This window comes from Homalodisca vitripennis, chromosome X, assembly GCF_021130785.1.
Source record: "Homalodisca vitripennis isolate AUS2020 chromosome X, UT_GWSS_2.1, whole genome shotgun sequence".
Classification (NCBI taxonomy): Eukaryota; Metazoa; Arthropoda; class Insecta; order Hemiptera; family Cicadellidae; genus Homalodisca; species Homalodisca vitripennis.
In genome coordinates, this window is record NC_060215.1 from 104,231,118 (window position 1) to 104,303,206 (window position 72,089).

The 72,089-nt window shown below is 34.1% G+C and overlaps 1 protein-coding gene across 1 annotated transcript; it reads left to right on the forward strand.

Annotated features, from left to right (window-relative positions):
• The first annotated feature begins 8,852 nt into the window (after window positions 1–8,852).
• On the forward strand, window positions 8,853–40,669 carry LOC124369541 (probable serine/threonine-protein kinase clkA). The gene is made up of 3 exons (XM_046827565.1): window positions 8,853–8,987; window positions 9,156–10,305; window positions 40,450–40,669. The coding sequence occupies exons 2-3, from the start codon at window positions 9,239–9,241 to the stop codon at window positions 40,667–40,669; spliced, it is 1,287 nt and encodes a 428-aa protein (XP_046683521.1). The 5' UTR covers window positions 8,853–8,987; window positions 9,156–9,238.
• The last annotated feature ends 31,420 nt before the right edge of the window (window positions 40,670–72,089 follow it).

Genomic DNA, 72,089 nt, shown 5'->3' on the forward strand with positions numbered 1-72,089 from the left:
CAGAACAATCTAAATCTTTTAAGTCATGCATTTCCCACAGTCATTAAATTTCATTGACCCTGAACTATCAAGTTTTTCATACTCCTATGTAAATAACCCTCCAATTGAATGATCCTTACCAAGCATTATAGAATAACTGGATATTGATTATATATATATATATATATATATATATATATATATATATATATATATATATCAATCACCAATGACAATAGTTGGTTCTGGTGGCAAAGGCATAGCCATGGAGTCTATCTAATAGGGACTGCTGGATGATGGAGAACATTCAGTCTAGTAAAAAATGTTTAGAGGATGCGGGTCGCGTGCGAAGGGGCTCCACTGTGACGACCCTAGCAGTATTTTTAAATTTGGGCCGGGAGTGCAAAATTTAGACAATAATCATTTGCAAGTTATGTGAGGCTAAGTAATAATATCTATTTAATTAAACAATTAGTAGTTATACGTTTACATTGCTTTGTTTACAAATTCACTTTTAAATTCAATTTAAATTTATTGAAATGAAGATAAATAACTTGGAATTTGATACACGGTCAACAATGTATTCAAAGATTATTAAAATTTAAAATATCAGCTAATTTATTACTTTATACTTTTCGTGCAATTTCGAGTAATATATTTATGCATTTCTAATGTTATGTAAATAGTAATCGGTCTTCACTTTAAACATTTCAGATTAGACTCTAAGTTTTTATATTGTCAAATGAAATAGTGAATTTTTGTATAACTTACATGTAAAGATAAGTTTCCTGGTAGTGTATTAATCCAGCGCCAAAACACTTAGAAATTCTCAAGATCTTGTACACCTTAGATTGTAGATTTTTTTATTATTGCTTTTATGCAACGAGAGTTTTTAAGTTGGTTATGAAGTAGAAAAAACATAAATAAATTCATCATTAAAATACTTCAGTATTCAGTAGTACATGTTAATTAAAATTTTAGAAAACACGAAACGAAGTATACCTAATTTAAAACAAATTAAATCGTTTTGTCAAGTATTACGGAACCATTTAAACTATAATTTGAATTTATTTTAGACACTCATTAAGTAATTTATTTTATTTTAAACAAATGTCTGTTTGTAGTTTATCCAACATTAACATTATTTTTACCATCTGGTTGAAATATAATTTGTAACAATAATTTGAAAAATTTAAACTATTTAGTTATTTGTGAAACATTATTATGTAATCAGAAAGGCTTATTATTGGTTACTTATAACAAAATATAATCAAATGTTTTAACTATTTATATATGGATTACAAAAACATAGTCAGGAACAAATAAAGGACTATGGAACTTGGAAACCTTTCGATCTGACCCAGTTTGTGAACTATCTTCAAATTTTCAGAGTGTGTTAATATTCTGTGGTAGCGAAATCTCATAAATTTATAATTTTAAATAAAAAAGTGTAAGTTTTGAAATAGATAGTTTAGAACTTGATTTCTTACTTCAAGTTCAAATATAAATGTCTAAAGTAGATAATACATTTTAGAAAAATGTGTTATAAATAAAGTGTAACAAAATATTCTGCTATATTCGCTTTTTTAGGATATACAATGTTCATATTTAAACTAATATAAAATGTGATGAAACTATGCCATCAAATTCCAATTCTCATGTACATATTGTGATTTGTTAGTATTAATCATACCTTGCTGATTACAAGTTGTTTTTTTATGTATAAACCTTATGGTTATAAACCTTGTACCTTGTAAGTTACAGTTCAAGTTGTATGATTGTAACTTTTGTTGTTAATTTTCTTACTATGATGTAAGCTAGTGCAAAAATTATGAATAACACTGATATCTCCATTAGTTTCTAAATAACAGCTATTTTAAAATCTTGATCAACATATGAAAAGCCATATAACAGAAATAAAGTTTCAAGAATCATGAAAGTACAAAGCTAAAAATACCAAACATTTTATACCAAATTTGTTACAGTTAGATGAAGAGTAACTGTGGAAATGAATTTTCACTGTTAGACTTTATGTTTGTTGAAAAAGTAAAAAATCACATGTATTTAACATAACAACATAAGTAGCATGTTTACTATACTTTGATATTTCTGTAAGTGTAAACAATTTTTGACTTATTCTCCTGAATTATTAAAAAGATATAATTAATAGTGTAGAGTATATGTTAAATGTGACTTCCTGGGGATTGATAAGTTTGAAATAAAATTTTGTGCTCATCTTAGTAAAGTTTTGTTAGTCATTACCCATTAGAAATATCCATGCTCTTACACGTGACACAGTATTCGTACATTTCTTGATGTGGATGTTTAACAACCGGTTGCTTTGCAACTAAAATTCATGTCAAGGATATTAATAGTATGCAATAATTACACTATGACACCCACAATATGTAAAAAAGGTCTATCCATAAGATTCTTTCTATAGGGGCTAATAATTAATATAGGATGAACTTGACTTCCACAATTACATAAAACCGTTGTCAAATTCATAAATCAGTACAGGATATCCTACAAAATTGACTGAATGTTAAGTGTCTAGGCCCAGTGGTTAATTTTAGTGGGAACGCAAGGGAACGGCGTTCCCTTACCTCCCAAGAGTGCCGGAACGCAAGGGAACGCTTTTAAAACTACGAGTACAAGTTTTAGTTTAAAAAAATTGTAGGTAGGATCAATATTATGCTATGCTTTGTTTGCGAGTGACTCGTAAGCAGATAGTAAGCGCCCGTACAAGCAGTTGTGAGCTGTGCTGTGATGAGTCTTGCACGGAATCAGGCAGGAGGAAGGTGACGGGCGAGTCATCCTAGTTCGCGCATGCGCGGCTGCGCCTCTCAATAACAAAGCAATACCCACCCCACCCCCTTCCTTTCCCCCTCCATTCCTTAACCGCGCCACCGCCCCAGTGATCACAAGTGTGTTTACTAGTTGACTTGACCTTGGTGTGTTTCGCGTTTAAGTTACAAGTTGCACCGCATCCCATCACGCTTAAGTTCGTTTTTGAGGTGCAGGTCGTTGATTGTGTTCGTGTTTATGCTTATTAGTGCTGGTGCAGCTAAATAGTTTCCTAATTGACTATGACTACCAGAAAAATTGTTGATTTCTTTAAACCTAACCCTAAGAAACAAAAAGGTTATGCGAATAATGAGAACTGCAGTTCGGAAGCATTGACTACAACTTCAATTGTTGATCAAGATAAAAAAGAAGACGCAATCGGGATCAATGAGGATAATTGCGATTACCATTCCCCTTCGACTTCCTCGTCGGTCAAAATAGTATCCAGGTTGGTGGGTTTGGGATCTGATGCAGACGAAGCTTAGGTTAGTAATGAAAATAATGATTTTGTTAATAGGGGTGAACAGCCAGTTTGTTGGTCTGAAGAACAAATTGTTGAATTTAAAGCTAAACATCCATGGTTAATTGTGAACAGAGAACTAGGTTGTAACGTTTGCCGTAGTGTGAGTACTCTAGGTGCAGAGAAAACGAAGGGCCTAAAGATTAGCGAAGAGTGGGTTTTAGGAACTGTTACCGCTTATGGAAACAATAAAAAAGACCAGCAATCCTCTCTTAGGAAAAAGATATTTTTACACCGTGGGTCTCGAGCTCATTCTTTAGCTGAAAAAATACTCATTGAAGCTAAGAAAGATACAATGAAAAAAGCTGTTGCTTCTATGCATAAAGAGCAGCAGATTGTAACTAAGCGCATTTTCCGCACGGCTTATAAGCAAGCTAAACTAAATAGGCCATTTTTTGAGTTTGAAACTGAAATTGATCTTCAAATAATGAATGGCTTAGATATGGGGCGAATCCTACATTCAAATGTTGCTTGCTCCAATATAATTCATCATATTTCTGATGAAATGAAATCAGACTTGATAAATGGCCTAATCAAGTCAGACTCTAAATTTTCCCTGCTTTTGGATGAAGCCACTTCAGTTTCAAACAAAAATGCTTTGGTGGTTTATATCAGAACTGTTCTAAAGGGAATGCAAAACCCTATGACAGTGTTCTTAACACTTTTTGAGCTAAATAGCACAACATCAGCTGGTATATTACAAGAACTTTTAAATCAGTTACAAGCATTAGGTCTAAGCTTTGAATTCATGAAAGACCATATGATTGCTCTAACTTGTGATGGTGCTTCAGTGCTACTAGGCAAGAAATCTGGCCTTGCTATACAGCTTACTGAAACGTTCCCCAACTTGTTCATTTGGCATTGTTTGAACCATCGTTTAGAGCTTGCCGTGCACGATTCCATAGAAGAAGTAGCTGGAATCAATCATTTTAAGATATTCATGGATAAAATTAGAAACATGTTTAGTTGTTCACCGAAAAACAGCAGGGAGTTGGCAGAAGTTGCTAAAGGACTAGAGGAGCAAATGTTGAAAATCGGCCGTGTTTTAGATACTCGTTGGGTAGCCTCCAGCTTAATGGCGGTGAAAGCAGTTTGGACAGATTTTAAAGCTTTGTACAATCATTTCATTGAAGCATCTGAAGACAAACAAAGGGACTCGAAGCAACGTTCAACTTACAAAGGGCTTTGTAGTACATTATCTTCTACAACTTTTGTACACAACCTGGCATTGATGTTCGATGCTCTAGAAGAGTTATCGGATTTGTCCTTACAGCTTCAAAAATCAAGCCTCAACCTTATCCAAGCCCACAGTGATGTAACACTGTTAATCAAAGTGTTTGAAAACCGAGTTGAAAACATGGGTAGACGTTCAGTGGAAGCTAAAATTGCTATTGACGATTTGATGTTTCAAGATGTTAAACTTTGTGTAAGATCCAAGATACCCAGTATTCCAGAAAAACAGTTCTATCGGAGCCTCGCTAACAACTTGACTTCAAGGTTGCTATCATCATCTTCAAATGCGGCTGAACACTACACCAAAATCATGAATGACATCAAAGTGATCCACCCCATGTATTGGCCAAAAGACTTATCCATCACCTACGGAGAATATGAGATCCAGCGAATCTGCGATAGATTTAAGATTAGCAGCTCTCAGGATATAATTAGAGACTTCAGACACTTCAAGCAGGGACTGAAGCCTATGTTAAGTGGACCTACTATTCTAGAGCAACCGCCGTCGTTTTAGAAACTGATATCCATCATAAATAGTATTGCAGTGTATAGTGCTGAATGTGAACGTGGGTTTTCTGCAATGAATCTAATTATGTCTCCTCTTAGATCTTCACTCTACATTAGCACTGTTTGCGATTTATTGCGGATCAGGCTCCTAGGACCTCCTGTAGCTAGATACAATCCCGAGCGACACGTCAAAACCTGGCTGGCGAAGGGACACCATTCTGCACTTGACACCAAGTCAAAACAACGAGGGCAGAAAACTTACCATGAAGACAGCATTGCATTGTGGGAACTTTTTTCCTAAATCTGTTTTTTAAATATCTTTTAGAATTTCAGAACATTAAGTTTTCATTAAAATAACTAGCCTATGCCTAACTTATAGTTGTGTTCTGAACTCAAGTTTCTGAGTTCTTTTTTGTACTTACAGTTAGTTTTGTGTATTGTTGTTTTGTTTCTTTTGTAGTTTTCACTTTAAAATATTAACAAACAACTAAAACTAAGTTTACCAACAGTCTTGGCATTGCCTTACATTATTATACTACAAATCCGTACATATTTGTTATAATAGCTAATAAGCAAATAAAATAATCAACCTTAACTTTTTAAAACTACACTAAATTTTAAAAAATGAAACCGTGTTACTCCACTCTGTGTGTAATTAAACGCTTCCTTTTCCTTTCCAAGAAGTTGGTTTATTTTGAATGTATTAATATTGTTTTGTACCCATAACGTATGCAATTTTTTTGTAAAATATGCAAACTTGTAAAAAAGCTGTTATATTAACAAACATCCATTTACATATTAATATGTATTATTATTACTACTGTAATGTGTATAAATAAAACTGTGAATAAGGCTCAATTTGTTTTTATTTTACCATTCATTAAAAAATTAATATTGGCGAGCTTCATTGATTCAAACAAAATGGTCAATGAAATCAAACCAAATATTTCTGGGAAATTTAAAGTAGGCAACAAGGTGTTAATGGAGTAGAGTAGAGTAGAGAGTAAATTCAATAATTTAAATTCATGTTTTTATTTTCTTACATCCTAATCAAGCACCTTAAAGAAAAGAAACAGCATTAAAATATCACTTGGTATTTTATAAAAATGAATGTATTATTATGTCTGGGTGGCCTAAAAACAAAGATTTACAGTTATAATTTTCAAAAGTTTTCCTGGGTGAGGGCCCCCCTCCTTCCTGGGGTGTATTCCATACCCACCGGTCTGAGCTTCCCGCTTTAAGAGTTCCCACACCTAAAATTTTAGAAATTAAGCACTGTCTAGGCCCAAACACAAAATTATGTTTTAATTATGGAAGGAATTGTCAAGATGTCTTCTTGACCACCACCATTGTTCTCCACAGCAAAGAAATTATTAACGAAAAAAATCAAAATTTAAGGCAATGATGCAGCAGTGCTTCACAGCAGGAAATTTGCATGTAGCTGTGTAGAGACCCAGGAGGACAGTACATTGAAGGTAACAACATCAAATTGTACATGTTTATAACTAAACTTTTTCAGCCTCATTGCATTTTTTATAGCTTTTCCTTTTACATATGATAATTTTACTTATTCAGAGTGGAGTAAATATGACTACTTGATTGCGTTAATTATGTTTAGTTTTGAAAACACCATCCCCCATGTTAGGTAAATAAATTAAACTTTTTATTTGAGTTATTAATGTGAAAATGTGAAAGCATTAAACTCTTTCTGTATATATAGAACACATTATAGAATAATTTAAACTCAACGTGTAGTATACTTTAATGATAAATAGACCTTGGTTGAGAATGAAACTTGTAATTCTGGCCGTGGCTATATACGAGTAAAGCAGAAACTGCTCTAAATGAAACAGCAGTAATAGTAATACTTGCTCAGCCTACAACGCTCAGAATTAGTTTATTACTTTATTTGTAAAGTTACTGTATGGAATAAATAAACCCTGTAAAATCATTACATAATATAACAATATAATGTATGTATACAAAACAAAAACATGTAAATCTACTACTACATACCAACTAAATATTAGTAAACTCTTTATGTTGACAAGATCTATCAATAAAAAAGTTCAGGCGTTTGAAAATTAAATTTCGTATGAACTTCTTCCCATACAGCCTAGTTACTCCTTGTCCCTAACCATGTCAATAACTAAATGGACATCAGATTTGACAAAAGGATCTATTCTACCAACTTTGTTAGGAATTATATCTATTTCGTATAATTGTGCTATGTTTTAATTGTAATGATTAATAGGGACAGGCGGGGGCATTCGTATTGCGACGTTAGAGATGAATAGTACATTTTTGAAACAGAATATGTCATAAACTCAAATGGGACAAAATCTTGACTTACACCACTATGTTTCTCAGCACCCCATATGTTTTAAATAATGATTTATATTATGTAACTTTAGTTTTAGTTTTTTTTTTTCAAAACACTAAAGGTTATAATTATAATAAACGATTTAGTTTATTGCAGACAAGCTGTTGATACACAATGATTAGCATTATGATTTATTTGTTTGTAATTAATGGACTCATATTTTTATTTTAGGATAAAAATAATTAGAAATAACATTTTTATTAAAACATTAAGTTATCATTTCTTTATTATCGTAATTATTAAATTAATAATGGCAGCGACAATCCTTAAGGAATTTTAGACACAGTAAAAAAATTCTTATAACAGTAAGTTATAAGTCTAACTATGTTTATACATCTGAGTAATAATAATAGTATTTTCATAACTATGGAGTACCATCTTGACAAAACTAAACCTAGCGTACTTGCTGTGTGTATAATAGTGTGTTAATGTTTTTGTATTTCATGTTACTTATTTGATTTGTATTTTACAAAGTTTGTTTTTGTTATTTTGTTAGAGATCAAGTCCATGTTTGTTATATTTTGTTACATAAATATGTATTTTGCATGATCTGTTTAGGATATATTTTTGTCATTCCATTTAAACTTATGATGGATATATAATAAAAACTAATTTGTTTGAGTTTCTAATGTTTGTACAGAGCATAAAAATAAATATATTTTTGAAATTAAAAAAAAAAAATATATATATATAAAGATTTACTAACTAACTGTAGATTTCTTGTTACCAACAGATACATAAATTTAAGACTACTTTGTTATGTTTTGTTTTAGTAAATGGAATCCCGACGACTCATACTATGTGTCTTCCTTGTGTGGATGCATCAAGCAGTATGTTGGCCGGAGTTCGAGGAAATATTTTCTGATGAAGAAATACCAACAAACATGTCAGGAATAGAAAAAAGTTCAATAATCAGAAGTGTAACAATTTCTACTACTAAAATGGATTATACAAACATCAATAAAAATTTGAACACAACAACTTTGTCCATGCACAAAGTTTCGCCTGGACAACAAAGACATAAAAGGGATCCAATGTACCAGAACGAAGAACTAAATTATACAACAGAAAGTGTAAATCACATTGACTCGAACTCAGAATCGGTTAAAGAGTATGAGATTTCAACCTCTGCAGATGAAAGAAACATAAGCACCACTCTCCAACAGCAAAATCTTGGACTTAAATTAACTAATGGAAATGCAACATACTCAACTGAAGAAGAACCAAAGAGTACAACAGGAAGTGTAAATAGCACTGACATTTATTCAGAATCAGTTGATGAAAATGAGATTTCAACCTCTACAAATGAAAACAACTTCAGCACCACTCTCCAACAGCAAAATCTTGGACTTAAATTAACTAATGGAAATGCAACATACTCAACTGAAGAAGAACCAAAGAGTACGACAGGAAGTGTAAATAGCACTAACATTTACTCAGAATCAGTTGATGAGAATGAGATTTCAACCTCTGCAGATGAAACAAACATAAGCACCACTCTCCAACAGCATTATCTTGGTCTTAAATTAACTAAAGGAGCAACATACTCAACTGAAGAAGAATCAAAGAGTACGACAGGAAGTGTAAATAGCACTAACATTTACTCAGAATCAGTTGATGAGAATGAGATTTCAACCTCTGCAGATGAAACAAATATAAGCACCACTCTCCAACAGCATTATCTTGGTCTTAAATTAACTAAAGGAAATACAACATACTCAACTGAAGAAGAATCAAAGAGTACGACAGGAAGTGTAAATAGCACTATCATGAACATTGAAACGGTAGCTGAGAATAATGAGATTTTATCCTCTGTAGCCAAAAGGAACATTAGCACGAATCTTCAACAGCAAAATCTTGAACTAAAACATACAACAGAAAGTGTAAATAGCAATGACATGAACTCTATAATAGTTGATAAGGATAATGAAGTTTCATCATCTACATCGAAAACTATCAAACAAAGTATTCTTCAAAAATCAGATACGTTGCTTTGGTTAAATGGATCCGATTCAAATAGTGCAACTAAAGATGAACCAAAGTACACAGCAGAAATTGTAAATGATTCTAACATAAATTTTAAAACAGGGAATATAAGAAGTTTTGACTCTACTGCTGAAAACAGCACTACAATTCCTTTTCACCTCATATATACTACATTCGGGTTAACTGGATTAAATAAATCTGATTCGGTTGATGTAAAATTAAACTATACCACAGAAAATCACAACAGTAATACAAATAACTACAGAACTAATGAAACTGAGTATTCTACACCTTATTTTGTGCCAGTTACTTATGAAAACCTGATATCATCAAATAAAAATTATAATAAATCTACTACAACAACAAATTCAAATCTCATAAAACCAAACACATCAACGATAGTTACTAAACAGAATAAAAGTGATTTAGATACCAAACAAAACAATTTTACATTTGTGAATACCACAAATAATATAAAAATCATTGAAATTTCAACAACTTATGAAAGAAAAACTCCAGAAGACACAAAATTAAGACATTTTAAAACTAATGCTGAAAAAGAATTTCTCAAGAGTGAAACATACAAAACAGTTAAACCTTTAAGCAGGAATATAAATAACCATACACAGCATAGGAAATTGGAACCAGATATTCAAAATAGTTTGGTAACGTATGCAATAACTCAACAAAACATACCAAAAGTTCATGAAGGTTCCTACCAAACGCATAGAAAAAGTTATCGCGCAAACCATTCCTCTAATAGATATACAGCTAAAGCCGAAAGTAAGTCTAGACAAAATCTGGGAAGTAATAATAATTCATCAATTAATAATTCCATCATTTCTATATTGTTTGATGAATTTTATTCTGTTTTATTCAGATACATGTTTGTAGAGTTTAGGTGTGTACTTTTTAACACAAAAATGTTATTTTCTTTTGAATTTTTTTATATATTGTCCACTTAGTCATTTACACTATCTGTGTCATGATCACGCAAACGAAGCCAATCGTCTATTTGTACGTCGGATCTTTCTGTGGTACAATAAACACTAGAAATCTAACCATAAAATACTAAGATATGGGTGGCATGCAACAATACCATGTGGTAGCTGTCTGCACTGTGTGATTAAGGCAAATTCATCAAGGTGCAAACATTCATGACAGAAGGCTAAGGAATGCTTCTGGCACAGAAACAACAGAAACTATATAACAATGCACAATATAATGTAAGTAGCAAACTTTTATGCAATCGCTATGAATGTAATAGTAAGACAAAAACTGTGAAGTGATTAGTTGTAATAAAATGTTATAATAAATAAGCTATAATGAAAATAAACTGTGAGTTTATGCTGTGTAGCATCTAAATATCTTGCACAATATATGAACATACAGTATATTGTTTTACCTGAGTAAGATAAAACAATCCTGTAATACAACAGCCAGTGGTGTAACTGGTGGGAGGGGAATGAAGAGGATAGACCTTCCCCAAAAGACCTATAAGATTTTTAATGACACAGGAACCCAACTTGTTTGAAATAGTACATTTAATGTTTGTACTTCGAATTAGATCTATTTTATTTCAATTTAAATGTATTTCTTATCTTCTGGTATGTTGTCTTCAGTCTGATTCATCCCTTCCTAAAGCCAAGACCCAGTTACCAAGATCCTGTAGTGTGTCAACTGCCAACAGTAGGCGTAATAAAATAATATCAAATGCAGGAAAAATGTAGGAAGGGCATGCAAATATTAAAATCTAAACTATACATATTAACTATTAAAAATATTGCTGCAGGTTGTAAACGCCACTTTTATTATACGTAACTGGGTGTATTCAAGAGGAGTTAAAGGAGGCCAAAATTATCACCTGATATCATTTCCTCCTGTGGTATCCAAGTGTTAGAGAGAAAAGTAAATTCTAGAATAGAAATGGAAAATGAGTAAAAGTATTTAAATATGATTGAGGTGAGAGTACCTTTGTTTGTTGGAGGACCACTCTTTTCTTGCCATGAACAGGAAATGGAGAACCACTGGATCGTCTACAGGGTTGATTGAAGATGTATTGTGGCCATGAAGATGCACAGTTTCATGTTAATTGCACAATGTGAGTAAGTTTATACAGCCATGAAAGTGCGTACTGGTTTTTGGGTTGCTAGAGAATCACTCTTGACTTTGGAATGGTGGGGCCAAAGAGTATTTCTTAAATGTAAAATACTTTAAAATGAAGTTTAAGAGAAACTTCTAATTTAATGGGGAGAGCCCAAGAAAACTGTGCGAGTGCAGTGGCCAGTACCGCATTTCCCTATAGGCCCAGGCCTAGGGCGCAAAATTTTAGGGGGCGCATAAATTTTAAAGTACACAAAAAAAAAGTTGCGGCGGCGGGTGGTGTTGGCGCTCGGCGGGGCGGGTGGCCAAGGTCAACTAGGTTCGGGGTGCGACGTTGACTCCCCTTTTGACAAATCATTGAACTCGTACAGCCAGCCACTCCGCGAGACAGTAGCTAATTGCATTGCACCTGTTAGTCAGTAGTCAGGTTGTCGGCCATTGGCCGTGTCCCCGCGTGTGAAGTGTTGTCAGTGTTGTGATTGTGATGTGAATCTATATAAGTTGTTAACTACAAGCAGGTCTTGGTTTTATATTTTTTTACTCATTATTGATTATTGTAACTGTCAGACTCGTATATTAATCGTATATTATGCTATTAAGAGTCAGTTCTTGTTCTTTATGATAGTTATTTTTAGTGTAGTGGCTTGAGATGCGATGACTGTTTTAGTTAAGATGTCTGCGTGTGAAGAGTGATAGGTGAAGTTTTTCTTTCTCACATATACTATAGTATAGTGTGTTGCTTGTCCAGTTACTGGAGAAATTAATGTAGCAGAATCGGGAAGTCAGATCGTGGATGATGTACTTGAAGATGAAGGTGTTGTTTGTGTTGGTGTTGCCAATTCAGAGAACTTGCAAAGTCTATCGGACATTTTAGAGGCAGAGCCAGAGTCCCAAACAGAAATAAATATATCTAATGACCCTGCTTTGTGGAACATAGACGATAAAACTAGAGAACACATAGTTAAAAATGGGTTCAAACAAAATGTTGAAGCTGATTTTTTGGCTTCCGAGCGGATTTACGGGGTAAAAAAGGTGGTGTACTAAGGGTTATTTTGAACAACGCCTTAAGAATGGTGAAATTAAAACCCGTGATTGGATTGTTTACTCTTCTTCAAAGGCATCAATTTTTTGTGCTTATTGCAGACTTTTTGGACACCCTGCACCTGCATCCTCTTTATGTGAAGAAAGATTTAATGACTGGAAAAATGCTGTAGCCGTACTACAGTCTCATGAAAACTCTCCCGCCCACCGAAATTCGGTTTTATCTTATGTCAGTAGAGCTACAGTAGAAAACCGCATAAATAAAAAACTTGTTGAAGCTTGTGAATCTGATATAAAATATTGGCGTGAAGTTTTAAAACGCGTTGTTGCGACCATTAAATACCTTGCTACTAGAGGTTACCCCTTCAGAGGATCAGACAATTTATTCGGTTCAAGCTAAAACGGTGCATATATAGGCGCACTTGAACTATTGGCACAATTTGATCCATTTCTATCCCAGCATATATCTAAACATGCCTACAAAGGCCAAGGTAGTACATCTTACCTTTCACATTTCACTTGCGATGAAATAATTTTAATAATGGGCAACACTGTGCTCAAAAGTATTATCCGAGAATTGAAGGAAGCTAAATACTACTCCATAATTGTGGATTCCACCCCAGATACTGTATTGCCCATGTAGATCAACTTATTGTAGTTGTGCGATATGTCTTGCCCAATGGAAGGGACACTGCGCCAGTTGAGAGGTTTTTACAGTTCCTCCCAAACACTGGCCACAAATCGGAACAGTTGGCTACAGCTTTGTTGAAAATCTTAGAGTGTCATGGTATTAATATAAAAGATTGTCGTGGCCAGAGTTATGACAATGCGTCTAACATGGCAGGAGTGTACTCTGGTCTTCAAGCCAGAATAAAGGAACAATGTCCACTGGCAGATTACATTCCATGCTCCTCACACTCCTTGAACTTAGTTGGAGTAGCTTCAGCAGAGGCATCGGATAAAGCTGTAGCAATTTTCGACCTAGTGCAGGGGATATACCATTTTTTTCTGCTTCAACTCATCGCTGGGAGATTCTCAAAAGTATCCTTAAAGATAGATTCCCAGTTGTAAAATCACTTTCAGTTACCAGGTGGTCAGCTCGGGCCGACGCCCTCAAAGCAGTTTATAATTCATTCACAGAAATAATAAAGGCACTAGAATCCATAATAAATGATGTAAATGAAAAGCCTGCAACTCGACAAGAGGCCAAAGGAATAAAAAATAAAATGATGAAACTTGAAAACGCCTTCTTACTTATCTTTTGGAAAGAGGTAATAGAACGATTTTGGAAGGTAAATGCTACTCTGCAACGCGAAAGTATCGACCTTGGAACCGCAGGAGCACTATTTGACTCGCTCAAATCTTATGTCAATCAACTAAGAAACAAGTTTGACGAATATGCATCAGCATCAGAAAAGTTGGCTAACACAGGTGATTGGGGAGAAAGAAGAGCAAGAAAACGTAACATTTTTTTTATGAAATTGCCAACAACAATGAAAATAACGAGCCTGTTGACCCCAAAGAAATGTTCCGAGTCAACGTGTTTTTCGTAATTGACAAAAGGGAAAACGCTTACACGGGCGTCGAGCACAAGTTTGGATTTTTGTTGAAGTTGGAGACATTGGAAGACAACGTCATCAAATCAAAATGCAAAGAGCTAGTTGAACTCTACAAAGATGATTTGGAAGAATGCTTCTTAGATGAGTGTGTCCAATTTAAGTTCTATTTAAAAAGTGAAAACTCAGAGAGGGAAAGGGAAAACGAAAATAAGACGAAACAGAAACCATCCTTCAAGACTCTTCTCCAATTCATTTATGGCAAGAGCTTGCAGCACATATTTCCAAACATGGAAATTGTTTTAAGAACAGTTTTAAGTACAGCTGTCACCAACTGCAGCGGTGAACGCTCGTTTTCTGTCTTAAAACGAGTGAAAAACCATTTACGAAACTCTCTAAGCCAGTGCAAATTAAATGCACTTTCTGTTATGGCGATAGAATCCGACCTCACTGAAAGCCTGGACGTAGAAGAATTAACACGTACTTTTGTTGAGTCAAAGCAAAGAAGAAAATTGTAATGACTTAATGATTTTGAGCATTTGGCTAATTGGCTTTCTTTTGGGCATTTGGATGTTTGCCCAACACACCAAACTTTCTTCTCTTGTACAAAGTATTTATATCGAAGCTGTAAAATTAATTTTTTCATCAAATATATGTTTCAAATTATCTTATGTGCACTCATGTTATTATTTCTAGCTGTATTTTACGTTTTTTCATTTTTTGATTGAAATCAAATAAAAGTCTTTAAAAACTCATATGTTTTAACTTATTTTTACACCATACAAATGACCACTGTTATGATAACAATAGCTAGAATATTATATTGCAACTGGTTCATTGCTTTTATTTATTCAAAACACTCCTATATATATATTTATTTATACTATTTTAATTATCTTTCATCAAAATTACGTAATTAAGAAAATTACTGGATTTCTACGTCAGTGTAATCAGAGTCCTCTTGGGGGTGGGGCGCTCTTTGGTCTGTAGGCCTAGGGGCGCCGAATTTGTAAATGCGACCCTGGCAGTGGCCTATGTAAAGTAGCAGATTGGTTCCAGTCTGAGAAGTAGTAATCTTAACAGTAGCTCTTAAGAACAACTGAGTTGATGAAAACATAGAGTTGTTTTATGGTTTTCCCTAGAGGAATAGGTACATTGCTCAGTCACACCTCGCTCTCTCACACTCCAACCATAAGCGGAGCACAGCACCTGCCAACGAAACTACTAATAAAAAAGAAATAGTACCTAAAAGGGAAGCAGCTGAGGGAATTGGTCAACATGTTTTTCACTGTTTTTTAAACTTAAGTTTTTCTGACTACAGAAAACCTCCAGATCCCTCAGAGAGGGACCCCTTGTCTAGTTTAGCCGTTGTTTTAATATCACATATCGGCATATATATAGCGTTTTCAAAGAAATGAGGTCCAGATCAGGCTTTAAACTCGTATACACATGAAAAAAATATCACTATTTGGATTATTATGATCTAGGACCATGACCTATATTGTCAATAGACAATAGGTCAAGAAACAATAATAAATAATAAGTCAATCTTTAATTCTCTTTTTTGAAAACTTTTAATATTTCCAGAATATTTCCGAAAGATGTGATGGAAACCCATTTTCAGGATATTTACTTTGTTCTCATTCTAGGAATAAAAACGAGTGATGTTTTTGTGATTGGATTTTGTGGAGTAGTTTCTTGTATTATATTTTTGGATTACACTCATGATCCTATAGATAAGTTTTGTTGCAGTAACTTGGCTAAACTAATTGAGTTGTCACCTGAGGAAAAGCGCTATACTAAACTATGGGACAGATTGCCAGTCCAAGAAAACAACCTTGATTGTAGAAATAATTACTGTAAGTCGAAATTTCTACAAAATCAATAACATTTTATTAAAAGGTATTGTTAAACATCTTCAAAATCAAATACTGTGTGAAGGTGACCGATGGAAATCTGTATTAGAAAGAGTTTTAAATATTGGCAGTAGAAAGGCTTCCTTCATAGGGCAACATTACCACCACTGAGGGAAAAATACTGTTGTCATGGAAAAGTTAAAATGAATTAATACCTTTTTGTTTCAAAAAGTTTTTTATGGCAAAAACAGAAAGGCCGCATATTTTGACTTAATTTTTGTTGCTACTGAGATGTTTCGTACCAGGAGCACAATATTCTTGTTTTACAATGTGTTATACAAAACAATGATACAAGTATATGTGATATTAGTGAACAGTTTAGGCTCGAGGGACTAGGAGTACCTATTCAGTGTCTGTAACAGAGCCTTCTGGGACACCCTGTCTTACATACCCTTTTCTTTCTATTTTGTTCACTGGGAAGATGGACTGCAGATACCAAGTTCTCGTAAGAACAAAATGGAAGAAGCAAACACAACAAACTACTCCAAGATACAAGAGTCATGTTGTACTCAAATTGAAGAACAGTCACTTGAGAATCTAAGAGTGTCTAAGATGTGATGGAGGAAGAAAGACTACTCTTTTCAGAATGCGAAGTTCAGCCGGAAGGGCCAAAAAAGAAGCTCTCCAGGATTATAGGTGAGCCGATAATCCCCCTGAAATAAAGACAGAAGAGATATAAAGAGAAGAACCCAGCGCTGGTCAAACCACGCAACGAAACCGGTTCCCAAAAGGGAACTTAGATGTTGTCGTTGTACCAGAGAAAGGTGAAACTTCCTCCAATCTGTTGACAAGAAACAATACCAAACTACCAGCTACGCAGGTGTGAAGAGGCCGAGATCGCAGCTGACACCTGAGGAGCTAGCAAGGGGTGGGAGAAAAGGAGAAAGGGGCATGGTGGAAGTGTTATCTAGAAGACAACCAAAACATATCAAAAAGATCTAAGTGGAGATTCTGGTCATTGGTCGACTCGAACACCCAGAGGCCAAACTAACAATCGAGAAAGCCAACAACTTAAAGAAGGTGCTGAGTAAACATCCAGCTGGACCAAGAGACATGACTCAGTTGAGAGGCATTAGCTGTTTGTTGATCCCAGTTATGTAGGTATACCTTTAAAGAGGTCTTAAAAGTACCGTTAAAATATTTATACAAATTTAAAACTAGTTAGCATCCTGTAAACGTTTTATAACTGATACAAAACAGCTGATACCTTTGAATTGGCTAAACCTTTGTTGCTTCCGGCTTGTGCAGGCATAAGCTTTAAAGCGACCTAGCTCGCTAATGCGTTGATGGATTTCGTTGAGTAATAAACTAGGGTTTCATGAGCATTATAATAAGTACTTTCAATGAATGCGAAGCACTATACACGTATTAATGTGTAAATAGATGGTTCCCGTTATGGGCATCAGGCCTACTCATGTTCTCCTTACTCCCACCATGGTCCTTCTTTCCTTTCCGATGAGGAAAGTGTTACGCCTTTGATATGATTTGTCATAAAGAGTTGCATAAATATATAAAGCAAATATACCGATAACATTACCATTTCCACATTTCATTACAACAAACCATTACCAGTATGTACTAAGAAGCATAATTTTATTGCAAACCCGTACAATACAAGTAAGTGTAGATTGTGGCTGAGTTATTATCACGCTTCCTGCTTCGTCTAAAACAGCGGCGCCCTTCCTTCAACCTACTAAAGCGGCGACCGGGACAGCTTGTAGAAAATACATGGTAAAAAGGTACGGTACATGTGACTTTCTTATGAATGTTAATATCAATGAATTCATTACCCATTACACTCAGGGCAGTTCCTAAGGTTGATGGCTCCCGGGGAAGCCACCTTTTTAGGGGTGACACCCACCCGGTCTCTCAACTTTAAGGACAATGTACAAACAAACACAAAATAAATCGCTAGCACAAATTTCTTTTTCGGGGATTCCTTTTCTAACACTAGCTCAGCTCTATGTATAATTCGGGAATTCCCCAAAAGAGCCTGACGCTGTCGTGGGGGATTCCCTGTCCCATACTCGCGATCTTTGACGTTTCAGTTGCAAACATTTCTCATTTGTTTCGTGAAGTGTGTTGTGTTTGGTTGGCGTGAATTGCCAATTTCTATTTTGCTATTTCTTCAATGTTATAAATAATAAATGATCCATGACCTTTATCATATAAAATTTAGCCTATCGTTTTTTTACTTTCGATGGGGTGACACCACCAACTTCCGCACCGGTTGCCACCCAAGGTTGCTACGCCACTGATTGCAATGCCATATTATGTTTGCAATTGCAAGCCAGTGTATGGCTCATTTGCTATTATAACGCCCAGGCCCGTACTCAGACCGTTTTTTCGGACAATTTTACCGGGGCCCGCCAAAGCAGAATACGGGCCTGATACGCTTCCTGCTTCGTCTAAAACCGCGGCGCCCCATCCTCAAACAACAAAAGCGCTCCCTTCGAGCGGCGTTTATTACACTGACATTTCAATAAATCAATTTCTTTATCTGTCATTTCATAGAAAAATACAAATTGAAAGTAGGTACTAATTTGTCGGATATATTTCAAATACTATTAGTTGTGTTTATTCGGCTTCATCCAAGCGCCCGAAAACAATAAATTGTTCTGGTGGTTGATTAGCTTGCCAAAAGACAGATGCCAACGGAAGATAATAAAATAGACCTTTTTGCACTTCGACACAACCATAAGCCCAAGAATAGCTAGCCTACAGAGGTACAGTATATCTCAACCGATTGAAGGACCAGTTCAAGAATCACACCTTGCTTTATAGACTAGATTACAGAACGTTAATTACAGTACAAAATTACTTTTTGTTAATTACAATACTAATCAGACAATAATCAGTATACAAGTACAGCAATGGTAACATAATAATTCTGACTTGTAGAAAATATATCTGCAGACTAACATTGCCAACGTATTTAGAATTTGAAACACTGAAAAAATTAAATTAAATACATATTTTACGGCATAGAACGTGCCTTTATAGATGCATCGAAAACAAAAGTAGGCTAATATACTTGTTTGTCATTAGCGCCAAACAAACAAAGATTCTAATCCTAGGCAGAAAAAGCTATATACTCACGTTCCCAACAAACACATCATAGTAGCTATTAAATCAACGTTGGCTTGAAATACATCAATGGCGTGAATAGCCTACACTGTAGTTGTATCTCCTTTTTATCTCTGCGATCATTCTTTCAAACTGATATAAATTTATAAACTGTTACTCCCAACGCTCAAAATAGTTTTACTAAACTTTCCTTAAAATCGCAGTACAAATTAGTTACGCTCGCATAATTGAAAACTTAAGTTATAACACACTTTTCAGGTTAAAAGGGAGTAATTACATTACACATAATGTATTAACACTGATTGTATTAATTAATACAGTAGGCCTATAAATCTAATTATATCGCAAAGTTCTTTTGAATAGTCAGAACACAACAACGAAATCGAGAAAGACATCCCCAATATGTAACATAAATAACTTATTGTACTGCATTAACCTAAACTTCCTGTTCTTTTACATCGTAATCACTGATTAGTTTGGATTATTTAGTGTGAATTTAGGAAAATCTTTGTTAAAATCTCTTTTAGTTAGTGTGATAATGGATCCCAAGTTGCCTGAGCGTTCTCTTGTACCAAAACCAAGTAAGTCAATAAAATTATTAAAAACAATGTATAGTAATTTCTGAATACTGTAGTTTTCGCTTTAAAAACTAACTATTTAAACATGATCTAAAGAACGTAATTACGTTAATCTAGAACATCATTTTGTAAAGCCAACCTTAGTTTTATTTTCGCAACAAATTTTTCAGTCCTAATTTTGGACAGGTCATAAAAATAACTTTGTAGGCTATTCAATTTCAGATAGTGATCTTCGTTTCTTACAGCGCGGTTTGTAATAGGCCTTACTCACTTCTCTTGCAGTGGTTTGTACTAAGTTTGTACCTAGTTTTGTAACTTGTCCAGATTTATCTAACCTTGATTATAATAATTGCATCTAACAATTAAAACTGTGTAGTATTAAGTATAGTTTTAACGGTCTAACTGGCTCACTACAAACCTGAACTATGTTTGATAGGTACGTAAATGCAGTGGAAATCCAAACGTAAGATTTGATTAGCCTGTAAGAAGATGTGGGGGGGGGGGTACAATAAGAAATGCTATGCCTATATCTACCATGGAAATAATATAGGCATGGGGAATAATAGGAAATAATTGGGATATCAACATAGTGACATATTGATCTTGCTGGTAATGTTTATTATTAATGTGTTCTCTGTTGATAGAATTAAATAAATAAATTAGTATGAACTTAACGAAACTTGGCAGGCATGAAAAACCTTTTAAATAGACACTAATTTTTTACTTTGAGATCATTAAATAAAACATAGCTGTATTGATTAAGGAGGAAACACACAGAATTTTACATAATAGTTTTATGATTTAAGTTACCTATTATTGCCTATATAGACACAAAATTAAAGATATTTTCCTGTTGAATCTGAAATACCCCTAATTTAGTCAAAAATATACATTTTTGGGTACCAAGGTCCAGGTATAAAAATGTGATGTCCATAGCTGTCTATAAACATTTATAAGTAATTAAATGTGGTATTTGAAGGAAATTATACAGAATTGAGGTTTTTTCGTTTCAAATAAAGTGGCCAAAATAAAAATCAGGCTTTATCTATACTTTGCTGTTTACTAACTGATTCCGCAAAATTCAAAAAAGTAACTCAATAACCCATATGGGGGTACAGTTTTATGCCGTCCGATCGAGACTTTAGAACCATATCAAAGTGTCTCAAGGCACATAACCGCTTGTACACAATAAACAAGATCTCAGAAATCATTAAATCTAGTACATCAAGATTTAATAAACTTAAAATTTGTAAAATATTATCTTCAGAAATTCTGGACTTCAAAACTTGGATGAAAGTTTACTACAAAAACATCTATTTCCCAAGAGACAAAGGGTAAAAATCTTCTAAAAAAAGAGAAGGTCTGCTTCTAAATAAGTACATAATTATTGTTTATAAAACATAAAAGAAAGGGTTAATTGAAGCATTTTTTACTAAAAACAGTTTGATTCCCTATTCCACATTTTTCACATCAAAGTGACAGGCAGCTGTTCTACCAACAACAGTTCTAGCCTATATATCAGAAAAAGTAGCCATAAGAAGGTTATAATACTGGATATTGTGAAGATGAATGCAAAAATCCCTGCTCAGTACAAAGAGTATAACAAAGTAATGAAAAACTGGCAGACAATAGATGCTGAGTTTACTGACAGTGACATTGAACCTGAGTAAAGCGATGATGAAATTTAGCTACTTGTGGCGTTTCATGAATTTCTTTTAAGCAGTTTATTATTTAGATTTTTAATATGTATATCTTGATCAAAATGTATTAAATATTTATTCTATAACACATTAAAAGTATATTTATCCTGAAAAAGTGTGTTTGGAATGTGTTAACATTTCTACACTAACTTTTAAATTTTTGTTAAAAGGGCGTATTATTAGGATTTAATTGTTTGAAAACAGCACTTCTTACTTATGCAAAAATTGTAATATGTATTAGTCACTAGGTTAGATTTCAAGAAAACATGTTTTGGATTTTTTATGATTAAAATAAGAAAATATCAATTTTTTGTTATTTCCCAAAAGTTTTACTTTGTTAATTCACACCCTTTTAACAAAAACCTGTTCAATAAAGAAAGATACCTTTATATATTATGCAGATAGTTGTTTGAGGATATGGTGTCGGTTTTGGCACTAATCAGTGGGTTTTCTCTGACTGTATTCATTTATATACAGTGTTATCACATTGGCTATACTCTAAGTATGTTCGTGAAGTATGGTTGATATACTGTTATTGTTTAGTTTTGTTTACAGATTCAGTGAGTGTTAGAGTAAGTCTACAATTTCTTCCTAGCTGTACTCATAAAAACTGTAGTCATCAAAGAGTTGCACAGTGGTGCATCAGTGCAAATATAAACAAATATATATAAATGTACAGTTTTTGTTTTATCACAGGTCCACTTATAGCAAGAATTGAAAATTATTTTACCATCCTCGGCTTCTTGATTATTGGATTTGCGATATTCAGATGGTTTATCAGAAATGTATTCCGTTGGGCGGGATATGAGCCTCCTGATTACTTGAATGACCCAGTTGAAGATGCCATAGTTGATCTTCTCCAGGTACCGATGGATATTGAAGAGTGAAGAATCACGTATGTAAATAAATTATAAGACTGGTATTTTCTGCATTATTGGTTAATAAGCTTATTTTAACCGTTCCTGTAACTGAACAGAGTCACACTACAAGCATAACATATGTTGTATGTTATTAGTGGGTAATAATCAGTAGATGTAAGTATGCTTAAAGCTTCTCGGTGTTCGTTATTGTCTGTCGAAACAGCAAAATAATTAGTGAAATAGTTCTGATTTTTATCCTGATTCAAGGGCGCAGGAAGAAATTACTTCTTGGGGGTTTGGCCACTTAACTATCAACAGGTGAGGATCTCCAGAAGGCAAATAAAATAAAACACAACTCATGATACTTAAATACCATTTTATGCTACCAAAGTATTATAGAACTTGGCTATGACACAAGCATGGATGTGCAAGCACGGTATTCTGAGTTTGCTGTGGTTTGCTAAATAATGAGCATAAAATGGCATACCATTTGGGGTTTGTTTCTCACCAGAGCTCTTAATCATCAAAATAAAAAAAAGATTATGTTGAAGAATTTTAAAGAATATTTTTATAATCAAGTTTAAGATAATTAGCATGAATCTTAAATTCATAAGTTTTGTTAAAAATACTAGTTTGTTGAAACAACATTCCCAAGCTGCAACATTCAAACCTGCAATGATATATTGCGGTTTTTATTAATTATTTATTAGTTGAATAAAAAATGAAGAGGGGTTATGTCACGCCTAAACAGGTGGTGATAAGGGAGTTATTGCTAGTTTACAAAGGAAAGGGGTCAGGTTTGTGCTGTAATTAGGCCTATACTAATTTACTGTAATGTTTACGTTTGAGGTAGGATAGAGAATTTCAAAATTATAAATATGACTGTTACACGCATCTGTCCTCTGGGTTTATGATCTTCAATTTGGTGCTTTTGAAGCTAGAACTGGCCTTTCAGCCACACTTCCTAATTGATTGGTATAAACTCTCATTATTTAATTTTCATATTTTCATTGGTGATATACAATACAGGTCAATGATATATATCACATTACTATCAGTAAAAACATTATTAATAAAGAAAATGTTAAATAATAAAGAGGTAAATAAATAAAACTGCTTGCATACCTAACCTTATTATTAAGTATATATCGGTCATGAAAAACTTCACGAGATTTGGGCCAGAAACGTCATCACCCACCAGCTCTTTCTTTCCCTCATTTTTTAAAACTACATTATTAGTAAAATCATGTAGATTACAGCACCGGTCAAACTACTCAGTTTTATCCTTGATTATATAGTGCTTTTTATTATGCAGTATATAGCCATTGTCCACTGACGACACATTGGTGGCAACAACACATGTTTATTTATTCGAAAGTTATAGAGATTTTTACAGTTTATAAAGGGTTTTTATGGTAAAGAAAAATTTATGGCTTAATCACGGTCGGGTGAATCCTATATAGAACTTTGCCTCAATAATCTATTTTTTACCTCATACAATGTATATTTATCTAAGTTCCAAGGAATCCCCAAAACTCTCCTCTTGCTGTGCCACCATCCTGATATACAAACACTATCCTGATGTAACAACACTATTTAATACATCAACATTTCCAGCTAAATCACCATTATCCTGATACAACACTATTCTTATAAAAATCATACTGAGTGTGATTTCAAAAGTTCCGACAGTGGTGTATACATATAAACATTCAAATGATTCTTATAAAATATATACTTGAAAAAATTCTATTCTTATATTGTATTATCCTAAAACAACCCTAATCGATCATCGGTTGATTCTGAGAATGCTAATATTAGTAGTATAATTTGATTAAATATCATGGTTTGTTCAGAGACGCAAACTAGGACAGTTTAACTCTTATCAGTTTTTGTGGGTGTCTATTAGAAGGAGATAGACTCGACAGATATGTATGAAGATTTATGAGTCTTCCACTGGTTTACAAGACAATATGGCTGGGAGCATATTTAGCTTATTTACATCACCCCATTAAGAAACGATTTTGTAATGGTGTTATCAATGATCCAGAATGAATGTTATTTTCCTGGGATGCAGTGGTTAATAAAGAGATGAAGTATGAGTCACATGGCTGAACAGAAATTTAAGTAAGACGATAATCTTAACTTAACTTGTCTCATCGTGTCAGAAACACCGTAGTGACTCAATTGTGCACCTGATGAGAAAATGAGACTGCCACTTCACCCATTTATTGGCGTCTCTGATGTCAAAACGATGTAAAGGTTCGTTTTGAGCTTCTTCGTCACAGACTTTTTTTTTTCTTCAGACAAACATGTTTCCAGATTCTAGTAGTCAAGTCTGAGACAGCGTCAGATAACAGACACTGCAATAAGAAGAAGGTGAACTGGAGCTAAATTCAACATTCAAATTAACTTAACTTATTGTCAGATGAGACTTAACTATGGGATATGAGATTTCATAGATATTTTTGCTCAATGGTGCTACAGTTTTGTAACTACAATGTAGTTGCTGTACAACTATTAGTCACATATTTTCTCTGTTGTGTTAGATGTTGGAGCTAACATAAAAATATTTGTTCTAGTATTTCTTAACTAGAATAAAATACATAGGTAACCTAATATAGTAGGAATATATATTTGTAGCTGAATTAGTTGTGAGTCCATATGTGTTGTGGGGGTGAGGAAGATGTACCTCAGGGTATTCTTGAAGATATGGGATTATGGCACATAAACATGCACAAACACATTGCATGTACAGTATCTCAAAATTTACAAAATCAACTAAACTGGAATCCCTGAAAAACATTGACAAATAGTTTTGTACCATGGAACAGACACAAAAACCTAGTATAAGTGGTATAAGACATGTCGAAAAAATAACTATAACCTAGTGGTATTATGGAATAGACAGACAAATAGACCAGTAACAAGGTAAATGTATAAAGATTTATGATAAAGTATATACACAGGATGGTTGTGTACAAAATATTCCCCTGATAGTGATATACATAGTTTACTCTAGTAATTATAATTCACATAATTGTTACAATATACTTTTTTTATTTGTTTCAGATCAGCATACTGAATGGATGTTTTTGGTTTGCTGCATGAAGTTGCTTGTTACTGAATTTCCTTACAATGCCACACCATTTAATAATATTATGTTCGTTGTATGGTTTGAGAAACTTAATATAAATGTTGTTCTTGTTATTATTAGTATTGATCAAATCAATTTTTAAAATTTGTTGTTCTTGAATTGTTTTTTGTTGTTGTTACAATACTGTATAAATAAAGATAAATTTGTATAAGTAATCCACCCTTCACTTGTAGATTATTTGACTAATCTCTTTAGCAACATAGACAGATGGAATTCTGAGTTCACTTAATTTTCTGATTTCACTCAATTTTCTCTTCCATATGGAATGCTCGAATAAGCTATCTGATGCTGCTCAGTTTCCTCACCTCCACTAGTCATCCTGCTCAACCCAGAAAAACAACATTATCTTGGATCTGAGAAACCATAGTGGTAATTTCTAACAGTGCAGGAGGGAGAGCAATTTGTATTGTGCAATAACACAACACAGTTTTTTATGAAACCAACAAAGATATTTCTTCTAAGAGACAAATTGATATTTTTTATAAGAGTCAAAATGGAAGGGTGGCAAGAGGTTGAAAGTACCAAATGATAAAGAATTCACAGAACATTAGTTTGACACAGTCGCAATGAATTTCCAGATATATAAATAATAGTTATATTATTATTGTCAGCCAACGTGAGACTGAACTTTACTTCAAAGTAACTTTTTCTTAGTCTAATTATCTCGTTGGCTGACACTTATATGAGTATTACTTACGTGTCTGATGTATTCTTCTTAGTGTCACAAGCTAAAAAATATTACCTGTAAAAATAATTGTATTTTGTATTTTTAACATTTTTGCTACTTTCCAAATTCGACCCTCACTAAACTGGTGCAACATGTTGTAGATTTCTTTCCAGGCTGAAAGTGTTCTATCATTTTACAAAAAATAGGTTGTGTTCTTATATGATGTTAACAGGCTTTTGCCTTTCACAATTTCAAAAGTGTTGAACAAGTACTGTAGTGTAACAAGGCTGTAGTGGAGAGTGACTAGGAGGAACGTGTTTGCACACTGGTTATTTATTCATTATTTAATTTGAAAAACATCATAAAACCTACTGCCAAAACAGCCAAGCTTATGTAGATATTGTACTCAATATCAAGCTACTGTAATCAATTTATATATATTTTATATTTGGTAGTGTACATTATAAAAAATCCAGGTAAATTAGACTTCAGATCCAATATTTATAACTGAATCAGAATCAGTCTTTATTGCTACATAAACGTTTATACATAGCATTGCTATAGAAACAGGTAACATTGTCATAAGTTAATGATACATACACATACACATTCATATATATGCACATCACCATCCACATATACATATAAACATATACACATAAACATACATATAAGAGGTCAAGACAGCGTAACAAATTTATTGTAATCTATGTTAAAATACAATTTTAAAATTCAGGATCCAACAAATACTCATCAATACTATAATAATTTTTTTTTTTTTTTAAAATCTGTTAGTTTGCTTTTAAATTGATTAAATGTTTATATTTTTAAGGTAACTTATTGTATAGTTTTTTTGCTGCGTATATTGGAGTTTTTTCTACCAAACACAGTCGATGTATGGGATACCAGGAAACTGTAATACCAGGAATCAAAATAATCTAGTAACTGTATTTAACCGTCTTAATAATTTCATTAAAAGTTTTCAATAAATTGATGCCATTGGTTGATAAATGTTCTGGCTTAATTTCCTGAAAGAGACTTCTTAAATGGTTACTGGTTAATCCTTTTTACAGCCTTCAAGAGTTTTTTGCAGTTTGTCAAATTGCTTTTTGAGAATTTGTTTACCCTTTAATGTTATTAGTCTCGATTCTTTACTAGTTGCCTTTTCCTTGTTATTTCAAATCAGTCTATAACATCTCGTTGTTCGTTGTTATTTATTTATTGCTATTGTTAGTTCACTTATAAATATTTTATTAATTATTAAATGAATGACGTTGTTTTAAATCTTTTATTCATCATTTAATTGAAGTAACTTATTTTATTTTATTAATGGCATTGTTTCAAAAACTATTTTCACACCTTAACATACATCAAATTATAAAAAAGTAGGCCTATGAATTTTAAATGTAACAGTTTATCTGAAGGTTTCGCTGTTTTCATTACCATATCAATTACATTTCCCTTAGTGGCAAAAGTGGCATAAACTTATAATTACATCTAGTGAATTAATTAAAAGAATTCATAGACCCCCTGTACAAGAAAGTAGCCATGGAAAACTTTTGGGGGTGTCCAGACAACCGATATTTTTCCATAGTGGACAGAGAGTAAAGCCCCATTATGTTCCTTAAACAGTTCTTGACCCATTCCTTTGTTGAGAACGATCTTTCAGCAGTATATGTCAGTAATACTGAATTATTTAAATAATAATAATCGTTAACTAAAAAGTGATTGAAAATTTGGGGGTATCCAGACCCCTGTTAGCTATGTTCTTGTCCCTGTAAAATTTAGTTAAAAATTGTTACTCCTGATGATGTAACAAGGACTGTTAAATATAAGAACTGATCTGACAGTTTAGATATTTACGATATGTCCAACGAAAACTAGTTTCAAGTTTGAATGATCCTTTTTCATTTTGTATCAATACAACTGTGAATGAAGGAATTTTCCCTAATCGATGTAAAAAAATCCCAGGTTTGTTCAGTTTATAAAAAGCATAAAACATACCAGCCTCTTTCTGGGCATTATATCCATGGCTAATACAGAGATAAAGAGTCATCATTCTCTGGCAGAAACATATGAAGAAATAACAGCTTTGACTTAGTAAGTTACAGCAACTGATAGAAGAAATATAACAGTGCTCCCAACCAAGAAAATCTAAATAAATATGTTCTACAGCCTGATTCCTTTAATTTTAAAAATAGTGTACCTACATTGTAATCCATTAAAAAGGATGAGATCAGACAAATATAATCTGCAATGTTGTTTGCATAATAAACGGATACTACACTATTATTTATCTAAAGAAAAACACCATGGAACTCAGTAATGGAGCCTTAGTAATTTGTGAGAAATATATTAATGTTCAAGACTAGGCAGCTAATCACCTCATTTTTGAAGCCAATGGCTGCAAAACCCTCCAAACATTGTGACCTTTCCTCCAGTTTCTCAATCACATAGGACACAAAAGCCGATAAAGTCTCTTGAGCAAAGTGGCCCCTGATAGTAGTGAACCATTGTCAAAATATTGTTTCAAATCAGGTAAGGTGATAGTTTACTTGAAAAATGTGGAATTCTTTTAGTAATTTTTGAGAAAAATTATATCGGCCAATAATAGTCCAATGAAGAATTGTCACTTCCTATAAATACTGGTGCTACCAAAGTAATTCTTATAATCATGGAAAAATATCCTGTCAAAAAGTAAGAATAACTTATAGAGGTTTACTGACTACAAACTCACACCAGTCCCTTTTACACCAACCTATCTAACAGGATACAACGAGCTAAGATATTTTACCCTAAAACATGTAAAATTGATTGGCAACTTCGAGAAGAGGTTCTGTTGACCTGTAACTTTGATTATTTCCCATTATTGCATATGGTTGTTCAGAATATCACACCTGAATACCATTTGTTACTGTTTACCCTAGATATGTAAGGAAATGTTATTGTTAAAGTATTTTTATGTATTAAGTTCCAAGCAACTTAATATTTATTGACTGCATCAAGATGTTTGTAAAGTAATCAACTTTAGACATTTCAGAATTAGCCTTTTCACTGCCAAGACGGTGGATTTCAATTTAATCAATTAAATAGGAATTCTTTCCTATATGATAAAGCAAGTACCTATTTAATACAAGTATATCAATGAGTATATGAAATTATAAACTGTTCCTACTAAGATGACTGCCTATTACTTATTTATTGGTCATAAGCCTATATAATTAGTCATTCAACTTTAGTGTTTTTTATTTACAAAAAACTTTCAGCTAAATATTTCAATTGTATTAGAAGCTGTAGCATAATGTAAATTACTGTTGAGTACAATATCTAATTCTACACAAAACTAATTACATACCGGTATTGTATAAGGTGTTAATTTAAAAACTGTCAATATCTGGGGTTCTTCTTAAACATCTTGAAATGGACTTATTTTTCTTTTAAAAATTACCTGTGGACAGGGAGAACAAATTATTTTGAAATACTTAATCTCTTCTCCTACAAACCTTATCTCAAAATTCTTAGATGATAACACATGCTTTATGAAATCCAATTTCAAAGATCATAGAACATCAGACATTTTGATAACAAAAACAAACTCTGACCACTTATTTCTCACAGCACTACAGAATGTGCTGTTGCATATTTGTGTTGTAGGATAATTTTGTAAAATTTGTTTCATATACAGATATATCTGTATACCCCAATGTTGAAGGTTAATTTTAGAAATTTTGAATTACATACTGTATTGAAGATTTGTACCTTACAACATTTTACATTATTTAGAATATACTGTGGTTATGTTTTGATTTGTATTTGTTCAATTTTTAGTTGCTGTTAAGAAACTAGTAAATTTTAGCTTTAAAAAATATGTTACATGCTATTTCTTACTTGAGTTCTGGCCTTAGTTTTCTCCAAGAATTCCTTTGCTTTAAAAATAATGATCTCTGTTTGGATTAATTTATATTCAGCACCTTATAATGAGTGGATACTATTAGCAACACACTACAGTAACTGTAGCTGCGTCTCTGTCTGCAGGCACTCTCACATAGTAAGTAAAATTAAGCTGCTTGGTAAAACTCAATCCAAAGAACTAAAAATCCTAATTTATATAAATTTTAAAGCACACTGATGTAGATTATGAATATGTGTTTTTATTTTTGTATCTCATACTATTCGGTTGATATCACCAAGTCTTCAGTTATTTTACCAGGCTTAAGCCCAGGAACAAGCTAACTGTTGTAGACCACAAGAGAAGAACATGGTATTTTTCCCATAAGTATTAAAATTACGTAGGTCCTGAGGTCTGAAAAATCTAAATATAGTCTAAATTGTTGTGATCATAGGACAATTTTGTGTCAAATGGGTTTTTTCATTAATGCTACAGCAAAAGTTCCAAGAGGATAACAATTTTACCAAAATCATCACTGTATGCTTGAATATGAAAACTTCGATTTGGACTTTTCTGGCTGAATAGCACCCCAGTTAGGTAATGAATTAAAATGATTTGTTTCAGAATCCAGGTACAGGTGGTTTTCAGCTGAGTTAAAATATGTAGTGTAAACAATAAACATAAATAAAATATACTACTATTATGTCAAAATACTACAAAAATATAAAAAAATGTGTGTGTGTTTTTGTGTTTAATTTGTTTAAACACAATTGAGTGGGGTGTTACATTATATGATTTTCTTCATAAATCCCATATGTGGGATCTTAATACCTGTATTTAGTCGATGTCGGAAACATTGAACAGTTTCAAACATTATTTGGGACCTTACTTGGTTGGAGAGGCATTCTACAGTCTGCAAGAGGCCTTCGAGTAGCAATGTGTGGATTATGTACTTAAGTGGGTTTAGTGAAGTTCACATCAGAATCATTCAACAGTTTCAAACCTTGTCTGAGAGCTTGGTTGGAGAGGCATTCTACAGTCTGCAAAAGGCCTTTGAGTAACGATGTGTGAGGCCAGCAGGACATGCTTCTGTTGTTTAATGTAATTATTGTATAGTAATATAAAATGTAAAGTAATAAAATATTTTAAGTTTGTATAGCACGCACAGAAAATTGTAACGTTCTATTGTGTAAAATAATTTGTGTATTCCAAATCACAGGTCCTATGGAAGACTATAAAATGTGTTAATAAGTGTAATATGTTATATCTCACACCTACAGTCAGTGATCCAACAATCATTAAATGATGCTCATATGTTATCTCAAAACTTGATCAAGAATTGCTCAGTTCTAGGCAACGTTTCCAGGCCCTGAAGAAGCTTGTCATTTAAGTGTACCCATGGTATCAACACTCACATCTTCGTCAACTATGTCAGTCAAGACCCAGTCCAGCAATGATTGGCGAACAATAGGATTCACTATAGTTGATGAGTTAATTAGCTATCTCTAGTTAGATGAGGCACACAGGTCCTGCATCTCATATCGTGCAGTGAACTAGCCAACCAGTCAATATTAATGTCACCAGTAATAACAGAGTTGGCTTTATTGAAGAGGACAAATCGCTGAAAGAAATCAGCAATCAGGCGTTGCTCTGATTGCTGTACAACTTGCTTATTTGCAAACTCTGTACAATTGCCACTTGGGGTGTGGTACAGACAAAAAATTTTAATTTTAAGTGATTGTTTAAAGAAGAATTTGGCATCTCGAATTTCAAAATTAATTTCCTAGTCAAAGGAGTATAAATCAAAGACTTTATGCTTGAAATTACTTTTACAGTATATAAGCACTACACCTGATTTATGGTGTAATTGACTATAACTGGTAACCAACTTATAGCCATACAAATTCAAATAAATATTTCATGATTTTTTAACCCATGTTTGGTTAATATGAGGAAGAGGGGTTTCTCTCCTTTAAAAGCAAAATACGAGTATCAAGAGTGTCAACTTTTTCCCTTATGTATTATTATATATTAAGATGAAAAATATTATGAAATATTCAAATTGTATGGTTTGAAATTTCAAATCTCCAGTTCTGTATTCTGCTTCTGTTTAGTAAATGGTTCTATAGTTGTAATATAAGCTATACAAGGTGATTCCAATAAAAGTGCACATTTTTTCCGGATTGGTAGAACATATGAATGCAAACATTATTTTGTCCAATAAACATGGAGTCGCAAATGTTCCGTTTCCGAGAAAATTGGGAATTTGTGTAACCCCTCCTTGTAGGCAACACCTAGTGTTCCCTGTGCTATCGGCCGGAAAAATGAAAACCTACTGAAACTAAATGTGTTTTTCTTCTTAATTACAAATAAAAGAACAACTTCATGCAAACAAGAATTAAAAAAAAATTTTATTTATAAAAAAATATTAAGCAGCAAAAACTGGAGACAACCCTTGACTCTTTCAAAATATAAGAGAGTCAATTTAATGAAGAGCTCAGCTTTCCATCGACACAAACAGGAGAAATTTTGAACATTTGCTGTAATAAAATTCTTTTAAATGCTTGTTCACACTATGTATTTCTTTTATATCTTATTACAAAGGAAATAAATATTTTGTTTCAGCTACATGTTCCTACAAGGAGGCGTTTCACAAATTCTAAATTTTCTCGGAAACAAAACATTTGCGACCCCATGTGTATTGAACAAAAAAGTGTTTCTATTCACATCATCTATCAACCCTAAAAAAATGCACACTCTTATCTGAATCACCTGGTATAGCTTATATCACAACTATAGAACCGTTTATTAAACAGAAGCAGTATACAGAACTGGAGATATGAAATTTAAAACTATAAAATTTGAAAGTTACATAACATTAAAAAAGTCCCACACGATCTTATTACTCTTGACCATTGATATAATCTCTATACATTTAAATGCACAGGAAATATATTTGTTTTCAAGCAAATGTTTTATTTTTCATATTTTTGTTTATTATATATATATATATATTTATTTATAGAGAAGTTTTCAAAAATTAACGCTTGTATAACAGTGTATATTTATTATGCAAATATATGTTAATCTTGTGCGGTCCCTCTCAGCCTAGTCGGCTCGGTGGTAAATCCGGCTTGTGTTTTAGGATTACAGGAATAGCAGAATCACTTTATCACTTAACATACCATTAACATCACTGGGTACCCACCATCTTCTTACAAGGCAATGGCGGATACTTGACTAAGGAATCCATGTCGAGAGCTGGACAGGATGTACATCCCCGCTGATGGCCCGCTGCGCCATATCTCCGGTCATCCAGAAGTGATTACTGGCTCCGTAGTGACATCAGCTCCAACACTCCCAGGGTCACCGGCCCAGCAACGGTGAGACAAGTGGAGCTGGCCGACTACAGTATCAGGATATGGTGATGGAGGTAGAGGATTCATGAGGTTCAGGCGTGAAATGAAGTCTTTAGTGTGGTTATTTGTACGAGATGACACAGCACCATCGCCAAACAATATCGCTTAAGAATCCAGTTGGAAAGAACTCTCTTTTTTTGTCTATATTATGTGATTTGAAATATCATAAAAAAATCTACTATATTACTCATAAAAATAATATCGCTATACACAACAGCAGATTTAAAAAAAAATTCCCATTTATTATGGTACCTACATAAAAATTACAGTAGATAAAATATATCTTAATGCAGGATATAATTTGTATAGACCTAATAAAAATAGAGCTTTACTTATTGCTACAATATATTGGAGACATGTTTGTCACAATAATTCCAAAATTGCCCATTTTATTGATTTTCTCAGGTTAAATTTTGCAAAACAAAATACTTACAAAAAGAAAAAGACTGCTGAACATATATTATTTGCTGATGTTATAACTCTTTAAATAAGAGAATGGAGAATGGCCGATGTAACAGTCTAATAATAGTTGGATCTGGTGTAAACTAAGCGAAATCTTTACACAGTGCTTAGTTATACATGTTTTAGCTGTGTGGAAGTAAAAGTGTTAACATCATGTTGAATATAGTGACTGTTTTAAATTAAAACATTGTGTACTACATCTAATCAGATTATTGGTTATGCAGTACTATAAAATAATTTTGATTGGTCGATTAAAACAATAATTCCTTTGGGACTGACAGAAGTAACCCAATTTTTATTCTCTCACTGATATGGTAACTAGTTGAAACTGTGTTATTGCACTTTATAACAACAATACTATTTTAAAAATTTAAGGAATTTATGATAGTTTTGATCTTTGGAAACATCACTGTATTTATTGATGTTTCAAATTCTCTTGATGGCTGAATACAATATAAACATAATACATTATGCCATAATTGTTTGTTAGTCAGCAAATATACAACTGGCATACTAATAATGGTGATTTGTTTCTCAAGCTTTTAGAAATATCTAATCCACACATGCTGGGGTGGATTTCACCTACGAACCCTTTCTTATCTCATAGAAGCGAAATTAAACGCTGTCTAATTAAAAACTTTGTATACCTTTCAGTCAGCATTTCCTCTATTGAATGGTCAAGGTCAACAAATTTTTTCCTAATTCTGTTGTTGTCAAGAAGCATAATTGTTCATTGTCTGGGATGCGTATGACTCTACATGTTCGATTATGTCCAGCAGACACATTTTGTACGAATATTTCCCTCATTTATTTGATGCTTTTTTTACTTTCGATTACTTCTCATTTATACCTATGATGAATTTTTAATGTATTTATTCAATAAATAAAGTATTTGTTTGGGAGCATCATGGATAATTTTACGCAAGAAGAACTATGGAATCTGTTTTATAGTTGCTGTTATCAATGTACTAATATAATAATCTGTGGGCAAAAAATGTCACATGAAACTCCTATTACAAGAAGAGTATTTCTAAAGCAGCTGGCATTAAAGCTTATAAAGCCACACTTGCTAACAAGATGTTATCTTTGAGAAAATTAAAATTGAGATTAATTCACCTCACACGTGTGGTGCTAAGCCAACACCACGCTGATGTGTAGCTGGTGTGCATGAGGGTTAAATGTCTGGAAATGTATATATATATATTTATATATATAACTAAATTTATAAATATATTTGTATGTAATAAAATATATGCAATAAAAACTAATTTAGTTTAAATACGCAGATAATAAAAAATTGAAAACACCTCTAGGGTGGAATTTCTATACAACACAACTAACATCGGTTTTAAATAGTATGTATGATTTAAACACAAAAAAGTTTTTTGACGAAGTTCTGTAGTTCTTCAACACTCTCCAATTCTGATGAGTTCTAAATAATGATGTTCTCTATTAAATTTGGTGTAGGCTATAGGATAATCATAATAAGTAATGAGATAATTATCTTGTAACGTCTTTTAAGCCTCGGCTCTTAGTTATGCTAACTTGTTTTGGTGTCACATGGCTGTTATTAGTAAGAGTGCCATGACTGTATCCACTAATCAACGGAGGACAATGAGATGATTAACTTGACGGTTTTCTGGTAAGAACATTTTACCCTTCTCTTGCTAATGAAATAGGGTAAATAAAGTTTGAAGACAATAACTATTCAGAGATTAGCTGTGAAGCCATATGCATGAAAAAGGTTTGAAATTCAATTGCATTATCAGTTCTTTCATATTATTTTTTGTAGACATTACAAGAATAATAGCACTTTATCATCATATTTCTCTTATTCTGTTGCATCACTTCAGATGCTATTAAATTTGGGCCTGTTACTAGTCAACATAAATAATGACTTGGATTAAAGAATGGCACACACACACATATACGACTTACTTATTACATGATATCTAAATTATTTTGCACCCATATTCCTAATGACGCAAAAAATATAACTTGTACGCAAAGAATGTCACTATTTCATTCATCCGATAACAACGACCTGCTCACGTATTTGATATAATATATATTAGTACAAAGAGTAAACATTTAGGCATGTTTTACATTTAAAAATTCCCTCAGTGTTTTTTACGAAGTCTTCTGTATATAACATTTGAATTTATAAATTACATTAAATAAAATATATAAAGGGTAGAAATCAAAATTTGAAGTCTCCTTATGATTGTCTTATAGTGAAAACTGTGATATCGCTCTATTGCCAGGTATAGCCTACGCTGTGAACTAAAGTTTTATTATTTAGTCAACTTTGACAAGCACTAATAACTGACGATGATTTGCTAAAATGTTGACTGAGCCAACAAGTACCTACTTTTGTTTAAATAGGCTATAACAAACAGTGGCATGCAGATGAATGATAATGGATGTCCCATTTATATAATAGTCATCAATCTTCAGAGATGATTCACAATTTGTCGCCCCCCAGATTATTTCAGTTTTATTCATTAATCATCACTGAATTAGTTAAGTCCAAATATCAATATTAACTTTGAAATAAGTTTGCTTTTGAACATTTTCTAACAACTTTAGTAAATAAATCCTTTCTGGTAATAAAATATTTTGATTTCATGATTATATTTGACAAAGCAGAATACAAATTTAAATAAATAAAATAATATTAATAAACTTTTAACACTTTTATTTTTCTTTACTTATATTTCTTCACAAAGAAAACTACCCAATAAGACCATTAGTAAATTTTCAAAATGCACCTTCTTATAATTTAGCAAAATACTTGGACAGCAAAATTAAAGAACATTACAAATTTAAAACTGACATAAGACTGAAAAACAGCATTGACCTAGTAAACAAAATTAATTATATAGATATACCAAACAACAGTAAGTTTGTATCCTTCGATATAACAAATTTATACACAAATGTTCCAATCCAAGAAACAATGTTTATAATTAAAAATAATTTAACAGAACAGAACATTCTAAATACACAAGAGTAAAGAAAAATAAAATTTTAAAAGTGTTAAAAGTTTATTAATATTATTTTATTTATTATAAAACACTTTTTGAGGCTACATCTCTAACAAATTTAAAATGTTTGTTGTAAATAATATTTGTCTTAGTGTTAGATTTGGCTCATTAGGCCTATTGAATTATTTTCATATCAATGAATTTGTAGGCCTATCTTAGAATATAATTTAGTATACAGGCCTATTATATAACAAACAAGAAAATTTATTGAATTTCTTGTTGAGTATACAGTTTTTTAGTTTCTTAATTTTATTTGAACAAAACCTAATCTTCAGTAAAATTTTGGTGGTAAATAGAATGTTTTAACCAGTTATTAAATTATTTTCATATCAATAAATTTGTGACTTAGAATCTAGTTAAATATGCTAGAACTATCTTATAATTAACCAAAAAATTTATTGAGCCTCAAATATAATTAATATACTATAATATTTATATACTCCAAACCAGTACTTTGAATTCTTTTTTGAGAAAGCTTAAACACTCAATAGTGTAGACTCTCAAATAAAAATAAATTTTCTGTTGTAAAGCTGTTGTACTTTGTTTTTATACTAAACTCCTGACCATTTATGTTCACAAAGAAAAACTGCACACTATATAACAAGCATTTTATTCACAAATTTATCTTACTTCAAAGAAACTTTACATATTGTAGGCTATTACTAGACATAATAATATGGCTTACACCTAAAGTAACATCAGTACTTGTTCTTCATCGATGTGGTCATATCCAGTCCAAAGCCATGGTGAGACCCAGCCAGATGATGATGCAGATGAGTACTGGAATTCCAAGGATGTAAATCAGCATCAATGCTAGCAATTCAAACAATAAAACGAACAGATCATCAAGATCCATGTTTTATAGTTGATAATATCGTCTATTTAAATGCAGCAGAATAATAAATCACGTCAAAATAACCTAGCTGTCAAATTATATAGGTCAATAGGTTAGTGCGTAATGCAGTCAAAAAGAGGTTTCCACCTCCTAGGAAGTAGATTTCCCTTTGTTCCCACGTAAAGTGAAATTTACCGCCAAATGTAGTTTTGTTCTTGAATACTGTTAAAACGTATATTAATTGTGAACCTGAAATAACACATTATAATAACATCAACACTTCATAACAACTGCTTTATATGATCCCTTTTTACTCGTTACAAATATTTATTTTTAACTGGTCATTAAATAGTTGTTATTGGTGTTTATTTATTATGTTTAAGTAATGATATAAGGTATAGTATTTGCAACCATTTCATAAAAATCATTAAATCAGTTCCAGAAAAAGGCAATTCTACATTGCTTGTTTTAAGATTAAATATACTACTTTTAAAACACTTTAAATATAAATATAAAAACCTATAAGCATTCGTTGAATGTAAATATGTTCTATGTTTAAAATGGTAAACAAATTGTACCGTATTATGAGAGTTTTGGGAATATTTACCTCTATAAATAACGTAATCATGACTGAAGTTATGTTTAGTAAGCTGATATTTCTCTCATCTCACGAGACAAAAACATTTAACCAATTGAACGTATTCAAGGTGTTAAGTAAGGACTACATTTTCGTTGACTAAGTAATGAATAATGAATATCCCAGACGGTTTTATACCAAGTGTATAAGGTTTTGCAGCACACATCCTCCAAGCACCATAATTTGATTATACTCAAAAAGGATTAAGGTGAAAAGAAAGACAAAAAGGTAGGTAGTTATTTCAAATTTACATTTAATGATACTCTAATTTCTCATCTCTGACACTGTCTGGTGTTTAGACAGTTTGTATTTAATGGAGAGCGGCGGTCGCACACTGCAATTATCTTTGCTGCCCTGAAGTCGGTACATGACTCGTGTCGCAGTGAAGGTGTTAACCTAGAAACCTGTTTCAGAAATAAAAATATTCCGACATCATGGTAGAATTTTGATTTTAATAGAGCTCAGGTACTAGAGCTCTTGAGTCTGTTTACACTTGCAATATCTACTGTCAGGGGCAAGAGCTCTAGCTAGCGTTGTTGCAACCAGTGAGACCATTTAACACGAGAATTGAATAGCTGTGTCGGACAATAAAAATGACTAGTGTAAACAGATCCGTACCGCGGGGGTTGTCGCGACTAGTATTGGACGTTTTTTTGGGAGAACCTGGAGAGCTGTGTCAGACAGTAAAACTGTCTAGTGTAAACAGATCCGTACCGCGGGGGTTGTCGCGACTTGTATAGGACGGTTGTTTGCGAGAACCTGGAGAGCTGTGTCAGACAGTAAAATTGTCTAGTGTAAACAGATCCATACAGCGGGGGTTGTCGCGACTTGTATAGGACGGTTGTTTGCGAGAACCTGGAGAGCTGTGTCAGACAGTAAAACTGTCTAGTGTAAACAGACCCGTACCGCGGGGGTTTGTCGCGACTTGTATAGGACGGTTGTTTACGAGAACCTGGAGAGCTGTGTCAGACAGTAAAACTGCCTAGTGTAAACAGACCCGTACCGCGGGGGTTGTCGCGACTTGTATAGGACGGTTGTTTACGAGAACCTGGAGAGATGATATGATATGTTGAATTGTATGATCAGCACAATACAACTAGTTCCAAAAGTTAAAATAATTTTAACACTAATTTTGAGTATTAGGTACAAGTATAAAAAAACGTCAAATTTATTATTAAAAAAGTACATTAAATGTTTTGTAATGAAACTACGTTTATATAATTAACGGAAATGTTGCCTCAAATAATACCTTAAGCCAACAGGAGGCTCGTACTGTCTCAGGCCGTCGGTTGGACAGCGCTGGGCTGTATTATGTTTCTCGGTTTACAGCAGCCCTCTCTGAATAGGAAGAGGCAGTATTCCTCCAAGGCTGCCTGTCCGAGACCATATTCCAAACAATAGTGTCCGGTGAGAGTTGGCATATGGCAATCTCGAGTTCTCTGCTTTCGTTTTTCCACCGTCTGCAGAAGGACGTGTGGTTGGCGTCGTCGTGCTCCGCATCCCCATAAGGACATTCCGAGCTTTCGTACTTACCTATCTTATGCAGGTACGCTCGAAAGTTGTTATGGCCGGTGAGAAACTGAGCCAGGTATAAATTTATCTCCCTGTGTTTTCGCTCCACCCATTCTCTCAGGTCTCTAATCAGCCTGGCCGTCTAATGTCCACTGCTATCTAGTAACCATCGCCCCTGCCAGTCCTTGACGGTTTGTGCTCGAGCCTCGGTGTGTGCTACCGCTATTAGAATGGCACCGGCTACTGCGATGACAGCCGATTCGGAGACGTTTCAGTAAGCATTAGTGATTCGGAGTGTCCCCTTTCACTGTACTGCCACCATTTTCTATTTGTAGCACTTTAGGCGTAAAGCGTCTGCCCACACATGGCACATAGTATGTGACCACCATGAGTAACCACCGATCAATCGGCTCAAAGCGGATACTCGTTTGCCGTCCCAGAGATCTGGTTCCAGAACGTGAGCTCGGTATCAAGCTTCACTACGAGATAATTTAAAGCATTTTTTACTGCCACTGGCCTAGTACATAGCCTGTCAGAAGATAGAACAGGCCCTCGTGCCAGGAAGGTGTTTGAATTTTTCGGGAGATACGTTCAGCCCCAAGCAGAGACATCACCGGACTTCAGCGTTACAGTCGCTCCGCCTGTGACCCATCTCTCCACACATAAAACAGAGGCCTTGACCTCGCCTGTCAAACTCTCTGCAGTCCGCCAGGAGATGGACGAAACCTCTGATGACTCCTGCAGTTGATCCAGTCGACTTTTATCCGGACCGTTCTCAGAAGCTTGTTGACTGCATGCTCTGTTAGGTGCACTATGGTCATCAGCATCTGCTCCCGCTATTGAGCTGGTCACGGAGACCTTCACGCTCACAACGCCAGTTCTAGTTCCCTGGTGATGGCGGCCTTAACCTCCTCGACCGTCGTGAGACTGTCAAGGTCTCGGATTTCTAAGGCCACTTTTGTCTCTACATCTCGCTCGCCCCGATGGCATCCTACCGTGTGTCAATCCTCCTTGTCTTTCAGGTGTCATCTTAGGCGATACAGCAAAAAGCTGTCTCACTTCAGCTTTCTCCACTTCAGCACCTCGCTTCTCCTTTCTTCTCCTCTGATCAGCTGTAGTAAACTACCAAAGACTTTCTGAGGTCCTTGGGATGAGAACATCAGAGCTCCTGCAGGAGCGCTTCTACTGGTTCCTTCTATGTGTTGAAGGCGAGCATGGACAAGCTGCAACCACCCTCTTTTCTTGCCTTGTATCCGGAGAGGCGTTCAATAAACGATTGAAATGTACGACGTGTTGCAGATTTGGGTTTCCATAGATTATTGTATTCTTTAATTCAAAAGATCTTCCCAGATCTTTTAGTGTTATAGTTAAGGCTACCACTAAGCGAGCCTCAATCACTTCCTACCACCAGCTTCAGAGTTCAGTCAAAGCAGAAAAAAAACTAAAGAAATGTGTACTTTTTGAGGTATATAATTAATGTAACTTTAAGTAGACTTCTGTTGCTTTGCCATAACTCTATTTATTCTCCTACTAATGAAAGCCCAGTAAATTGATGTTTAATTGGTTCTTAAGAACAAGACTGTATCTAATAAGGCTTTAGAATGTCCGACTGAATATTTAGGTTATAATAACCAATATACAAGAGCAAACACATAATAAATGTGAGAAGTGCAATTCATTTTTCACATAGCTATGGTGAAAAGTGTTGATTCAATCTGAATATTGAGTTTATTTCTATTTCACCTTTCGCTTAGTGTAGCGTCTCAAATCTGATATTGTTACAGACTTGACTCCTTGAATTTGGAGACCACGTCTAAAGTGATACAAAAAAAGTCTGCAACAAAACAAGTTCATAATGAATTCTATGCATCATTTTGACATCAGTTACACCTGGAATACCTCTGTCTGGTTTCCCAGCAACCATCCAACGTAATTCAGATAAATAGGTGTTCTCATTGTCTCATCAGGGGCACAAATTAGTACACTACGATGTTTTAGACACGACCTCGAAGCATGGCGGAGCAATCAAGTTTTCTACACATATAAAGCTATGGTGAGAAGTGTTGATTCAATCTAAATATTGAGTTTGTGTGATAGTGTCAGATTTCAGATGCTGCATTGAGCAGAAGGTGAAATAGAGCTGTACTCTAAACAATGTAATAAATAGTACACCGACAATCTCATAACTAACATATAATATATCAGTTTACACCACATAAAAACATTGCTTACACAGTCAAAGTCATAAATCTCATTGTGGAGAGTCATCTTCAGTTAACCGATGTTACACAGAACCTGAATCTCAGTCAGGGAGGAAGGAGATATGTCTAGATTTGTACCCAAGACATCGTTTCCCTTAAAGCACATGCCATTGGTCCCTGGAAATATGCACTGGAAAGGATGAACTCACTCTAAAGGTTTGGATTTGCGTGAAGACCTGATTTGGAGGGTAAGAGGGTTGACCTGAATTGGAAAAAACCATATATTGAGGTATAAAAACAATAAAATTCATACTGTAAAATATACCCTTAATATTAAGTATATCATAGGTAAGCTTACAATTTTTTTCTGAACACAATTCATAACTTTTTTCTATAATTTGTTGAAACTACCCTGGGAAATGTCAGTTTTTTTATTGTGAGTGTATGGTGAAGCCTTGCTGGTTTTGAAATGGAAAAAATAACATTTTGGTTATCAGTTTATTCTATAATTATTACAAGAAATCACTTTATGATTAAATAAAGTTAAGATATTATTATAACACTTGTGTGCACATAAAACAGGTATGAGGGGCAGGGAACTAAAATCAACATTTGTGTTGGTGTTCATTGAAAATTAATAGAGTACTGTTTGATCGATTGATTTAAATAACTTTAACAATTCAACACAATTGATAAGCTCAAGTTGGTATGTTATTGCTGGATCGTGCTATTTCTAAATTACCCTCTGATTTTAGGTTTTCACTTGAACAAATATTATATTTTTCAGATGACAGAACCTTGTACTGAATAATTAACAAGAATGTGCTTTGTTCAGGGATGCGGGCAATAATAAGTCTTTTATGAACATTTTTATAACAAGCAGATTCAATAAGTAAGTTTGAACCGTTAAAAGAACCAAACATAATGTAACTCTTTATATAACAGAGGAGTTGCTTCACACCTGGTATTTCGGCTAAGGTCTAGAGTAAAAAGGAGATAAGTAATCCTAAATTTAAATAGAAGTAGTTCCTTAAACAAAAGCAACGCATTTATAGAACAGCAACTATCTTGCTTTCTTAATGTTGAAGGCACTAGTGTATCTGCAATCCTTTTATGTGAACTCTTCCTTGAGTAATCCTGTACCTTATACTGAACAATAAACAAGAAGGTGCTTTCTTCAGGAATGCTGGCTGTAATAAGTCATTTATGAACATTTCAATGTCAAACAGGTTCAATAAATAAGTTTAAACTGTTAGAAGAACCAAACATAATGTAACTCTTTACATAACAGAGTAGTTGCTTCACATCAGGTGGGTTACATCAGGTGGGTTAAGGGCTTCCAGTGGGGAAGAGGTAAAATCAACTATTGTGATAATAAGTAGAAAACTGTAATTTAACTTTTTTCAAGGATTTTCTTGGGAAACAACAAGACATGTTTGATAAGAATCGGATATGCTGTCAAATAACAATAGTATGCTGACAAAGCCAAATTAACAATTTTATTGAAGCTCATTGTGAGTATTTCTCCTGGGTATGTAAATAATATCTATCTATAAAAATAACAATTACATTCCAGGGTGTCAAACACTTCTTTCTTTTAAAACATTGACCTCACTTGTAAAATGGTCTTTATATATTGTCTTCTAATCTATTTCATCTTTGTCTTTGTGGCTGTATGCAATATCTCCATCTTTTCTGCTTGTAATTATTTAGATACTTAAAGAACTTAGATTAAGCATAAGTTTTATTAAGGGCCGAAATGTGCTCTTTAAAGCGGTTTTTAAATGTTCCGTACTATGCTTTTTATCGGTTTCTATCTCTTTATTATAGTAATTGTTATTAACGGGAATCTTTTATAAACTGGGCAACATTGATATATAGAAGCCATTGATCTATAAAAGCCATTTTTTGTTATATTGAGTGGTTAGACAGTTTGTGCAACACCATGCAAGTATGAGTTAGTTTATGTTTCAACTCATGACTTCTCTGCTAGTCTGTCTCGTAAAGCCACAAGTAAGACATCGAGCTAATGTATCACTTCATAAACTCTGCTAAAGTGTAATGTGTTAGACAATGTTGTCTTCCTTCTGGTTTAGTTTGAAAACACTGGAAAATTTTTAAAGTAGGCATATAAAAGCAGAGGACACTCAATCAATAACCAAGTTCCATTTTCACACAAAAGTTCAACATTTTTAATTTGGCTTAAATATGTCAATAATTGAAACAGAGGAAATACAATCTTCAATAACAGAAATAGTTATGGTATACATTTATCAGTATAACCTTTGTATGATAACAGTCTTCTTGGGGCAAAGTGATGTAATAGCTTAAGAGCATATTATCTTCCAAGGGCAGGATCTACTTTTGAAGAGAGCACATCGAAAGGTTTGGAAGCCAACAAAAGGAAGGTTTATGGGCCTTCTCCCATAAAAATCAAATATATATATATACATGCATATATATATATATATATATATATATATATATATATATATACATGCATATATATATATACATGCATATATATATATATATATATATATATATATATATATATATATATATATATATAAAATTTCAATAAACACTTTTTGTGATTCAATGTTTATTGAATTTAAATAAGGCTATTGCCATTTATACAATTTAATGTAAATAAAAGTCGTTTGACAGGTATTTGGTCTTCCGAACATATGTTAGTTTGCTTATTTAAACGCATATGTGACAGATACGGCCAAATACAAAATAATTGAATTGGAAAAAGTAAGCGCTCTGTGGTGTAATGGTAGCACATTCACCCGGCAAGTGAGAGATCCGGGTTCGACTCCCGGCGGAGCAAGTACTTTTTGTGATTCAATGTTTATTGAAATTAAATAAGGCTATTGCCATTTATACAATTTAATGTAAATAAAAGTCGTTTGACAGGTATTTGGTCTTCCGAACATATGTTAGTTTGCTTATTTAAACGCATATGTGACAGATACGGCCAAATACAAAATAGTTGAATTGGAAAAAGTAAGCGTTCTGTGGTGTAATGGTAGCACATTCACCCGGCAAGTGAGAGATCCGGGTTCGACTCCCGGCGGAACAAGTACTTTTTGTGATTCAATGTTTATTGAAATTAAATAAGGCTATTGTCATTTATACAATTTAATGTATATATATATATATATATATATATATATATATATATATATATATATATATTATAGACTTTATAAGAACCACTCTGCTGTCCAGATCATTCATTCCCAACTTCACCAACAAATCAGTCTTCAAAGTAACTTTGCCTAGAAAATACAGAACATTACCTATTTACAAGTACAATTAAAACTATTTATTCAGAACCAGTTTTTTAACTTTATAAAAGTATGTTTATTGTTAAAACGTATCCTATATAACTTAAATATTTAAGCTTTATAAATATAGACCAGGTCAAAAAGTGCCATGCCTTTTGAAAAATCTACTGGCCTCTTTGACTACCAAATGAGCACTAATAAATGTTTACAAAATAAAGATTTTATGTATCAATATTGCATAAAAATAGTTTAAAAGACACTAAAATTACTTGAAACAAATTGGCCCTGATGGGGCTCTTCTCCTTTCAAAAGCGTCGTCGGCTTCGCTCTTCCCACCACATTCTGAGTTAGAGAAGACATCGCTGACATCAAATAAGAATCAATCCTGCTTGATGTTATGAAGCACCTCAAAGTTTGGTAGTGTATTGCCCTCCGCCCTGTTTCTTTTCCTCCCTTCTTCGTCCATTCTGTGAATTGAATAAAATTTATGAATTTATAAAAATACATTATAGGTTATTAATATCATTCACTTGACAATTTCAAAATACCTAATTAATAGTAAGTCAGGTTTTATTATTCAGTTTTAGGTACATAAGCTTCAAATATACATTGCATACCATTAAACCGAAATTTTTACAAATTCCTGATAAGCCATTCCTTGAGATGAGAAATTTTGCCAACTGTACTAAACAATAATTTGAAAGTTATTAAGTTAATATACTTAGTTTCAATTTTATAAACTAAACTTCATGAGAGTTAGAAGAGTGTTTCCATATTCCTTCAACATAGCATGTGAAAATTGTGAATAATGGTAAATATATATAGGTGTATGAGTGTCATTAAAAGAAGATTATGCATACATTTAACTTGATATTGGAAGATTTTCATACAGGTGGATTACAAAATATGGATAATAATCTATTTTACTGACATCATGTTTTTTCAGGTTTAACTTCTATTCAAATCTAAATTACTTTTACAGTGTAAAATATTATTCCAAATAAAATAATTTTTTTTGTTGAAACCCTGTATTACAGGGTGGGGCAGAGGAACTTGCTTATTTCGAAATTTAATTCAAAAGAAAGTAATGAAGACATATAATATGTAATCAGCAAATACAACATTTAAAGTTTATTTTTACTTAGTTTTAAAGATGACATCAGACAGATGGCACCTATCGTTGTCAATGCACTGTGTTTACCAGGCTCTGATGTTTCGTTCAACTTTTTCCAACATATAGACCGATATGTTGACTATAGCTTTATAAATGGTCTTCAGTTGAGCCAAGGTATTGGGACGGTCAGTATAGACCAGTGATTTGAGATAGCCCCATAAACATGATCGCACACGGCTAAATGAGGCGATTGTGCTGGTCAATGGAGGTCGCTTGTTATGGAGTTACAGCATCCTGGGAAGGGTAGTTGTTGACGCTAAACTACCACTGACACTCACGCTGTGCCATCGGTCTGCTGCAACCACCCATAAGCAGCGTGTGTTTACAGGCAGAGCACTAAGGGGATCGCAAAATAGATAGTTTTATTTTATTCTAGAGGGAAAAAGACGGTTGCCTTCGCATGTAGTCCTTTACTTTTGCACCTCCCTCACTTATTTTTGTGCCCTCAGAATCTGAGACTTTTACTAAAGCCAATCAAATTTGAGGGCTCCTGTTCTCTGATGTCCTTGGGGCTAAAAATCTACGTACATTTTACTGCATATCAATAAAACATTACGTAAATAATAATTTTGTTTCGACCTCACATTTCCAATACACATTACTTACAAATTTCAGTTCTGTCATTGGTACAAAACATATAATTTTCTAGTGGTAAGAAAATTGGTTAAACACAGGTATACTTGATAGAACACTGAGCGTAGTAAAACAGGTCTGTAACATGGAAGATCTTCTAAAAAACCCCTTTTTAAATAGGAATCACTAAAGCAATCTTAATTATATCTGAAAATATGGCTGAAGTTAGGGTCTAATTTATTACAATATGTTAACGGTAAACATATACATGGTAGAGCTGCCTTAATTACATTAATAGTCATTTCATCATAACCTGTTGAGAATTTCAAGGGATAAATCAATTTTTGCAACATCAAATTTTGTGACTATTGATAGTTGGAATACTGTATTTAACTAATGTACAATTTTTTAGGATTTAAGAGCAATCACCCAATAATTAAATGTATCCACAAAGAAGTAATTAAACGTGCCCCTCATATTCACTAGATTATAAATATATTACCTTGAAAATATGATCATAACATTGAAGGAGTGTAGACCATCAGTTTCCTGATCCAGATGTTCTTCTACACACCTTGATTTTACAATCACCTCATCAGTTCTATAATTTTGTGACTTTTATCTCGATGTATTGGTAAACTGAGATAATATCAGAGAACAGCATATAGCAATTAATAAAATAAACTGTAGACCTAACCTAGAAATCAATTTGAAATTCCTAACAGCTGATCACGATGATGATAAACATACATAAACATATTACACCCACACAGACCAATATCTTTTCACGTGTAAAAAGTCAAAGGCTACATACATTTTCTCATAAACATCATATAATTCATTTTAGAAAAGCAGAATAAGTTAATATCAGTGAATGCGTAAAACATATAACTATAACATGTCGATATTGTATTGGAAGCTTTGTAATATTTCAATTTTTCACGACTAAAAGGGTAATCGAAAACTACTGAATACGAGCTATTCATAGCTTTAATTAACTTTTTAGTAATAGCAAAAACGAAATGTCTAAAAATATTGTGTGCACATTGATCATATTAAGTGAATCATTAATTAAATTAAACTACTCCAGTTATAGTTTTGCCAACTAATAGCAAGCTAGTTTCAGTTACCACTTCTAACTATCGAGCTATGAACTATCCTACATCGAACGGTGATATTGAATGTTGCGTGTTGCTCGCTAAGCTGCGGTTATAGGGAACAACGTTTCGCATCGATCCTTATATCGAACGGTGATATTGTATGATGCGTGTTGCTCGCTAAGCTGCGGTGAAAGGGACAACGTTCCGCGTCGATTCATGTATCGAACGGTGATATTGTATGATGCGTGTTGCTCGTTAAGCTGCGGTGTAAGGGCCAATGTTCCGCATCGATTCTTGTATCGAACGGTGATATTGTATGATGCGTGTTGCTCGCTAAGCTGCGGTGAAAGGGACAACGTTCCACATCGATTCTTGTATCGAACGGTGATATTGTATGATGCGTGTTGCTCGCTAAGCTGCGATGAAAGGGACAACGTTCCACATCGATTCTTGTATCGAACGGTGATATTGTATGATGCGTGTTGCTCGCTAAGCTGCGATGAAAGGGACAACGTTCCACATCGATTCTTGTATCGAACGGTGATATTGTATGATGCGTGTTGCTCGCTAAGCTGCGGTGAAAGAGACAGAATACTGCAGTGTTCTCAGTTTCGAACGAACAGTAATGTTACAAGTACCTATGTTGTCATACTTATTCATGATACAATTTAATAACGGTTCGCACTTAGTATGGGATTACTCGATATTCTTAAGTTCATAATCACTAGGACTTGTTATACTCCGTAACACTATCATACTTTGTACTCCTATCGCACCCAGTATTAGCATGATTATATTCCATATAACACTAGCAAAACATTGATTGACATAACAACGGTTGTGGTAGCCCGCTCGAGTTACTTTCCATTTTAAATTTAATGAATATCAATATTATATAATGCATTAAAACTAAGAAATGACACCAAGCTAGTTTAGCAAAAAGAATTATTCCACATATTGTCATATAATATCTTCAATAGTAGACGTTTTAGATGATATCTACAGGACAATGGGCTTTTCCTAGATTTTTGGTATTGGACAATTCAATTCCATAAATTAAATTTTGCTTCATATCTTGGTGATCTGAAATATCGAATGATTAATCGTTAGACAGTTAAAATATTATCAAAACTAGTACGAGGTAATATCAGAAAGGAATGCATAGTGGAAAAAATCTCTATTCTCTCAAATTTCTTATAAAATTAATTGATTATTATTATTTGAAACTGGATTAATGTAGTATTTCTGTAATCTCTGATCTTACTCAGAGGTTAAGTAAATTGAATGTATTGTTACTCCTTTAAATATTTTTACACATACTGCGTATTACTGTTGAATCAGATCTGTTAAAAAAGTTCAAGATCCATTATATTGATGTTATGTACTTTCAACAATAATTAATTTACTGAAGGTGTAAATTTATGTCCCGTACCACTATATTACCTCAGTAATTTGAAAAAAATATAACGTTGCTCGCTAAGCTGCGGTGAAAGGGAACAACGTGTCACATCGATCCTTGTATCGAACGGTGATATTGTATGTTGCGTGTTGCTCGCTAAGCTGCGGTGAAAGGTTAAGACAGAAGCAGGAAGCGTGATAATACAGCTACAGTCTACGCTTAGCCTTCACTGATGATGAATATACAGGCGTGAAAATGATATACTAAAATATATACAAAGATTCCAGAGTAGGGCACTTAAATGTGAGATCAATGAACACAGGTTTCCAGGAGCTGTGTGCGGTTATTGATGATTTCAAATTTGACATTCTTGGTCTCTCGGAGACGTGGTTGACTCCAGATGTTTCCTCAGATTGTTTCAATGTAGATGGCTACTCTTTATGGCGCAAGGACAGACAGGGCGCTGAGGGTCTCCCGGGAGCCGCTGGTGGAGGAGTGGCACTCCTGGTTGCAAATCATCTGCAAATGACGCAGGTTTATTTGAACAATGTTGATAGTCGCTTAGAATATATCTGTGGCAAGTTTAGTTTGAGAAACAAGAAGCTGTGTGTGTGCGTGGTATATAAACCACCCTGTGTTATATATTCCACCCTGAGTTCTATTTTGTATTCTTTGTTTATTGATCAGATGTTGGATGTTGATGATGTTGTTTTGTTGGGTGACATTAATGTAAATCTTATGGATACTGGTAAGGCCGATTGTAGATTCCTGAAAAACCTGTATGAATCGTTAGGGTTGGTACAACTCATAACAGAGCCCACTCGTGTCACCAAGAGCTCTTCGACATTGATCGACCATATTGTTGTGAATAAAGGTCTAGACATAGTCAAAGTTGGTTTAGTGGATACGTCCAAAATTCTTGATTCAAGACGTAAACAAATTACGGACCACCACCTGGTATATTGTGATCTCAGGTATGGCAACTATAGGCCAAAGGAGAAATTTATAACTTATCGAAATTTTTCCAATTTCGATGTGTCTCTTTATGTTTCTTTATTGTCACGTATTGATTGGGATGCTATTGAGACAAAGACCTCGGTCGAGGAAGTTAGTCAATTGTTAACTACCTACATTGTCCAACTGCTTGACACCTGCGTACCGTTAACAAGAAAGCGAGTCACCAAGAAGAAAGCCCCATGGCGGAGTGACGAGATAAGAGAGCTCACAAAAGAAAAAAATTATTTCAAACACAGACTGCATGATAGTGATGTTTCGGCTGCTAGAACGTTGTACTGTAAGGCACGAAATAAATTGAACTGCGCCATCAGAAGAGCAAAACGAAATTACTTTCACGACAAGCTGAATTGTAAGGACTCTAAATCATTCTGGGGTGTTTTACGGTCCGGTGGAGTGCTGGAAAATGACCGTAATAGTGACGATATAAGATTCTCAGCTGATGACCTCAACAGGTACTTTGCAGGCATGGGTGGTGGAAGCAGGATTAGCCTCGAGAAACTGAATTTCTACAGAAACAATGTTTGTGAGGATCAAGCGCATGGTTTCAATTTTGTGCCAGTTACTGAGGGTGAGATCAAATGCATAATGAATAACATTACGTCAGTGGCTGTGGGGACTGATGGAATATCTATCAGGCTAGTGAAAGCCATGAGCCCATATTGCTTGGGAGCTATTACGCATTTGGTAAACCTGTCCCTTGCTTCTGGGTGTTTTCCATCATGCTGGAAGCAAAGTCTTGTCACGCCCATACCCAAAATAAAGAATCCAAGTGTGATTTCCCAATTTAGGCCGATATCGATCCTTCCGGCCATGTCAAAAATCCTTGAGAAGGTAGTGGTGAATCAGTTGACAGCTTTCATTGAGGCTGAAAATATTCTTCCTGTACATCAGTCTGGTTTTAGGAAGTCTTTCAGCACTACCTCCGCCTTGATAAACATTATGGATGAGCTGCATGTAGCGAAAGATAAAGGTTTTGGAAGTATTTTGGCGACGCTTGATTTCTCTGAAGCGTTCGACTCAGTGAATTATGAACTGTTTCTTGCCAAATTAAATTTCTATAGGTTTAATGAAATCGCTATAAAATGGTTTGGCTCGTATTTGAGCGGACGGAGTCAGGTGACGAAGGTAAAAGAAAACTGCTCTTCCTCGCTGTCGAAGGATACAGGGGTTCCTCAAGGGTCATGTTTAGGGCCTGTTATGTTCATTTTATATACTGCTGATCTTGAACTTGCATTGTCCTCGTGTTCACTCTACTCCTATGCGGATGACTCTCAGATGCTTCTAACATATCCCCCTCCAGGTGTCCATGAAGCGGTGCAGTGTTTCAATGCTGATCTGCGTAGGGTTAAAGAGTGGTCGGAGGGACATGGCCTAAACTTGAATGCAGATAAGTGTTCTGTGGTGCATTTTTGCTCACCATCCATTAAAGAGACCATGAACAGGAGTATTCTCTCTGTTTCTGTTGAGGGTATTTGTTTGGAGGATCGTGTTTTTGTTAAAGTCCTGGGAGTTATAATTGACAATCAGCTAAACTTTCTTAAACATGTTGAATTGATTTCTCAACGTGCAATGTGGAAATTGAGAGTTTTGGAATAGATACAGAGCGTTAATTCCAATGCTTTCAAAGCTGCATATTGTAAATTCTCTGGTATTTCCATCAATATATTACGCCCTTCCAGTGTTTGGTAGCTGCTTAACTCAAGAGGCAAATGTCATCCTTGCACGGATACAGAACAGTGCGCTGAGGTTTGTTTATAATCTAAAAAAATTTGACCACATCTCACCTTATCGCAAAAGAGCAAATTTACACTCTGTTCAAGATATTTGTAGGCTCCAAACTGTGACATTGGTGCATAAGGTTTTGGTAACTGGTGAACCCTCTTACCTGAGACGGAAACTAGTGGCGCGAGCGACTCTAAGAGAACGGCACACTCGACAGGACGACAAGCTGCAACTGCCGCGTGTGCGGTTGGAGGCTACAAAAAGGTCCTTCTCGTACTTTGGACCCCAGGAGTACAATGCCTTACCACCAGTTATAAAGACTTTGTCTGTTAAAACTTTCAAAAAGGAAGTTAAAACTGTATAGGTACCTTAATGATGTATTGTTGTTTAAGTATGAATTTTCTATGTAAATTACCAGCACGCAATATTTGGGTGTCACAGTTTTAAAATACGAATTGTACTGTTATGATTAGTTTGACGTGAGTCGATTTGTAAAACAGATTGTAAACTGAAATCCGCTCAAGAATAAAGGCCTTATTTATTTATTTATTTATTCCTTAGAAAGGATAACTATATACATTCAACTTATTATAATGTTAGTTGGGGGTAGGTCGACGAGGCTAAGATTTCCTTCGGGTACCACTAACTCTAGGGATGGCCGATCCTGAATGAAATAATTCTCATCCTGCTTGTGTAATTGTATTGTTTAAGAATATTTGCCGGCAGTCATTAATTGCGTACTATTGAAAAAATAGTCGTTGCGATAGTCGAGTAATAATTCTCGGTAATCGATTTAGTCGATATTTTTTATCAATTGACTACTCACATCACCTCACTATAGGTAAACCGCTAACAAAAAACCTTGGTTGATTTGAGTTCACGCAGGGTGGGGGTAAATATCCCTCCGCCGCCCCTCCAAGCATCCCCACCACTGCTCGGCGCTCACTCTATTTCAATCTAATAAAATCAGCTGACTAATCCGACTCAGTCGGTATCGTTCACTGCTGCTGCGACCCGTTCAGTTGAACCGGTCAGTACTGAGTTACTAAGGGTCCACCCAAGCGACCAAATGGCGGCCCGGCATAACTCCGCCCATAAAGAAATAGCCGACACAACTCCGCCCATTACAAAAATATAGCCAATCAAGAACGGAGTTATGAATATTCTACTAACCAATAGAAATTAAGCCAAGATAAGGCAGCGTTTCAATGTTTCGAGTATCAGGCGCGCAGAGATGGATAGAGGTTCAGGTAGCAGAACCTTGGCGATCACCGATTCCAGCACAAATAACTGGCGATCTATTGAGGCGGACAATTTGAATGAGCCGCTCTGTTTTAAACAAACATATATTAAATAAACCTGCGCCGATAGTCTATATTTATTTCTGAACATAACATTTCTAATTTCTATAGTCATAAAAAACAAGTTGGTGCTTCTAACTGGGTGGATTTTTAACAATTACATATTTATAGTAATTTATTTTAGTGAATTAAAACTTATAATCTAACTTATTTTGAACACCGTTAAAAACATAAAAAAGGAGTAAGCTTGGAAATTTTTTATTATTGGGCAAGGAAAACACTTCCTACGACAAAGTTTTGGATTAAAGTATAATTTTAATCTGTATTTTAAACGTTTTTGATAGGAAGTCATTTTCCACCGTTTATAAGCGATTACAAATAAGTATTCAAGCTATCGTTACAGTTTGAATACTGGTTATACCCACTAATTGAAACAAACTTATTTCACAATCGTGTATCCAAACTACTGTCAATGGCGCTGTGTAGCGGGTACAACGGTTATCCCAAGATAACCGGATCAAGCAACGTCGAGCGTGGCTGCTGCTTGGATGGGTGACCGCTGAGAGATCCAGTCCTTGCAAGCAGCCCGCCTGCCCGACAATTGGTGGTGGTTCGTAAGTCACCTTTAAGCCGTTGGTCCCCAGGTTAAGTGTTAGAGAGGGCTTCTTAGCCCTCCACCTGGTAGAATAAGACATCTTTACTGTACTTGTTTTTACAAATGAGGGGAACTGGCGCGACACTGACACTGGACTCTCGATTTCTGTTCTCAGTTTGGCGGAAGCTATTATATTGAGTCACACGTAATTATCATTATAATAATATAAGAACAATGAGAGCCACAAGTATTGGAATTTAGGTCATTATTTCCAATTTGGCTAATAACAGTACTAACGTGTATTAACTATATTTAACACAAACACATCAGAAGAGTTGCATACAACTTTGTACAATAGTACACTTATTTATTACTTTAAATGATATTCGACTCACGAATATCTAACTAAGTCACAACTAACCAATAGAAATTGAGCCAAGATAAGACAGCGTTTCAATGTTTCACTGTAACTGAGTATCAGGCGCGCAGAGATGGATAGAGGTTCAGGTAGCAGAACCTTGGCGATCACCGATTCCAGCACAAATAACTGGCGATCTATTGAGGCGGGCAGTTTGAATGAGCCGCAGTGTTTTAAAGAAACATATATTAAATAAACCTGCGCCGATATATTTATTTCTGAACATAACATTTCTAATTTCTATAGTCATTAACTGAATAAGTTGGTGCTTCTAACTGGGTGGATTTTTAACAATAACATATTTATTGTAATTTATTTTAGTGAATTAAAACTTATAATCTAACTTATTTTGAACACCGTTAAAAACATAAAAAAGGAGTAAGCTAGGATTTTTTTTATTATTGGGCCAGGAAAACAATTCCTACGACAAAATTTTGGATTAAAGTATAATTTTAATCTGTATTTTAAACGTTATTGATAGGAAGTCATTTTCCACCGTTTATAAGCGATTACAAATAAGTATTCAAGCTATCGTTACAGTTTGAATACTGGTTATACCCACTAATTGAAACAAACTTATTTCACAATCGTGTATCCAAACTACTGTCAATGGCGCTGTGTAGCGGGTACAACGGTTATCCCAAGATAACCGGATCAAGCAACGTCGAGCGTGGCTGCTGCTTGGATGGGTGACCGCTGAGAGATCCAGTCCTTGCAAGCAGCCCGCCTGCCCGACAATTGGTGGTGGTTCGTAAGTCACCTTTAAGCCGTTGGTCCCCAGGTTAAGTGTTAGAGAGGGCTTCTTAGCCCTCCACCTGGTAGAATAAGACATCTTTACTGTACTTGTTTTTACAAATGAGGGGAACTGGCGCGACACTGACACTGGACTCTCGACTTCTGTTCTCAGTTTGGCGGAAGCTATTATATTGAGTCACACGTAATTATCATTATAATAATATAAGAACAATGAGAGCCACAAGTATTGGAATTTAGGTCATTATTTCCAATTTGGCTAATAACAGTACTAACGTGTATTAACTATATTTAACACAAACACATCAGAAGAGTTGCATACAACTTTGTACAATAGTGCACTTATTTATTACTTTAAATGTGACTTTATAATATGTGTGGCTTTCTTGCACTAGATAACTAAATATCCGTTTCACATAAAATTAGAACATAGGCGACACTGCACATCCGCCCAGTGCACATCCGCCCTATTTATATATATATATATATATATATATATATATGTGGCATAGTGGACAAAGTCTATATAAATATACTATATATATATATATATAATTATATACTATATAATATATATATATATATATAGACTATATATATATATATATATAGACTATATATATATATATATATATATATATATATATATATATATATATATAGTATATTTATATAGACTTTGTCCACTATGCCACTGGAAATATCTCACACCAGAAATACATCGTCCGATCCTTGCTATTAACAACCATCCCTTCTACTTGTGATGGGATAACCGAATGGATTTTATAACCGACTAACCAGTCAGTTATTTTTGTCGTTAATCGGTTATTTTAGTCGAATGAATAACCGATTACCTTTTTAATTCAATCCACATTTTAGGGATGGGGTGGTGGGGGAATGAACCATTCCTGTTGAGACAGGTACGCGGCGCGGCGCGGCCAATTTATTCACGGCCGTACTTAGCTTTGGCGAGCCCTGGTAAAGATATTCGGTCGGGCCCCGTCGTGTCCCCCCACCAGACACAGTCCCTTCATATAGACGTGTGACTGGCTCCGGAAGAAATTGTACGAAAACCCGGTCTGAGTTCGGACCTGAATATACAATCAAAAAATTCCAAGCAAACCCGCACTGGCAGAACCGTAATTGAAAACGAAATACTGTAATTGTATTATTACTTTTTTCTGTGCATACGTTATAGTCATAACATTTTAAAATGTTATATTATCATATATCATTTATAACACTACAAGATAATTACCGTTCAAATTGCAAAATTATAATTTATTTTAATTACGAATCACCAAAGTTAACCGAAAGTTAATCGCTAAAGAACGATATTTCAGTAATAAAAATAACTTATTATAATAAACGAGCAATTCAAGTATAGACTGTCTGCACAACCAGTTAACTTGCAGAAAATTATTCGGTAGAAAAACTAATCTAAAGACTAATTTAAAATAACCGATCAGAATCAACGATTAATTCAAGTACAGACTAAGTCTGCACAATCACTTAACCCTTGACTGGTATAGTGCATTTCGTGGAACACAACTGGTACAGTGGGGTCTTTCAAGACCCCAATACAAGAACTGGTATAAAAAGATTTTGTAAGATCATATTAGTACCAAAATTAGTTTCTTTTAATTAATATATTGTTAGTTATATACCAAGACGACAATTGCAGAAAAATAAATGTATACTTATATTATTTTTAAAGTTTTTTAAAACGAACACAAAAATCCTCTTGTTTTGGTAGCTATCTGAAAAACGGGCTAACCCAGCAAAAGTATTGTTAAATTCTTCATTTTATTACTTTTTCTCTACTGAATAGATCTCGGGAAACTACATGAAACAAGAAAATAGCTGTTATCTTTAATTTCATTAAACCAACGTTAATGTTTGAAGTCATATTTCATGTAGCTAAATTTCAAAAATGCTTATGTTTTGTATTTATATTTTACTTGTAATTACAACTAAGTTTACTTACTCGTCACAACAGTTGTTGCAGATAATTACAAACTAAGAATGCTCTTTACACACTGTTTTATCGCAGTGTTTACAATTTAATTTTTTTATCATTTTTCCTCGGGCAGAGTTCATAGCGCTTTCGTTTGGCTGGTTCTTTCTTTTTAGGTTCAGTTTCAACCATCTCTATGTCAGCTACTGCAGAAGAAACAGGTCTGTTTTTATCTGGCAAAAACTCAGGTGGGATTTCTCGCTTATTTTGTCTCATGGTTCCGACATAAGTTAGACCAATCGCTCGAAGTTCCTCAACTAGTTCTATTGATGAGAACCAGTTATCTCCTGTAACATTTCTGTTTGTGTTTTGTATTGAAGACACCAATGTTAAGACATTTCTTGTAGGTGCAGAAAGCTTTCTAGGATTTGGAGCATTATCTTTCCCACAGTACACAAAGGAGTCAATCAAGTAGCCTGTGCGAGCATCGCATAGACACATGACCTTTAGGCCATATTTTTTGGGTTTGTTCGTGAGGTACATCCTATATTTGAACTTCCCTCGAAACGGAATCATATGCTCATCTACTGTGCTGTATTCTCCACAAGCATAGTTTTGAGTCCAGTTTGACATAAAAGAATTATATATTCCAGAAATTGGAGCTAATTTATCTTCAGCTGCCTTTCGGTCATCTCTGGTTGTTCCATCATCAAAACGTTGAGATATTAGTAGTAACAAAAATCTTTTGAGAGACATTATTGCACGAAATATGTCCCTAGTTGTACCATCAGAGGCAAACAGAGATGAGGCATTCTCGTGGCCAGATTTGAAAACTCCAGATAAAATGAGAAGACCAAGAAAGGCTTTCAATTCATTCATATCCACGTGGCCTGCGAAATATGGTAAACCCTTATATCTAAAGCTTAAATTTGTAATTTTTTGGTTTGTATGTTCTAGAACATTACAAACAATGTCTTCTGTAAATAAAGAGACCAAGCATCTATCGGCAATTGGGGTCTATTAGTTTTCGCAGGTCCTACAACTTGAGGTATGTGCAGAATATTTTCTCTGCGGGTACGACTTGGTGCAGGGGGATTCTTAGCTCACTTATACCTATTTTTCCATAGAAATACGTTTCTGAATTACGTACTTGTACTTCCCCTTCCTCTAAATTTTCGTCTTCACTATTATTATCTGAATCGTTTGATAATCCGAACTCACTTCCAGTTTCATGATTACTATCAATTACTTCGCCTTTAGACAAATCGCTCCCACCACTACTCTTCCGCATTCCAATCAACTCATCTTCCGGTCCCAACCTATGTTTTGTTTCTCGACCATATCGGCTGATGACTCGATATACCCAGCTTCTAAATAGTCCTTAATATTTTGCGCACTTGTTTTCCAACAACCCAATCCGTTTTGGAAGTTCTTAATCAATATATATATACACACAAAAATTATAATTTAAATTATTTTGTAGAATTTTTTAGTAGCTTGAAACCCATTTGAGGTTCAAGATTTTGAAGGTCGGAATAAAAATACTTAATGAGTAGCCCATCTCGTGGTAGCATATGGTTCACTGCTTTTCCCTACCGAATACCGATACCTTCGGTAGAATCAAAACTGAAAATTATTTCACTACTTTCAAGACAAATTTAGGATTTTTAAAGCATTTTAAAACCTAGAAGACGACAGCCATGCCATAAATTGTTTACTATAATTTGTTTTTCTAAAGAAGATCCCTCACGGAGCTGGGTCTAGACGACCTCTATTACAAGCTAAACATATTATTTCAAACTTCTACCACATAAAAGTATACACCTATAACACTTTGGAAAATTGTTTACTGATTGGGTTGTATTCACACATGTATTCGAGGAAAAGAAAAATATTTTGATTGTTATTGAGGATTGTGATAACCAAAAAAAGTTTTCTGTTTAAAATATAACTTAAGCTTTCTTCACGTTAAATTATCATTATTCCTTATTCTTATTCTGCATTTTGTGTGTGTCTTTTGAAGAACGACGTACAAAAAATTTAGAGTTAATAATTAAAGGCGTAATTATTTTTGTTGAAAACCCTTACATAATCGGTTATCAGTTATTATTTTTAGATTTATAAAATACTGTATGATATTATATGTTCTGCATGTGAATACAGATTTGGATTTGTCCTCATTAAACTTGAATTTATTTATAAATCAACTATCTGTTACCTTCGGCCGTAGCCTACTTTGTCGAAGCACTTATAATATTTGAATGTTGAATTTAGCTCAAATTCACATTACTTTTATTGCAGTGTGAAGTATTTGACGCTGTCTCAGACTTCACTCCTGGAATGAGATCCAAAGAAAGTCGGCAACTACGAAGCTCAAAACGAAGCTTTAAAACCTTTTCGACATCAGAGACACCTATAAATAGAAGAAGTGGTGTTCTCATTATCTCATCATATGCACAGCTGAGTGCACCACGATGTTTTGACGTGGTCTCTAAGCATGATAGAAAGAGTTTGTTCCATTTGAATTTAGAATTTCTTTGGATCTCTTCAGACGAACGAGATACTAGGAGTCAAGTCTGAGATAACAGATGCTGCAATTAAAGGAAAGTGAACTGTAGTTATTTATCATTCAAATTGAATACACGCTTTCTACCACAGCTACGTTATGTTTAGGTTCTACCACAGCCCTGTACTGCCGATGTAAGTGCGAGTTGGTCCGGGGCAGGGACGTCCATCAATACGGGACAAGAGGCAGGGACAACCTATGTTAGAACATTGATTTTAGGTTATCAATTGAACGCCGACTAATACCTATATAAGTATGGAAGAAAAGTTGAAAAAATAACTTCCGGTCGGATAATACACCGGAAAAACTCTACTAATAAGAAGTTCCGACTACTTTGGATTTCACTGACTGGGGTATTATTTCATTTTCCTTCGTATATTCCGATCGGAAGTGATTATTTTTGTTTTTTTTTCTCGATAATTATATATTTATTAGTCAGCGTTGAATTAATCTCTAAAATCAATGTCCTAACATAATTACTACTTTTACCTCAACCACTCAACCAGTGAAATCCAAAATCATCAAAACGAATCAGTAGAGAGCTTTTTTCGGTATTTACCGACCGGAAGTGATTTTTTCTCGATAATTATATAGGTGGTCGAGTACAGTTTAATGATAAGAAAAAAATCGTCGTCCTAACTCAATCAAAAATACCACGTTTACCTCAATAACCGAAGTTCGAAGTAGGTAAAGTTCTAATCATTAGAGTTTTTCAGGTGTATTTTATTTCCGACCGAAAGTGATTTTTGTTGCTCTGTTTTGTACTTTTTCTTTCTTGTCCAGTAAATCCAACATCACTTTGGTACGTTCTACTCGACCAGAATCTAACTTCGTAAAGTTTCTGTAGCTATACAAGAGAATTTGTGGTACTAGAGTTGCTGTGAGAGTTTAATTTGTCTATTACATCTTTCCACTTTCTATAAGGCGTAGTTACTAAAGTTCCATATTTTTTGTATTTACCTTTTACCAGTGAATTCATTGGCAAATAACACACAAAACGTCCCCCGGATCCCCCGGTTTCGGACCCCCCCCGAACGAAATTTCTGGCTACGCTACTGCAACTCGCCTATCTCTTCCGAGGGATGGTTCACACATTGGGAAGGGTTTACTTAATTTCGTCAGCTGGCCGGGCGAACCGCGCAAGGGCCACGTATAAGGGTAAACGGACTGTAGGCCCACGTCGTAAAACTGTCGGGACCATTTCAGCGCAGGAAGCTCGCTATCTCGGCCCACCTGCCACACGTGTCCAGTCTAACAATGACTCACAAGTCACAACTAGTCTAATTCTGAAAACATCACTTTCGTAACAACGAAATTTTAAGATAAAGTTTAAAAATGCTATTTTAAATAGGAGATTGTATGTATAGCCATTAAAAAGGTTTGGTGAGGAAAAATAAATAGTTACAAATGCGTATTATACTGAGTATATTATTTTTTTATTGCTCCGCTTAAATCTATGATATTATATAACCAGACTTAAGAAACAACAAAAAGTTTACATAATACGAACTTAAATTCAAGTCTCTAGCATCCAAAATAAATTAAGAAGAAGATGAATGATTTATTTCAATGCGTAATAGGCTACAATATTAAACTATGTACAACTCAGTAGCTTCAAACATAATTATATACATATAGTACAATAATACAAGAAACAAGTTGTCATAATCCTAATATTATTATAAATGCGAAAGTAAGTTTGTTTGTTACGCTTTCACGCTAAAACCATTCTATCTGTTGTATTGAAATTTTACATGGACATTCCTAGAAAAAACATAAGCCTATTCTTATTTTGGAAATCCTTTCGGGCTACGCCCCGCTGGTCTTTCAAAAGTTCTGTACTGTGGGCTCCAAGAGCCGGATAAATGCATTCAACTGCTATTTTTAAACATCGTATTATGTCAGCCATAAAATTACTTAGGGTTTTTTTAACAATTTATTATTTATTTGAGGTTTTTTTACTCTAATTGTTTCAACAGAAAACCAGTTATAATTTAAATATTATCGGTAGTTTTTAAATAAATACGTTATGATCTTAATTTTGTTTTTACAGAAACAATCTTTAAACATCCGTCATCTAATATATACAACTAGAGTTGAGGCGTAATAGTTCAATTTATAGAGGACTTAATAAGCCTTTAGCATCTCAGTCACAACAAATTCTTTTTAAACGATATCCTACTTTGTTAAATAGTTATAGTAAAGTAAATTACACTCATACACAACAATAACTCAGTTACTAAACACTAATGTATAACGGTATACAACTGTTGTAATTAAATAAGTAATTGTTATATATAAAAAAAAACATTACAGGGTTAGAGTTTACACGCAACATTTCAGCTCTGTTGGCTAGTGGAAAGAGGTTAAATATAAGCAATGTATTTTTGCGTCATGACGATACAAACACAGAGATAGTTTGCATACTAGTTGTGGGCATTGAATATACATTCATACGAAATTGTAACGCTATTATGTCTCAAACCACTTCGGCACTATCAACATGTTTAAGGAGAGATCTAAATAGACATAGATAATAAACAAAGTGAAGTAATAAATACATTTCTCAATAGGTTTCCTTCCTTGCTCTTTTCATTTTAAACCAAACCACGTGTCGCGTAACTTATAATATAATATTTGATTAAGAAATGAATATATGAAGCATATTGCAGTATACAAATTGTCTACGAGAATAAATAATAAAGTTTATAAGTTTGGACTAGAATCTTGAAGATGCAGGTGCTGCACGAGCCGCAGGAGCTGCACGCGGTTAACAGGACATGAAAGGCGGCGCGGCGGAACATTCTTTAAAATACAATAAATTTTAACCGTTAACCTACGCCTGTACGCGGTGAGCGTGACAGGACTCTGTAATCACAGCCCCCGGGCAGGCCTGACACAGGCACAATATTCATAGCCGCCATATGATTGTACTTGATATATATTCTTAAGTAAAATCTGGAAACACTGTTCGCCGCTAAATACACATACACGGCTGCCGAATTACGCAATATACGCTTGTGCTGAATGATGACAAATTCTTACGGCAGTAACATGACGTAATTATTGATTTTCTTACTTCCAATTATGGTACTGATCTGATATCGTTGCTATATCATTAATTTAGAATTTTAGAACAATATACTCCTAAATATCCCAAGAGATGTCTCTTACAATTTTTGAATAAGATATTGTTATTGTCATTATTTTCTTTTATAGTAATTGGTTAAAGTGGAGAGAGCTTAAAATTTAAAACACAAAACCAATCTTCTTTAGAAAAGCAGTCTATAGGCTACTAAAAGAATTGGGCTGGTAATAGATAAATGCAGTTTTTAAACTGCAAAAATATGATGTAATATGTAATCAAGAAGTACAACAAACTTATGTGTATAGAGATAACTAAAATGCGGCTGCAATTTCATTGTCTTATCTAATACACCGTCGTGAGTACGGTGGGCTCTCAACGACTTCAACGTAGGGAGCAATGCAGGATAGCGATGGTCACTCTGCCCCAATGTTATTGTTGTTCTCTACTCTCCTGATACTTGAGACGTTCATCGCTGACATTTTCAGACACTGTTACGTCATATCGCCCTCTCTCATCGCCCTCTCCCTAAGCAGCTGTGAGGGAAGGATCATCCAATTCTCTTGCCAACCTCTGTGCGCCTGATACTACTCTTTCCTTGTATTACTTTGGAGGGGGGAGGTTGCGTAAACCACGCCCCCACCGCCATTCTGCCGTCTGATTTGTACTTGGTGTTTTCCAATAGAAAAATTTTGTCGCTTGTCCTTTTGGTCGCTTGTCGGCCTCCGTTACTAAGCCTTCCCGCTAGAGCGTATTTTACCGGTCATCGTGTTGACTGAACAAAATGAACGACTGGATGTAATGACCAAGTGAACGAAAGGATCTGCTTGCAAAAATGTGTCCGGATAGAGGAAGGAACAACATATTTTACAGTGAATGGATATATATATATATAACAATAAATATATTGTTTCAGGAATCTAGTAAATGTAAATATATATTATTAAAACTGATTGAAAAAAATTTTTTATGTTACTATATACATTACTAAATATTTTAAATGTTAATACTTATGAACAATGGACACGGTTGATTGATATGCCTTTGATTTATAATAAGATTATTTCTCTACAAATGTTTCAATAAATTACTAAACATCCAACAGACATATTGCTCGTTTGAAAATAATTTATTTTTATAAATGACACATTTTATACATTTAACCGATTAAGTTCTTACCACTTTTCATAATACCCAGCCTGACTACAAGTTTTAACGATTCATTAAAATAATATTACGCATACTACTGCACAGAACGCCTCCTTTCAGATCGACCCTGAACATCGCACCTATATCGACCATGTGTTACCACATGATAACCTTTTAAATGCTAATTGGCAATCAATTTTTAACAGCACTAATGTTAATGTTTTTACATCACAACTTCAGAATATTATGACAATTTCAATAGACAATCGAATAAATTTAAAACGAGGTCAAAAAAAGCTAAAACCATGGATTACTTCAGATTTAGTCCATGCTATAAGAAAAAGAGATAAATTACGTAAATTAGTGAAAAAGCAACCATTTAATGTGGAGCTTAAAACCCGCTATGTCAATTGCAGGATCATTTTAAGCAGAAATTTAAAGCAACTAAAAAATATTATTTTTGTGATAAATTCGACCAAGCTAATGGGGATTTAAATATGTTTTGGGGGGTTTTAATTAAATTGAGTGGTAGAGGGGTTAACAAAGTTTCTTCCCTAAATAAATATTTGCCAAATACCAAATTATTCAATGACAAAATTAAGCTTGAAGTAGCTACAGAATGTAATAAATTCTTTACTAATGTGGGTCAGAACTTGGCGAACTCTAATGGCTCAAATATAAAAATTTTTTTCGAAGACAGGTCTTATAGGCTTCATTCGACCTTTAACTTACGCACTGTTACAAGAGGTTATACGTTACGTATCCAGTTTGAGAGGAAATTTCGCTCTTGGGCACGATTCAATACCTGCAAGTATATTTAAAAAAAATCACAACACATTCATTTTTTGACAAATAAAATCCGCAAGTACATTTTTGCCTTCAGACAATTACGAGAAGTACTCACAGATAAGGAAATTAAAGTGGTCTATTTTGCTTTCGTTCAATCCCAACTTTCATTTGGTATTATAGTCCTTGGTGCTGCTTTCAAAACTATTCTTGAGCCATTAATTTTTGAACATATTCTTTAGAATTAATTTTCTTCGAGGAAGAACTAATGACTATAAGAAATTTGTTAATCAAAACCATTCTTATTTACTTATACATTAATTTTCATACTATTGTAGCGTTGAGAACTTGTACTCATAACGCACGGTACTCGCAACAAGTCGTCATTACAGTTTCTATATAAAAAAAAAACATTCAGTGTAAAAAATGTTTATTATATTTCTCAAGTTTTGTACCGTAACGTGTGTTTGAGTTACAACTTCGCTTCTGTGTTGCAATTACCTAATCTTTACTGGATTAAAGGATGGGTTACTATTGTTAGATGGCGAAGAAGTATATAGACTTATAGTCCCTTGTCATCGCTGAACTTCTAACCCTTCCTCGCTATTTATTGTTATTCGGTCTGTCCTTCACTATAATTACCATAATTAATACTTCATACGACAGTGCAGCAAAACTAGATTTATACTCGGTTACGTATCATTATCAATGTGACTCATCAATTGCCTGCGTGGTCACTGTTGTCATTGCCATCCAGCCGGATTAAAAATAAATTCTAAAACCATTAATAATATCAAAAATTACTAAACTACTATTTTTACTTATAAAATCATTTGTTCTATTATTAGTTTTGAGTTCCAATATTCACGACCAGAGCCTACGCACAGGTCCTAGGCTCATCCCGGTTATAGCCTTTTCTTATTTCAAATTTTAATTGAATTAAATAGAATTAATGCAAGGTTTATTATAATAATAAATAATTAACTACTTATAAGTACCGTATTGTTACACTCTGATACATGATTTCAGACATTGTATATATTTGCTAACGTTTGTTGCTAAACGTGTATATGTGTTTTATTGTTCTATTTTTAAGAAAATAAACTATTTTCATTTCATTTTTCATTTCACCTGATTTGGAAAAAAGTATCACATTTATTCAGTTGCCAGGCCAAATTGAACAAAACTTTCAAAGTAAACGGGTCTTTTGAAACACTCCGATCCGGATCACTCGTTCACCTGACTGACTCGTTCGAATTGAACGGTCCAAGTAAGTAACTGCAGTATATAAACAATATGGCGCGAGCAAGACAAGATTTAAACAGCTGATAAGAAGATGCTCCGCCCACTCGCCACTCCCCCCCGCCGGAGGGGGGCCCCTCCTGCGCTGTGCTGCTCAAATATTTGCTTCTGCGCAGGTTTCTTTATTAGCGGTTCACCTATAGTTTTTTATCGTTCAAAATTCATCAGCCATCTTGTTTATAGAGAGGTAGCAGAAACCTTCGTGTCATATTGCGTATGTAAGTAAACTAAATGTTATTTTCAATATTATTCTATAGTATATCATCTTTAGTATCGTTTGACTGAAAATATCTGGTGCATGTAGGCCTATTAATTATATTATTAATATTATTGTGTTATTCTATTCCATTCATACTAGATTAGTGTCTATACCCACAATAAAAACTACATAGGCTGTAGTCTATTGTCTCTTAAGTAGATGTCAGCAGTGTATCCAGCCTATTATTGTACAGACGTGAAACCGAACCTCATAAAAATAACAGCCTATTAAGTAGTACATTTTTGAAAAAATAATATTTTGGTATAAATTAGTATTATTTCACTATTATTTTTTGTAAACTAATCAAAAATAGGCTAACAATAACTTACTGTTATGTAAATATTCCACACTAGTCTACCTATGTGTGGCTGTGGTTTGTTTAATTATAATATTTTAACTATAGTTGTTCAATGGAAAGCTGATGAAAAAAATCAGCAAACCATAACTTGTATGCTTACCTGTACTGTACATGACTATAACATATTATATTTAACCAAACCAACAGCCACACATAGGTAGGCTAGTGTGGAGTATTTACATAACAGTTATTGTTTGCCTATTTCGGATTAGTTTACGCAAAATAACAGTAGTAAAAGAATAGTAATTTATATACAGTAATAATAGACTTTTACTATTGCTGTGTATAGTAAACTAATAAAAATCAATAAATTTATTTAACGCAGATTAAAAATGTATTTGGGATAATAACTATATCATGCACACCTTAAAGTAGCCTACGCGTGCATGACAGTTATGATTTGATGGGTGAATATTTTCTATTTTTATTTTTAGTTAACTAATCTAAACTTATATAAATATAAGTTTTACACATTCGCTCAAAACTAGAATGCCCATACATCTTTTATGCATGTTCTCCATTCAATTATTTCTCTCGCTAAAGGCCTAAAATAAGATCAAATACCACTATTCGTTCAAGTAGTACTGACTTTTATATGTATAAATTCGAGTTATTTCATTGGTGATTATAAAAATTGTGTCGCTCCGACTTCATGACCCGAAGCACTTAAAATCTAATTACTCAAAAATGGATTAATAAATGGGAATATTTTCCAGCCCGGCTATCATCACTAACAATACAAGCATTTTAGATCCACGTGCGACTCTAAGTGCATTGTTGTTGGTGGTAATGGGGTTCTAGTGGGCTCTCTGTCTTTAAAATATCCGGTGAGTTATTAACACATCTGTAACTTCACCTTCTATAATTTGTGGCATTGCGCAGTTTAGTGATGAATTATTGTGTAGCACGTTTTACTGTTAATCATTGTGTTATTAAGTATTTATAAATTATTTATTTTATTGTTTACAGCTTAATTTAAGATTAAATATGTGTGACATAGTGAAATCTACAATTAAAGGTTAAGTCACTCATAGCCAAGTTTGTGAAATCTGTGTTCAATTCTTCTCACTGTGCAATATCGTCACTAAGAGTCTCAAAATTCTAAGACTCAAGGACTACTTACAGTTTTGGTATTTCTTTACGCAGGACATAGAAAGGTATCGCTTTACTAAGGACTTAGAATCCTCTCATCCCTACAGACTGGCATACAGAAAATTAAGATTTTCTTATAAAAGTGTAATAAGGAAGTCTGTCGGATCAACTCCTGAGTGGGATCTCTAAATCAGCAAATAAGTCAAAAACCATTTGGAGTCGTATTAATGACGCAAGCCTTCCAGAAGAAACAAAATACTATTGTCCCCAATTTGCTTGATTCTGATGGTAATGAAGTACGGATCCTATCAGGGTTACCAAAATGTTTAACGACTTATTTTCGACTATTGGTCAATACAATGACACCGGTGGTGAATTTGTTCTTGGCCTAAGTGAGTCAATACAATCTAATATACTACAATCTGTAATCAAGTTATTCTTATACCCCGCCACAGAGCAAAAAATATCACACGTGATACTCTCTTAAAACCTATACCTTCTTGCAGACAATAGACAATAGACAATATTCTTCGTTTGCAATTTCTTTAAGAAATACAATGGCGTCAACATGTGGTAATCTTGCTTTACAATATAATGTATCTATTTATTTATTAATTTTGTGTAATGTTTTGTCATCTTATAAAAGGTAAAAAAACTCCTTGGTCGAGTATAAGGGTTGCTCCACTAGCCAGTTCTGAAGTTCATTTTTTAACTGGTTTCCTCTCTTGTCCTTAAGGTTTTGTGGCAATGAGTTCATGATTTTGCGGCGAATGTATGAAGGTTTTTTGCTAAATGTCGTGTGGTGAATAGGAAGACTGTAGTCGGCTGCTCTCCTAGTGTTGTATGAATGTATGTCTTCATTTCTTGGAAGGTCCAGCTGATTGGTGTAGATGACAACTGCAAGTATGTAGAGTGATGTGATGGTTAAGATCTTAAGTGACTTGAACGCTTCTCTGCAGCTATCTGTAGGGCCTAGGCCTGCAAGTGTTCTAATAGCTTTTTTCTGGAGGATCAGGATTTTGAAATTGTTGTTGCATTGAAGCTCTATGAAATGAATACCCCATCAAAGCCAAATTGATAATTTATTTTTGGATGGTTACCTAAAAGCAGTTTTCCCGTCTTAAGATCAATTACATCGTAACTGAATTTCGAAGCAGCCAGCTTCTTCTTAATTTGGTCCAACGTGCTGTTGTTTAGTGTGTTATTTTTGTAGAATTGGGAGAATTTTTGAAGAAGTGTGTATTCTACAGTTTTCCACAGTGTTTTTTGTTCTTCCATTGCAGCCACTGCAAAGCTTTGTACCATTGATTCTTCTCCTGTTGTAGTTGAGTGTAGAGCAGGGGTTACAGTCTCATTGCTTCTCCAGACATTGTAAATACCTGTCTTAGGTGCCAAACAGGATATTGTAAGTTGTGAATTGTATTGATTCTCAAGTATTCTGTCCAAAGATTTTTTAATTGTTTTGTCAATGGTATAGAATCTGAATCTATGTAAGTATGCATTGCAGGAGAATTGTTGAAAGACTTGAAGGATATCCGCAACACTGGTGATACCTAGTTGGAGCGAGCAAAGCATGTCACTTACATCCAACGAGAAAAGTACTGGGTATTTGATGCATTCGTTGATAGTTTCGTTAAATTTGAAAAGTTTTTCTTTCCAGTTGTTTTGCTCTGATGAGTAACATATTACAAAGTAGATCTTCTCTTTATCTAAAAATGTCACAAAGCTATTGTATGAGAGTTTGTGTTCATTCATCCTTTTAAAAATATCCTCCGCTGTTTCTGAGGTTAATTTCAAGGAGCATTTTGTTTTTCTATGTCAAAGAACCCAATCTCACACAATTTAGGTCTATCATCATCATTGCAAAGAGTTGTAGATATTAGTGGTGTTTCATCTGGAATGAAGCCGAACAGTTTTAGATTTCCAATCACTGGTATATCTTGAGGTTCAATGGTGGAGATGCGACCGGTATTAGAGTTAACTGCTACAGCTCTAATAATTCTCCTGCTCATGCTTCTTGTCTGAGTGATTTCATTGTCCTCATCATCGCTAAGTTCTTGAGGAGAGGCATCTCTTGCAGCCTCGCTATCAAGTAGTAAAATGTGAAGGTCGCCGTCGCTTTTCGGAGTTGAACTCTTCAAACTCGTTGAGGTATTTGCTAGCTCGTTTTCATTGTCTATGTTAGTAATGTTAAACATGTTTTTTGAGTTATCTCTTTTTCAACGGTAACATGTTTTTTCCTGTTTTGCTTAATTGCTTTAGTATTTTCTGTATTTTTAATTTGACTTTGGGAAGCAATATTTCTTTCCAATAGTACAATTTTTTGCTCCATAGCTCGTTGTTTTTCTTTTAATTCCTTAAGGTCACAAAGAAAAGTTGGTGACATCCAAGTGGTTGTAGATTGAACTTTAAAAGGTTCTTTTATTTCACTGGTAGGGCAAGGTCTGTCCGCAATCTTGTGTTGAGGGGTTGTTTCTTTTTCCAGGAGTTTGGATTTCAAATTGTCAATGTCTTTGATATATCCTTCCATGATATGTAATTGTTTCTTATCATGCTCTTCAAAAATGTCTTGCATTTCTTGGAAGTGTTGCTTTTCCTTCTCCTAGTTGTTTTTCCCTTTCTTCTAGTTTTTGTAGTAATGATTCAATCCTCCGTAAATATGTTTCTTCTTCTTTTTGAACCTCTTCTATTTTGGCTTCCAAATTCACTATGTTTACCATAAGTTTGCTATTTTCTTTTTGCAAAAACTTATCCTCCTCTTCTAGTGACAGTCCTATTCTAGCGGCCATAGCCAGCTTCTCATCTTCTGCTTCAGGTTTTGCAAGTGATAAGCTGGTTTCAAGTTCTTTTAAGGAATTATTTAACCTAGATCTGAAGTGGTATGATTTAAGAGTTACTATCTCATCATGAGCTTGCAACATTGTTTCTTCTAAATCTGGTGTGGTATGAACTTTTTGTGAAACAATTTTATTACAAGAAGGCTGTGATACATTTTGTTGTGTTATTGATGAAGTAGGTGATGTTAAGGTGCCACAGGCATTGCACGTCCAGGTTGTTATTTCATCGTGTTTTATCATTTCATTCTAAGTCTTATCTTTTATGTTAATACAGCCATTATGGTACCACAGTTTACAGGGTCCAGTGCAATAAATGCCAGAGTATTTTACCCCAATACTACATACTCCACAAGGGTATTTCGAGGTTGCCTTTTTTGGTTTAACCATGGTTGTCAATGAAAGATGGACAGTTTGTGTGAAGTGTTTGGCTGGTTCACTATGTCAATGAATAAAAATGGACAGTTTTTTATGGAGTGTTTGGCTGGTTCACTGTGTCAGTGGATAAAAATGGACAGTTTTTTATAAAGTGTTTGGCTGGTTCACTATGTCATTGAAAAAAGATGGACAGTTTTTTATGAAGTGTTTGGCTGGTTCACTGTGTCAAATGAATAAAGATGGACAGTTTTTTATGGGGTGTTTGACTGTTTCACTATGTCTGTATACAGGGTGAGTCAGAAATATGGTAAAATATTTTAAGACGTGATTGTAGAGCTAAAAATAAGAAAAAAATGTTATATAAAGGTATGAAATTTGCCAAAAATCTAATAACAAAAATACCGTCTTAAATGTTTGATGTTCAATAACATTGTTAAATGACCAATAAACAAATTGGTTTTCTTAATACAGATTGTAGAGAATTTAATTCTGAAAACAACCATAATAAGCAAAGTTAATTAAATGTGTAAAAAATTTATGAAATTGACTCCTTACATATTAGACTCCACAGCAAACTTGTGCTGTTTTATAATAAGGAATGAGTATCTGATTGGTAACAGCTGGTGAAAAACAAACATATTTTTACTTTAAAATTTTATTTTTAAATACAATAAACATATCTACAATTGCTTTAAGTCTCATCGGAAGATTAAAGATGATGCTCAAAATGACCTCCGTTGTTTAAAATGCACGTGTTCAGGCGTCTTCTCATCGAGTTTCGGACCCGTTCAAAAACTCCAGGTGTCTGCTCAATGGTTTATATTCCATTATAAATGTTTAATCGGAGTTCTTC

Coding starts and splice junctions, on each gene's coding strand:
- LOC124369541 (XM_046827565.1), top strand. CDS start 9,239: ATGAACATTGAAACGGTAGCTGAGAATAATGAGATTTTATCCTCTGTA. Junction 10,306..40,449: donor AATTCCATCATTTCTATATT/GTTTGATGAATT, acceptor CCTAGTACATAG/CCTGTCAGAAGATAGAACAG.